This window comes from Sphaerodactylus townsendi, linkage group LG02 (genome assembly GCF_021028975.2).
Source record: "Sphaerodactylus townsendi isolate TG3544 linkage group LG02, MPM_Stown_v2.3, whole genome shotgun sequence".
Taxonomy (NCBI): Eukaryota; Metazoa; Chordata; class Lepidosauria; order Squamata; family Sphaerodactylidae; genus Sphaerodactylus; species Sphaerodactylus townsendi.
Window position 1 is genome coordinate 95,250,647 of NC_059426.1, and position 71,261 is coordinate 95,321,907.

The 71,261-nt window shown below is 46.1% G+C and overlaps 1 protein-coding gene across 14 annotated transcripts; it reads left to right on the forward strand.

Annotated features, from left to right (window-relative positions):
* Positions 1-13,899: 13,899 nt before the first annotated feature.
* Positions 13,900-55,206, forward strand: PAX6 (paired box 6). 14 transcript variants are annotated; one of them, XM_048486538.1, is made up of 15 exons: positions 13,902-14,055; positions 22,190-22,305; positions 23,348-23,493; positions 27,079-27,155; positions 27,594-27,648; positions 33,263-33,393; positions 34,221-34,262; positions 34,357-34,572; positions 35,496-35,661; positions 46,633-46,791; positions 47,595-47,677; positions 48,170-48,320; positions 48,447-48,562; positions 52,641-52,791; positions 54,127-55,206. In XM_048486538.1, exons 5-15 carry the CDS (start codon positions 27,639-27,641, stop codon positions 54,210-54,212), a joined length of 1,311 nt encoding a protein of 436 aa, XP_048342495.1. In that variant the 5' UTR covers positions 13,902-14,055; positions 22,190-22,305; positions 23,348-23,493; positions 27,079-27,155; positions 27,594-27,638; the 3' UTR covers positions 54,213-55,206. The 14 variants fall into 14 exon arrangements, with proteins under 14 accessions (XP_048342494.1, XP_048342495.1, XP_048342493.1 ...); XM_048486537.1 differs by lacking the exon at positions 22,190-22,305 and having other exon boundaries at positions 13,900-14,055; XM_048486536.1 differs by lacking the exons at positions 13,902-14,055; positions 22,190-22,305 and adding an exon at positions 23,035-23,245.
* The last annotated feature ends 16,055 nt before the right edge of the window (positions 55,207-71,261 follow it).

Here is a 71,261-nt window from a genome sequence, read left to right on the forward strand (position 1 = left end):
TGGCGACGGCCCTTCACTCCTTTTTTTTCCCGAGCTCTCCTTTTTAAAATAACAAAAATGACGCCGATTAAAAATTAATTTCTGGGTTTTGTCGGGGAGCCCCAGCCCTGGGTCACGTGCGGCGCTGTCGTGTTTTCTCTCGTTCCTCCCCGTCTTGGAGTTATGCCGTCAAGCTAATATATTGTGACTGCTCTTCTCTCTTGTGACAAAGCCTCGCAGCTGCCTCCGAATCAATAGATGTCAAAGAAATATGAAAACAGTCTTGACAGAGAACTTAAATCCTGGCGAGAGTCTGCATAATAAAAATATTTTTAATAAAATGGTGCTTCTGTTCTCAGGGCGGCGGATTAGTTGTGTTTTCCCCCCTAAAGTTTAGCCCGTTTTATATTCCCGTACCTCTTTTTCTTCTCCCAGCAGATACATCTACATCTGTTGAATTTGTAATGTAATTTGTAATTACTGCCCTTCATGTGGTCCAATGCCTTGAACCATCTTTAATTAAAAGCATAATTAAGGAAGATCTAAAGAAAGACAATTACCAGATGGTCTTTTAAAAAAAGTCTGTTGAAGGATGTATAGCGGTCCATATCTAATTTGGATTAAGAGACACGTTGCCCATCACATAGTTTGCAATTGGGGGGGGGGGTTGCATTCCATGCCAAGAAAAACACTGTGGAAGGCTAGGGAGGGGTTATTATGCAATTTTTATATTATCAGTAGTTTAATTCAGAGATCTTGATTCTATGTATACTTCTGTAGGGAACAGATTAACAGGGCAGGCCTAAACGAGTCCACTTAAACCTACTGTCAATTCCGCCTAACCTCAAAAATAGTTGGGATGGTAATAATCTTTTAGGAGGCGAAAACAGCATTTCTTCCCTTATTGGGTCGTAAGAGATGGGTTCGCAAAGTCCAGGAACTCTTGAACTTTGCGACCAAGGACACGTTTGCAGAGCCTGCCGGGAAGAATAGTGAGGAGCAGTCAAAACCAACCGTGCCTGGCTGGGGTCTCGATCCCAAGCAAACTTCCTCGACAGGAAGGTGGATCCACACGGCCGTTTCCTTCCTTTTAAAACATGTGGCACCTTTTTCATCCAGAAAGCGGGCTCTGTCCAAAAGATTCGATAGGAAATATTTAGTTTGGAGAGGTATCTGGACTGACTTGTCCCGGTCTCAAAGGTACTATGGGAGAGAGTTCGGAAAATTACTTCCAGAAATGGCATTACTATTTCCAAATCTCAAGTTTGCCTCTCAGCCCATTCCTTACCTCCCAGCCTCCCAATGAGACGGTTAAATCTGAGATACTCTTTTTTTTAACTGTGGGGGTGGTTTTGTTTTTGAGATTCCTCCCTTTAGATCAGTTGTTGAGAAAACCTTTTTTTAAAAAAGGACCCTTGTTATTAGAAATAATAAAAAGGAGAAACGAACTCATTTATGACTATTGCAACTCGTCAGAAATATGCAGTGCGGAATCCACGAATAATAAAGCTTTCAAAAATGACTTCCCTGTTTCTAATACTTCGGGGAGGCTACTATGTGGGTGGGGAGAAGAGGCAAAACCTTTTTGGAGGTACTGTTTTATTTCAATATATGTCGCCATCAGAAGCTGTTCTGGCTCCAGTTGTTCCTCATTTGTATCCATACCTTGAAGTATCAGAGGAGACCATCTACTGGGAAAGGAAGGAGGAAGGGGGGGAATCTACTCCCCCCTCCCATATGAATAATGCAACGAAGAACAGAATTATGTATCAGCACCAAATTTCTAGGGAAGATAGACATAAAACAAAAGCGGAAACGTAAATTAAATTTTGGCTGTCTGACTAAGATTTCATTATTTGACTATTCACATTCAAAGTAATGCAGCAATGAATTGTAATCATTTCAATTTTCTTCAAGATAGTTTCTTTAGGACACAACTTGTCAAAGGCAGATAGATGTATAAAAGTGCATTCTTGATGCTCCTTAGGTCCATTTTCCAGGCGGTTTGTCGTTCTTGCTGCATGATTTGGTTTGGAGCTTCTTCTCTCTCCTCCCTCCCTTTCTTTCTTTCTTTCTTTCTTTCTTTCTTTCTTTCTTTCTTTCTTTCTTTCTTTCTTTCTTTCTTTCTTTCTTTCTTTCTTTCTTTCTTCCTCCCTTCCTCTTCCTCTCTCTCCTTCCCTCCCTCCTTCCACCGGCATACTTGGATTCTCACTTTCAACCAGACGAAAGTGTTCCGTCCCACGTCTTCTTATAAAGTAGATTGACAAAATTGGTGTGGAAGCCATCCGAAGCCGTCAGGCTCCGACGCCTCGGCTAAGTCTTTGCTGAGCTGCGTTTGTTTTGTTTTGATTTGATTTGTTGTGGTCTTTCATGTCAGAGGAACTTGGAATGCGTGCATCCGCGTGCATATGCATTATTGTTATTTCTGGTTCCCTGGACGTCCCAAGCCGTTTAAAATCTCACTGATTCCAACAGGAAATATTTAACAAGTTAAATCAGTGGGACCTCTTACATTTGGCTGAAATCATGTGCTGGTTATTATTGCTGCTGCTGCGGCGGCTGCTGCTGCTTTTTTCCCAACGTCTCCAGCTCCTAGTATAATGTTCACTAAGAGGAAAACCACTAAATCCACAGTCATTAGCAGTGCAATCTCAAGCAAAGCTTCACTATTCTAAACCAACTGACTTAGGAAGGTGTAACTCTGCTTGGCACTGTTAAGAATTCCCTCTACTGACCTATATAGAAGACTACATAGATATACTGATACCTCCCAAACGTGAGCTCTTCCTAGCAACTGCTGTATGACGACACTTGCTAACCACCCCATAACGAGGGCCTTTGGCGCAAGAGCCCGTCGAAATAAATGGGAGCTGCTCCGGAGCAGCAGGCCTTGATCAGGGCCCAGCCTGCGCAGGAGAACTTCCCCGGTGGGTTGAGCCCGAATGTCTTTTGCCTCTCTTCAAGCAGGGAGCACCAAAGCAAATCATATCCCCTGCTTTATTGAAGCAGCTCTCGGAAATGTCGGTCTTCCTACTTATTAGATATTACTAGCTATAATTTATGACGAGGTTTTAAAAAGTCACTGTCTCGTGTTGCAGAGTTGATTTTCTCTTTCGATGAAAAGAGCTCGTCTCCCATCCTTAACATCTTAAAACTCGTTGTAGGCTTTCAAGTCTCTTCCACCGTTGCAAACCTCCCGAAAGGATCAAATTCACCGTCCAAAGATATTATATTTGTGAAATGTCCCCCTTTGTTGGAGCTTTTAGCACCTTCTTATAACGAATCATTTGTTCTTTTCTCTTTAATTTTGATAGACAATTAGCCATCAAATATACACCAGTTGACTGTAACCGAGCATTAAACTCGCCTTTATTTAACGCTAATTTAGCATAGCCGCTTTGTTTAACTTTGCCTTATAAGAACCAGGTTTTTTAGCGACAAAAAAGGAGGAATAATTTTATGGGGGTCTCGGTTTCTTTTGGCCCTCTCCCCAGCAAGCTCTTTCCTCTTTGTAAACCATTCTGCTGGGCAGGCGCACCATTTCCTACAGCCTGACACCTGGAGTCTGGAGGGAAAAAATTAGCATTGATATAGATTTAGTTGCAATGTAATCTCTTAAATTTGCCCAAGATTCGGGGAGATAATTACACTTTCCCTGAATTGCCAGGGGTCAGCGTCTCTGTGGACCCGAGGAGTTGATTTACTAACAATAGCGTTACATAAAAAAATGGTGTTTGAGATTATAATGCTAATAGATGCAGTCGCTGGGGAGAGCAGGCAGGCTCAAACTAATTCGATTGGAACTTCGGTTTTGTCCTTTCTCTCCCCTCCTTCCTTTACCAGAATTCAAATTACCTGAGGCCTTTAATTTATAGGAATGAATTGGCTAGCGCAGGCTGTGGGGAGGCGGACTTGGGAAGGTCGCTTAATCATATAGGTTGTTTTGGGTTAACTTGCGAATCCGGTCGTTTTTCTTCTTTCCTTGATTGCTAACGAGACGGGAATAGACACACCGGATGTGGTGGCCTTTCCCAGTATAAACGGGAGTTAAACTGATTCAGGCAAACCAGGCCCCGCTGGACTTAAAATATGAAATGGAGGACGTGGTCTTCCTGAACAGAAGCGGTCTGGCTTGCGATTAATTATAGAGACTAACTAGGCCGGCAAGAGACGGCCTGGTTTGCTGGTAGATCTCTGACCTGGATCCCTGGTTGGCAGGCTGCTCGGGGTCGTTTTTCACACGTGTTCGGTGCTTTCCCGTTGCGGATTTTCCGCGAGAGAGAGCGCCTCGCCTCCCCTGCCTCGCATAAGCTTCTTTTCCCAGCTCCCCCCTCAGCCTAACTGCTTTCTAATAGCTGAGCTGGAGGGTATCTCAGGACCTCCGAGAAGCAAGCAAGAGAAGCAGCGAATTAGGTTAAGGGAAGTGGGAAAGCTCGCTGAAAGAGCCCTAAGGCTGCCGATCTAACCCACAAGGGCTCACCACTGTTCCCGCACCCGAGTTCATCACTCACTAGGTGATGGCTACGTGTGAATGGGTCACTGCAAGGAGAAGGTTTACGTCCTGTCAGGCACCGAGCAGGCCCACTCCACCGCCACCCCCGACTAATAGCCTACCTGTGTGAAGTGGGAAATCGGAAATGCGACCTCTTCCATTGGGAAGGGAGATCAGGAGGACTCCCTTCCCAAAGGGTGGTTTCAGTCTGCTTGCTGATGGAAGGCTCTTTTTCCTTACTAGAGCTCCTACTACCCCTCGGTTGCTAGTTCGCCTTCCTCCTTGGCTGATGCCTACAGATTGTTCTCCTTGGGCATGTAGTCCCCTTGGGCATGCTGCCTGCCTGGTCTTACTTTGACCGAAAACACTTTAGGTGACATTCAGCTTCCTCCAAAGTCTGAGCGATGCTGAAGCCACGTTGGTGTTACTATTCTGTGATTTGTGGCCTTCACAGTTGTTTAATTTGAAAAGTGCGGGGAAAGCATTTTCTTCCAAAGCATGACTAGAGGCATGATAGTCCTGCTTGGTACACTCTTTAATTGGTCCTTTTGCCTGGCTTGGCTACATTTCTTTACAAACTTTCCCACCAAAGCAGTGAGGTCGAAGTGAGTGCCACGAGGCAAAAATATGAGTACATATTAATGCACTCTTTGGCGTTTCCCTTGGATGCTATCGGATCTCAGTCCTTAAACTACTATGGCAGACAGGCCATTCATACGGGAGACCGGACTTGAGAGTAGACAGGACTAGATGGTTGAGTTTGACTCTTCTCCTGTGAATGGACTTCTGGATGGAAACGAGCCTCCACCCACCAAACATTCTAGTCCTCTAACTGATTTGGGCACCAGAGAACTGTTCAGGGATACAGATAACATCAAAATAAAGCAATCACTGGTAAACTTGACCCTGTGAGGTGCACGCGCTCTTGTGCTTCCTCTAATCCAAAGAGAGGGATGTCCAATCTCACTCCCCCCTGCTTACAAGGTGAGAAGCTTTAACAGACAGTGATGCCATTGGAGACCACCGCGGAGGGTTGTACCTTACCCTAACAGGCGTTCCAAAAGCAAGTGCCAGCTTTTAGGAAATATTTGCAAATGTCTGTGCAGTTCGATGAATGACTGATGTGTGACAGGAGAGAGAAAAAAAAATCTGCTATGTGCTCTGTGCTTACTTTCCAGGCTTCCAGCGTCAGTTTTCTGAGCAAAATAAGCCCTACCAAAAAAAAAAAAAAAAACAACCACTCTCAGAGTTCCACGGCGCAATTTCGAATTGCAAACCAACATCAGGGGCCAAAGCCCAAAGTGGTCACTGGTGAGGTGTATTTCACTCTTATTTAAAACGAAGGGGTTTCTCAGGAGACCTCGGGGGAAACCTTGAAAGCAAATGCTTGGGTGTCCTCGTCTGAAGTAGTCAGCCAGAGAGAGGGAGGAGCGCGTGGCCTAATTTGAAATGGGGACCGGGAAGGCAGGTCGGGATTCTTTCCTCTTCTCCCCTTCCCCCGCACCCAGGTTTACGGTTTATGGGCAGCAGAAACGGGAGGTTTCAGTGAACAAGACTGGGAGGATTGTGAAGGGCCGTCAAAAATCATCGTAGAAGCGCCTGGTTTGAACTACCAGGCCGTTGAATGCAACCACACCAAGTCCGGAACTCAGACTGGAAACTTTGTGCATTTTATCTTAGTGGAAGAGGTTGGAGAAGGGTCTTCTTGAGAACGCCTGTCCTGAGCGTGTGCAGAGTGACGTGGAGAGAGGCGGGGGCATTTCTAGGTCGAAAGTGGCAAGGCTTTTCGCCTGGTTTGAGCCCCGGCACCTCTGAGTTTCCAACATCCGCCGGCACGACCCCCGGGACCCCACATCCCAGGGAATTTCATCGAAATTGGCGCCACTTCGCTTCCCTTGCGAAGGCAATGCCTGTCAGATGGCAGCGCCCTTTGCCCCATCAGTCTGCCTGTGAGAGGACCCTCTCTGCTCAGCCCCTTCCTTCCTGGTCTCCAGCCCCCAACGGCGTTTGCAGCACTTCCTAAGGGGCGACCCCTGGCCTCTGGAGCAGCTCGCCTGGTCTCTCCAGCCAACCTTTCGAGCCTCGCCCAGTCACCGAAACGGCCCATCCCCATCCGGCTCCGCTTGCCCCTGGTCTCTCCTACAAACGCGCGTTTGGTTGCGTGCATCAGGCCTCCAGGTCCCCTCCGAAAGAGCCATCTCGGTGTGAAGGGGGAAACTGGGAGGGGGGGTCCGGGAGATGGGGGGCACTTGCCCTGCCAGGGGCTGGCTGCGGCGTTTGCACTCTGCCTCCATCTAGGCGGGGCTGGGGCTTGTCCGCCAGCAGTTTGCCAGCCTTCGACTCTGGAGCACCACGGAAAAGACAAATGCGCTATTTTATCCATACAATTTATTTCATTATTGTTGCCAGCACGAAGCATCACAATCAATCATAAGGAAGCCCAGTTGGCAGGTGTCAATCTTGGTCTGTTTTTGTACGTCTCAGTCTATATTTAATCCAATTACAAGGGTCAGGGAGTAAGTGCAAAGCCCCCTTGTTACAACTCACATCTTATTCAAGATTTAAAGTAAAAAAGTCAACTGGATCACATGGGTGCATTGGGGAAGCTCCGATACCTTTTGGAAAAAAATCCTGACACGCTCCCCCCCTCCCCCCCTCCTTCTTCTTCTCCCTCACTGGAAATGATGCAGCTTGAGAGCTTTTTATTAGGAGACTTACGGAGGGTCGGGAGGCTTTTCTTTTTTAAAAGGCGTGTTTGTGTGCAAATGAAGTATCTTGTTATTTCGCTAAAGGAGAGAAGAAGCTTTAATGATGGGAGATCTTTCCGCTCGTTGCCCTTTCAAACACAATTGTAGATCGAACTCAGTCTTGTCACGTCGAGGAAAAGTGAATTTCTAACATCCAGGACGTGCCTGTCGACTTTCAGCGAACTGCATCCCATCACCCCCAGGGAATTCAGCTAATGTCTCAGTTGAGGGAGGAGCGGGAGGGGTGGGAGAGACGGGATGGGGGGAGGAAAACAAATCCAACAACATTGGCCAGCATCCCGCTTATTATGAAAATGTTTGAAAGAAGTAAGGGGGGGGGGGGGAGATGCAAGACAAGACCGGATCATGTCTGAGCCAAATTAATACCATGGAGAGTCCTGAAGGGGGCAGGGAAGACGGGAAGAAAGCCCAGACTAGGGAGAGAGGTTTTTCCCCAGTACCACAACTTCCCCCCTCCCCCTCCCCCAAAGTATGGCTGTAATTATAGGAACATTTCAGAGGGAATAAGACCTACTGAACTCGCAAGGGCTTGCTTCTGAGTAAACACGCGGTGGTATATTCAAGTAACAAGAACTTCCTCCCTGTTTTGTTTTGTTTGGCCGTGCTGCTACGGTTTGGAAGTCTCCCGGGGGTTAATCAGAACTTACCTCCTGTCCCGAATAGTCCAGACATTTCTGTCCATTGCAGAACGGTCCAAATCTGATAATAGGGACAGGGGATCGCATTCATGGATCCTAATATCTAATGGAGAGCTCCTGATCAACTCCTAACCCTTGACAGCCAGACCTAAAATAATATAAGTGGAAGACTCGCCATTAGTTTCTAGGAGGCTCCCTTCTAATTGAGAAGGGGTGCCCTGCGCATCTCCGACTCAGCGGGACTTACTTGCTTGCTTGTCAGGGTGCTTAGATACCGGCGCATCCTGATCCTAGAACAGCACGTCAGAGTCCCGTTGCTTTCAGCGGGACTTGACTTCATGTGTTTAGGACCGGAATGGGTGACAATGCTGTAATTTAGAAGTATTCCAAACTACCCGGTATCGTGAGGAGGGGAGCGCAGTGTCATTTGGGGAGATGGAGAGTTGATAAGGTGCCCAAGAAAACTAGAACATAATTATTGGTCAGATTGTCTAAGAAAGTTATAGGTAGGATCTTTGTTGATGTACCACAAACTTATTCTAACAATTTCAAGTCAATAAGAGTTTTGTCTGGGGTTTAAATGGGAGCAGGATTAAAAGCAATGGAGCCAAAAGACTTCCACCATGTTTTGCTAGTCACTTAGGGGGGGCGGGGGGAACCGCCACCCCCCTTGCCTTAAACACAGTCTCATCTAAATCGGTTATGAGTATCCCAACAGCTAATAATAGAAGGCAGGCAGGCAGATGGTTTTTGTCTGAAATGGAAGCTAAGGGGAGAAGACTTCGAGCCCAAGACTGCAACATGCATTTTTCTGTCCTGAAACCGAAGTCCTCTGGCCTTTAGGAAAAGCAGCGGCTAAAGTAATGCACTTAGTTGAAAAGCACATACCTTGTCCAGGCATCAGTCCCCTTGCACCGAAGCGTCCCACTGGTTCCTTTCCATCCAAGTCAGGCTTCTTCTGGCTGCTGCCCCCCCTCCCCCGGTGCTCTAGAATTGTGCCTTCTCCCTGGCCGGCTTTCATTTAACTTTTCCCCCTTTAGAAGCCCCTTTCTAGGAGCGAGTCTTTCCGGGACCTTATTTTGCCGTCTGTGCGCTGCCACAGTAAACAAATTGTTCTGATGTGCTTATTATTATTGCTCAAGTTCTGCTTGGGTAGAGAATTAAACCTCATTATTACAGCGTGTGTGTGCCGAGAATTGCTCCATCTAAGCGAACACACAGGGGTTCGGGGGAATCTTTTAGAAAGGGAGAGTGGGTGCGCGCGCGCGTGGCTTCCCATCGCGGTGGAAATCAAATATGTATACTGCTTATAAATGTGTAACACATTATTGTTGCCTCTTGCCTGCATCCCATTGAAAGCGGCTTCGCAGCTTTCAAGTCTCTTGCCCGTCAGAAATCCCGAAGAGCAAAACGCCTCCATTGAAGGCAAAGAGCCCGTTCCCCCCCCCCCAAGCTGAGCGCCCTCATTAGCGCCTGATCTATATAGACGGCCTGTTAATTTCCCCCTTTGCCTGATTGGGGGGGGGGGGAGAGGGAGAGAAGTTCGCCTGTACTCTCCTCCGAGTTTTTTTAGACACTCAAGCGCCAGAAGAGAGAGAGAGTGAGAGAGAGAGAGAGTGTAAGAGAGAGAGAGAGAGTGTAGGGCTGGGGTGTCTTGTAGTTATCCAAGGCACACAGTTGTGAACCTGAATTGAAAGGGGGGGCATACAAAGGCCAGAGCCACTCAAAGCAAACCGAAAACGGAACATTTTCAATTAAGATGCTGCAGAGGATCCCCGGAGAATGTGGGATTCTCCACACCAAACCCCATCTCTCTCTTGCTCTGAATCTGGGCAAGGAAGGTTCGGTGGTCAACCCCCACCCCCACCCCACCCCACCCCCGCGCACACACACTTGTACAAACAGAGAGACCTCTAAGCCTTGGGAACGAATTCCACCACCACCACCCCACACACACCAAAAAATTGACCTTTGTTTTAATTGAGAGACAGTTTCAGCGGTTCCCAACAGGTAATAATCTGAGCCTGGCTCCAAGTGGGGTGGGATGGGGGGAAAGAGGCGCATCCGCAGTCACTCTGCAGAATGGCTGAAATTGTGCCCGCCTGGAAACGGGTGAGAAGGAGCGAGAGCGGGAAAAGGCAGCGGGTAATTAAACTGCTATCTGATCCGATGGAGGAGGCTGCGTTGTCTGAAAGAACAGGAGGGGGCCCGGCTTTTACCTCACCCCCCAAAAAACCCTCTGGACCCAGACATTGCTGGCAGACAGATTTTTGTGTTCTTTCCTTTTCCTTTTTCAGTCCGGATCTGATCCGGATCGGCGAGCGCAACTGCGCGGTTGAGGCCCGAGCTCGCCCTCCCCGCCGCCCACCCCCGCCTCCGCCAGCTTTCTCCTTTCTTTCCTTTTTCACTCTGTACACACAGGCGCACGCCCCCGGCGGCCCCCCAGCTCCGAAGGCAACCCGGGCAACACTCCGGCGTTGGCCGGGGGACTGTTTGTCTGCTCGCTCGGCAGGCCGGGCCAAGCAGACTTGGCTTCACGCCTGATCGGTTTCTGGAGAGGCGCGCCGGGTGGAGGGGAGGGAAGGCCGCACCTGGCCCTGCTTGCCGAGCCATCTCCTTTTATTGACAGCCAGATAAGCAGGCGGGAGCCGCGGCGTTTCCAGCGCTTCGGTGGAGAACCCTGCTGGGTTGCAGGGAGCCCCGTCCCTTAATGGCAGCAGCGGCTGCAAACAAGCAGGCAAACACGCTCGCTCGCTGGCCTGACAAGCCCGGGGCACCCTCGCCCGCCCGCCTGTCCCGCGTTGCCGGGGCTGCTGCTGCTCGGCGGGCCTAACCTGCGTCGCGGCTCTGGCGGAGCACCTGCGAGGCAGGAAACGCCGCCAGGGCCAGGCAGACCGCAGGAGGCCGCAGGCGTCCCACGAAGCCTCCAGCACTCAGTCCCCTCCAGCAGCCCCAGTCCCTCTTCTCCAGAGACGGGATGAAGACAGAAGGGGGTCCCCTCGGTGGGCTCCAAAAGATACTGACCCCCGGGAAGCTTCCTCCACAGCTCTGTCCCTTCGAGCTCCTTTTCCGCCTCCCCCTCCCATCCCCAACCCAGCAGCACCCGCAGATCTTGGCTTCACCCAGCCTTAGTCCCAGTTTAGCCCCAGAATTCGGAATGGGCACCAAAGCCCCTCTGCTTACCCCCACCCAGAATGTAACCCAGTGGTGGGAATCAGTTTCACCGGCCCGGAAGAGATCGGGCCTCAGATCACCCCCTGGCGACGAGGGGCAGCCCTTCAGAAGGCGGGGAAGCGACCTTGTACCAATCCAGGCCACCCAGCCCTTAGTCCGCAGTTCGAGGCCTTTCCCAGCCCTGGCTGGAGATAGGACCTTCTCGGTGAAAGCTTTGGCTCCTCCCCTTTAGGAAGAAAGAAGTGGTATCGGGATCGTAGGATCTGAACTCCTTGTGCCAGATTACCAACAGGGCTAAACTGGAAAACGGGGCTTTTAGGATGAACCTGCGAGTCAGTCTGAAAATTTCTGCCATCCCGGTCCTATCCTTGAGCATGTCTTTCATGCGGAGTCGTTCCCGCACAATGCCTCTAAGACCCTCTTGTAAGTGGGTGGTGGATCGGTTGTCTGTCCTGTGTGGTTTGTCAGTCTATTATGGACATCTTTACAATTGCCGGCTCACCAGAAATAACTCGACTAATCCCTACAGAACCCAAAAGGCCAAGCAGAATAGTTAGAGCGCCGTGCATTATTCCACCCTCAGGAAAAATCCTGCGTCGCCTTTTAGGGGAAAAGATCTTAGCTATTCGCCCTATGATTGGCAGCCCGATCCTCGGCTCCTTAATCCGCTGGGACTTGATCCCTTGTAAGAGTGTGGGGCGTTGTAGCCCTCCTACCAGTCATGAGGGACAGTTCGCTGAAGGGGGGAGGTTATACTACCTCTCTTCTAACTGCTGAAAGCTAGATGCTCATCTTCCTTATCTTCCTTATGCATTTATACCTTGAGTAGACTGGTATTCCGAAGGCAGTTCCTTTCCCCTTCAAGGATCCACTGCTGTTTCTGCTTTTAGCAGGCAAAGGAAAGACAAAACTTTGCAAGCTCCAGAAAGTTGTAAGCAGTTCAATCAAACTATCGACTTCTAGTGCACCTCTTGGCTATCAGTTATTAACTCGGACAAATGTGTGCCTATCACGGTGTTTCTGCCTTGAAGCGGAGCCTCACCAAAGAAAGGCTTTCTATGTGGTCAAAAAGGATGTCCTTTTCCCGCAGAGTTTCACCTGGCAAGAAATAAAGAGGTCTAGTTCCTCTGAAGCCCCGTTCCTACTCGCCTCTCGCATTAACTTAAATGGGTTTAAAGAGTTTTAAGAGAAGTTCCTTTCAAAGGAGCGAAGGAGCGCTCACGAGAAAACATGCGATGGAGGGACTGCTCTTCCTCCCCCCTCCCCCTTCTCCAGAAACTTAAAGAAAGGAAACTTTCTTAGGGTAAATGACAGAAATAGGCCGTGAGGTTAGGTAGAGTAGGATGGTGTTTAATTCAACCATTCTTGTTTTATCAGTCCTGTTTGCTCAGAGTACAAAACTGACTGAGCGCCCTCTTTAAAAGTAAATAGAAAGGTGGTGGGTTCCTGTTTTACTTTTTGAAACCGGGACAGGATCCAGACTATCCAGTGCTGCTTCCGTGTTAGCGAGATGAGCAACTACTTTTAGCCTGACACAGAAACCAACCAACGTGAAAGAAAACGCTGCCTGGATCAAACCCCCTAGCTCTTAGTTGGGGGGGGGGGGGCGAAGCAAGGAGGGGTTTTCGTTTGGATCCTTGAGGGGGGGAGAAACAGCCTTTCCCCCAAAATCTCAACTGGCATCAACAGAAAACTTCCACTCCAGCATATCCTTCGTTTTACAGAGTCCGAAGTTGAAGGCCAGACACACCGTTGAGGGAGTCTTTCTTGTTCAATAACAGTAATGATAACGTTAATAACGAAGCTGGGCAATGTATTGTCGAAGGCTTTCACGGCCGGAATCACTTGGGTGCGGTGTGGTTTCCGGGCTGTATGGCCGTGTTCTAGCAGCATTCTCTCCTTTCCGGGCCGGTGGAGAGAATGCTGCTAGAACACGGCCATACAGGCCGGAAACCACATAGCACCGAAGCTGGGCAACTTTGCACGTGCTTCACAGCGCGGGGCTTGGAAGGCGCCCTGGGCTGCTCAGGCCAGAACAGAGTTTTGGCCACCGAGGTGGAAACAGTGGAAGCCTCGTCTCTGCCTCAGGTCCGGCCCAGGTAGTCCCCAAACAGGACGCCCGGCCCAGGCTGAAGCCGCTTGGCCAAGAGAAAAGCTAGGTCTGCATTGGGAAGGCTGGTTTTAGTGATCAGTGAGCCGTGGGCGGGGAGAGATCGGGGAGTCTACAGGCTCAGGTGAAAGACTCTCCACGGTTACGGCAAGAGGTGGATGTGCTGCATTTGCCCTCCGAGGGACTTCTGTGCTTTGGATGCCAAGGATGCTGCGTCCCCATTAAACCTGCGGACTTTCCTGCCCCCAGAAGTCCTGGAGAAGGAGAGAGCTTCCCCTCGGAAGACCTGGAAAGAAAGTTGGGCGCCGCTGGGAAAAAAGAAGACCACCGGAAAGGCTGCCGGAGGGGTTTGTTCAACCACCGCACCTCCCTCCCCCCCCCCCCCCCACGAACCTGACAGATGCTGTGTGAGAAATGCTTGACATATGACTGACTTTTGGAGCAATTGAGACGCTTTCATAGTGCGATTTATTGGGCCTCATGTAATAATAGATCGACAGATGTGCGGACGGACAGACAGAGGAGCGCAAATCTGGAACGTTTCCCCTGCACGTGTCTATCGCCTAAGTGCCTTTCTGCGGGCCCTGGGAAAGAGGCCCAACCCGGGCCCGACGTGCTCTCTGCTGTCGAACATTTCTTATTAGCTCAGCTCTAACTACCGTCCCCGGTGACGTCAGAGGGGCAGTCCAGCCAAGGAGGGAGGAGCCGGCGCTGATATTAAGGGAAAGTTAGTGCAAAGCCCGGCACCCTTTTTCCCCCCATTGTCATTGACATTTAAACTGTGTGGCAGATTCTCATGTAGGAATTGGCGATCAAACCTGCCAGCTACCGACTCTCAGAGGCGGAATTGGGAATCCTCGGATCATGCGCCACTGCCTGCTCTCCTCCGAACAGGTAAACATTTGATCCTCTTTATCCGGCTCTTTGGAAAGCTACCGAATTTCATCTAAAACTATTGCCTCCGCAATTGTCTTTCGAAGTTCCTGTCTCTTTTGGATTCTGATTTTCTTTCTTCTTTTTTTCGCTCGCGCGCGCTGGCTTCTTCTTCCTCCTCTTTGGTGCTCCGTTGCGACTGGTTTCCCTCAAGGCTGAGAGGGAGATATTTGGGTCGAGCAACTCTGTGAAGTTTTATTTGCTGGGGTGTAGCAGGGTCACTTTTCTGTAGCGGCGGAGTGGAAGCGTGTAGAAAACGCTGCACGACAACAGGTGGGAAGGGCAGAGGGACTCGAGCTTGGGAGACTGGAGTGGTCGACGGGGGAAGCGGTGACATTTCCAGCTTGGACAACTGAGGCGCGTTGTTTGGAAACATGAGCTGGAGTTCGTGCGCTCGCTGGCCCCGGTTTAGGAGGGTGGGGGTGGGGAGCTGGGGCGAGAAGCTGATCCTTGAACTAGCCCCGGGTCTCCACACTTGATTGGGCGCTCCGCCGTTCGGGCAGAAAGGAAAGAATGCGGCTCGCATACTTGGGTCGCATTTTCAATCCCCAGACCGTGTGATTTGAGCTTTCCTTAGGAAGACCTAATAATTAACGATTCCCACTGAGGTAGAACGAAAGGGGGCTTCGGATTACACTGGGCTCCGTCACATCCAGCACACGCTGGACTCCCCGGCGGTTTAAAGGACCCGCAGCTTCCAAGCAGGAGCCAAACAAAGCTAAACAAGCCCGCGGGAACCTTTGGGAATCTGCGCCCCATTCCCAACCGGCCCCTACCTCTTTCTTCAGACACGTGCTCGGGACAGCTTGGCAGCTTGACCTGGCCAGCCTGGCAGATCCTGTGCCAGTCCTGCCAGTGCTGCGTCTGTTGTGCTTCTGCGAGCCAAGGGCCAGTGTCTCTTTGGACGCCACCTTCGGGGCATTCCCAGGCGGCCAAGAACAGGAAAGTCTCTGGCAAGCAGAGGATGCTTCAGAGCCGCTGGCCGGTTGGTGCTGCTGCTGTGCGGGAAATTAGGAAGCCGCATTCCGAAGCGCCTCCTTTTTAAGAGCCCGATCCACAAGCCACTTGAGCTGAAGGGCCTACCACTGGCATCCTGTTGAAGTGAAACTGACACCCCCCCCCCATTCTAAACACATTGGGAAGCAAGTAAGAGCGCCCAGGAAGTAGGAAGGGTGGTTTCCGAGTAAATGAAAACTGCGGAGAAAACTGGAGCGTGCATCCTGATGCCTCTCTGGTGTAGAAAAAGATGGAGGGGAAGGTGGGCTTAGCTGGAGCGTGTTTTCTGTCGGGTAGAGTTGATACCTTTTTGCTGTGGAGAAATATGTGATGATTTAATATCCCAGTTTAACCTGCTTTTCAATCGAAATTAAATGGTTTTCTTTTCGATGGAGACCAGCTGCTAGAACGGACTCCTGGCAGCGCACAAAAGTGCAGGGGAATATCCAGGGGACAAACTTTCTTCTCTCTCCCTCGAAGCCGGAAGGAGGAGAAATATTGCCCGGTGGGAGTGCAACTGCCTCCACTTTTCACGTTTCCTTTCCGGGAAGAAAGTCCCATTTCTGTTTGACTTACTTGCAAGTAAACATAGGCTCGGGTTTGCAAAGAGGAAGCCGAAAAGCAAGGCTGAACTCTCGGCTATATTTACATGAGAGTAAATCTAACTGGGCGGAAGGGACGGGCAAGTATGTTTACAAGCGCAGCCCACAACAGGTAAAAATCGTACTTCTGAATCTAGATTAATCCTCCCCCCCCCTTTTTTTTGTTGTTTAATTGGGAAAAGAAAGGATTAGCAGGAGAATGGCGTTTCCCCCTCCTCTTTCTCTTCCATTCACTCTCCTGCAGCAAGCGGTAAGGGTGTCTTCCCCAGCCCATCAGCTCCGCTCCCCAAATCCCTTAAGGTGCTTTGGCACCCCTCCCCCCCAAAAAAGGTCCACTCTAATCTCCCCCGGTAAATGGACATTCTTGCCGAGTAATAAATCAAACACCCAGCATCCCAAGTCCTCCTCCCTAATTAGAGATGTTTATTGGAGATTGTGTTTATCCAGCTGTCACGATGAGAAAAAGCTGTGACATAATTACCTCTGACCACATCGTCTTTTCTCTGCGTATCTCGCTGACAATCCAGCGCCATCGCTTCGCATTAAAAACGACAAGATCAAAATGTTGATTTTCGCAGGCGGAATATTATTTCCCCACCTTTACCTTAATTGAAACTCGGCTCGTGGGACCGTAGCATTCCCTTAAGGAAAGAAAAACTTTTCCCAAGGCGACTTGTTTGTCTGTTTAAAAACTGGAAAGACAGCGGGGACAACAAGAGAACAAATCCCGGCCAATTATTTCTGTTTACAGTAGAAGAATTCCATTTCCGAACCGGCACAGAGAAAGAGGGGAAGAAAGGAAAGAGTCAAGACAATCTGTACGCTGCTACCGGCTGTGTCTCCAGGGGTTGCTTTGCTCACCGAAATTCGAAATGGGAAATAGAATCCGAACATAATCATGCTGTTTTGGCTTTGGGGTGAAATTCTTTTCGCCATCATTTTTTTAAAAGAAAGAAAGAAATGAAGTTCCTGCTGCCGGTGACTGCCTCAGAAGCCCCCTTTCTGTTTCTGCTGCAGCCGCTCCTGGCAGCCTTCGGGGGACCATCTGCGTGTTTCTGTTAGGCGGTGATGATAAGCTAAGAATTGCTCTGTAATTGAAAATATATTTTGGGGGGAGGCTGGTTTGACAAATATCAAGGGGTAGAGTCTTTTGATCCTTTCTGCCGCTGTGTTCTCCAGTCGCTAATAAAACTCGCATTGAGCTCCTTAGTGCCTTGATTAACAGGCAGATTAACTGTTTCTGGGGTTTTGAACAGCTTGTCCCAATCAATGGCGCTTTAAAAGCCCGTCAGGATGCGCTTTGCTGGTGATTCCCCACCCCCACCCGCACTTTTGGGAAATACTTTTCCGTAAGTGCATTTGCAGCCCTCACCTCTATAAAAATTCAAACCTGGGGGTGAGGAGATGATTGATATTTCCATTTCAGAGTCCAAAGGGCGATTCCTTCCCCCCCTCCCCCCACCCCTTCTCTTTAAATCCTTACACACAAAAGGTTGCTCCATCGTGCAAAGCGCTCCACCCGAAAGCGGCTAAACGGATTCCAAACTTTTCACAGATTGTTTCTAAACTCGCCAAAGCCTCTCTTAACTCCGTGTCCGGTGCATTAGAGGTTTCAAGCGCTCTTTCTGCATATCCAACACGGCATTCGGTGTCCGGAAGGCAAAGGCAATGTCGTCTAAAACGTCAGGGTTTGTGTGTCTCTGCAGTTGGAGACTGGACTGGACAAGAGGACTTTAAGCATTTTTCTGAGTATTAAAAAAGGTAGCTGGCAGTCCAATATTAATACAAGGAGGCGACGCGGTCCCCCTGCCTGGGATCTGAGGGACCGAGGCAGGAAGGCGGCGGGGTCCCTCTGGCAAACGGGGTTCTCTGAGACCAAAGGAATGGATCCGAACTAGAAGGGGTTACTAGTGAAATGCCCTCCTTTTGGTTTCCCAGGGGTAAAGCAGAAGGGGGAGGGGTGCTGCTTCTAAATATAATAGAGGCCAGATAACCCTCTTTCTTCACGATTAATTCTCCACCCCACCCATCCCCTAGTAATTTCTCCCTCGTGAATGGATATTCAGTGCCCCAGTGTTCCAGTTGCTGGAAATGACAGTCAAAGTTGCATTCGAAAGGCAAAACTGATCAATGCACCCGCCGGACATGAGATTTCTGTATGTACCCCAGTTCGGTCACCCAATTTGCACAGGGCAGCACTTGGGGGCGAGGCGCCGGTGCGATGGAAGCCAGGGTTGCTGAAATTCTCTTTGATTTTTGTCTTGGTTCCTGCTAAACAACCAGACATTCATTTCTGATTAACCAAACCTGAGTCCATTATTGCGATTAGAACAGTGGAGAATCTCTCGGCTGCTCCCAGACTAAGTGTACCTTTCTTGGGAGTAAGGAAGCCTCACACCAGAGTCTCCCTCTGAGTAGGCCTGCTTAGGATTGAGGCAGAAGCTTTCTTGGCCCAGAGTCCGCTTGAAGCCGGTTGATCCTCTGTTGGCGCTCAGTTTCCAAATAACACACCGTGTGCCCGTCGAAGTGGACTCTGGCCCACGGAAGCTTCGGGTCGCTCCGAGAGTCCCTTTGGTTTGGGCTCGGGTGGACTCTGTTGTTGTACGAAGAGCCGGTCCGGTCCGGTCCAGCAAGGGCTCCGGATGCCATCCCAGGCAGGCTTCTGCTGATCAAGGCCCACGGGGAAGCTTGCCAGAGAGCCGGCCAGACTCAAGCAGACGGCCTCAGGCTCTTGCCTTTCAAGGCCCAAGCGCTGTCGAAGCCCCTCCGACCCCTGAGATGCCAGCTTCGGGGACTCGCAGGCATTTGCCATCCAGACGCTTCTTCCTGGGCAGGGAGGAAAAGAGCTCTTCCCCGCACCGCTGAGCACCAGCCCCCAGGCCAAGTGGCTGCCAAGACTGGAACCTCTGCCATCCCCCGCGTCCGCGTCCACTTCTTCTTCTTCTCCAGTGCCCACCTCGGGCTCCATCGAGTTGTGCTCGTCCTTGCCAGGAGCCATGAAAGGAGAGAGCAGAGCGGAACCTGCCTCCTTTACCCCCCTTCTTGTTCAGGGTCAAAGGGAGAGGCAGGCAACTGATCAGAAAGTATAGAAAAGGGCGAGGGCCAGAGGAGTTTCACCCAACCCCCCACCTGCCACCACTTTCCGCATTGGTAACCTGAGCGCCACCGAAGTAAACTGGCGTCCTGGCAGTGGGTTCTCCATTGGGCCCGGCCAGCCTGCCTTTGAGAGCAGGTAAGGTTTCAAAGGCGCCAGGCTCGTTGCAGGCAAGGTTCCCTTGGAGGAACTTGCTCGGCCCCTGGTGGGGGAAGGGAGAAGCTCCGGCTCAAAAGGACGTGCCCCCCCCCCGTACACTCACCAACAGACACGTGAACTTTCTCTCCTTTTTACAAGTGCAAAGCTATCCTCCAGCTCCCCATCCCGCCCCAATCCCAGAAAGTCAACCGGCTTTCTTCCCTTCCAGCACATTCCCAGCCAGCCTCTGGCTCAATTGCAGGGGACTTCCTCCCCTGTCAGTGCGCCTCGGATGGCAGCCTGTCCCTCTGGCCCGCCCCTCTCCCTCCCTCCCTCCGGACACATTCCAAGCTCCTGTCTCACACCCACATTTTTACACTCTCTCGACCTGCCCCCCCCCGTCCCATCCCCCCTCTCTTTAACGCACACACTTTTGCACGGCTCGCTGTCCCACCCCCACCCGCTTCTCGCCTCCCTCCCCTCTTTTTCACACACATTCCATTTTCCTTTCTCACTCCCGCCCCACCTTATACACGCCTTTCCCAATCTTTCACACATGAACATTTTTAATATAAGGCTCCCTTCCCCCCTCGTTGCACCCCCACCGCAATGCAACTTTTGCCTTCTCTTCTGCGGCTCCTTCGCCCGTCCGTCCAGAAAGAGCCGCAGGAGACCGAGGCACCCAAATCCCTCCTTCCCAGACCTGCTTCCTCTCCCCTTCCGTCCCCATCTCTGGCATGACGTCAGATTATTCACCGTTTCCCTCCCCTTATTATTTTTCTTCCAGTTAAAAAAAAAGCCCAGCAATTTGGGGGAGGGCGCAAAGCCCAGTCTGCCCTCGGGGAAAGTAGCAACAAGATTAGGGCTTCTTTATTCTGGAGGCGAAGCATAAGAAGGTGCTAATCCAAAGAAGGGCTAATTGAATGGTTGTAAAAATGATGCTTGCCTGAAGATTTGGTCAAAAGGAACCTTCTCCCCGTCCTTTCTATCTTTCTTTTTCGCTTCTTGGGGGAAAAAAATTAAAATGCGTAGGCTGGGCAAGAAGGAAAACCCAAGATTCATTGGGTTTCCAGAGGACAAGAAGAGAGGGCCTAAAAATATTATTGGTGTTGTTAAACAAATTATACAAATCTAAAGGAACTTTTAAAAAATTCCAGCCTCCATATTGTTTTTGTTTGCGATTTTTAATGAGGTTTGGAAGATGCGTTTTTGAAGGGGGTGGGGGTGGGTGTTGCTGTCAATTTGGCAAAGCGCTTAGCAGAAGGAGCCGCGTCTTTTCAAGGCCATTCGATAAAGTTTCCCGCAGCGGCAACTCTTTGGGAAAAAGCCTGGTGATCCATGCTGTCTTTCTGTGCTGATCTCTCTACCAGGCTCTGGGATCGTGCAGGCTCCTGAATCCAGCTGCAAAATTTCCAAGAAATCCAAAGGGAGCCACGCTGCAGTCTTAGGCAGAGATTTGGGGCGGATGATGGGGTGGAGTATGGGAAGAGAGAAAGGTCGCGGGGTTTAGCCGAGTTTAAATTTATCGGTGGGGCAGGGAGGGGGGGCAAATCCAGCCACAACACCCACAGGCACCTGGAGCATCAGACCTACCTTGAGGGAAGTCCCCCCAGAAGTCTCTCCAATCCCCAACTTTTTATCCCCCGGCTCTCTATTCAGCCCCAACTAAAATGGAATCGAGATAAGATGGCCAGCTTGGAGGAGGAAGCGCTGCCTGCCGCAGGCCTGAGCCATTGTCAAAGGGAAATACTTGGGCCAGCCAAGCGGAGCTCTCCTCCCCCACCCCTCGGTCATCTGAAGTGGCCGGGGTAAGCCGTACCCCACCCCCAAAGGCGACCACGGTGGGGGGGGGGGCAAAAAAAACCAGTTCGGGATCGGGGCAAGGTGACCCAGAAGGGGACGCCACTGCACACCCCGTCATCCTAGGGGCGGCTGGCAGAAGAAAGTTCCCAGCCTTCCAGTCCTCAGAAGGCCTGCCAAGTCCCCTTCGCCCCCGCCCCCTCCCTCCGTGCCGCCGCCGCCTCCCCCCCCCCAGTCTGAAACGAAAGTAGTCGAAAAAGAAGAACCCGAGGAGGAACTCCTGGTCCCCCTCCCCTAGCCCGATTCCAGTTCTCCCGCCCCCTCCTCTTCTCAATCGTCCCCCTCCCCACCGTCCAAAACAAGCCCCAGAGAAGCCCAGTCCTAGCCTGCAGGCGAAATGGCCCCTGCGGGAGGAGGCCGGAGGCAGGAGGCAGGGAGAGGACCGGGGACCGGAGGAGAGGACCGGGGACCGGAGGAGAGGCCTGGCTCCCTCCCGAAGGCCTGGCCCGGGAGTCTCTGAAGAGCCCATTTGGTGCTCCGCGGTGGCTTCTCGGCCGGGCGGGCGGGAGATGCCAACGCCTGACGGCCCGGCCGCCCCTTCTCCCGCTCCCATGGAGGCGTCCTTTCACTCCCAGGCAAACGCCTTGGCAGAGTCGTTTGTCTCCTCATTGTACTTTGGGGAAGAATGCAAATGGTTGTCAGGGCCCGCATTCAGGCGCCAGCGACTTTATTGATGAGCTCTGACTTTTAGCACTTTTCACATGTCAAGAGAAGTCAAGTGTATGCGGGGCGACGACTTCATTTTATGCTGGGCGCGTTCGGGCCCCACCCCCGTCGGCCTGCCCCTCGCTGCCCCCCCCCCGCATTTCTACGCTCTCGGGTGGGGGGGGGGTGAGTGTGTAAGTGGAAGTTCATCTTCTCCCCTCTCCCCCTCCTCTCAGACCCCCTCGCCACAAACCCACGGGACACCCTGAGCTCCAACTGGTGCTGCCAGCGTCGCCTTAAATGCAGGCACGGAGGGGTTGCTTTGGAGTGTACTGAGGTGTGCCTTAATACTCCGCCATTCAACAAATGAACTGGTGGTGGTGGTGGTGGTGTGTGGTCAGAGCGGCCCAGTCATTGACTTGCCTTCGGCCCTTGATTTCTCTGGCAGCGGAAGGGCGGGGAGGGGAAGGGGAGAAATGCGCCCAGGGGCCTCAATGGGCTGACGAGGGGCGAGCAACACGCAGCCACCCCCCACCCCAGCCGGCTCTTGGAGTTTGGAGATATTTGGAGCCCTCCCACCATTCCCCTTTCCACCCCTCCTGGTCGCGCCTGCAAGAGCCAGCGAGAAACTACAACAGCTCTCAGTCAACAAACGGCACGTGGGAGAAGTTGGGAAGTGTTTGGGCAAGGACTCTCCAGGGCCTTTCACGAGAGCCCTCAAGACACAAAGTAAATGGTGTGTTTGCTCGGCACTTTCCAGGCTCTGGAGAGAGAGAGAGAGAGAGAGAGAGAGAGAGAGAGAGGGACAGCCCGGCTTCTCTTTTTCCATCCCCATTTGGAGAGCAGAAGTGGAAGAAATTAAAAGGAGCGGGAGGGGTAAGCATCCCCATACACCCAACTGTGGACTTCACTACCTCCGGGCGCTTCCCACTTGACAAAGCGCCTGTCTCCCAAATATTTATGTCGTTACCATTTGAATGTTATTTTTTTCCCCTTATTTCCATTGTCTGGAGGGAGCGGACTGTTTAAATGCAAATGGTGCGCTATTCTCTCCTCTCCCCCCTCCCCCCCATCCGCCTCCAGAAACCTCGAGCGCCTTGGAAAGAAAAGGGCACTCGTTTTCCAAGCCACGTTATTTATTTACTCCAGGCCCTAACTTGGGGAAGGGGAGGGGGGAGAGAGAGAGAGCAGAGCGGAGCCGGCCTTCGGGCTGGAGGTTCTTCGGCCATTCCATTTGCCCAAAAGTTCCAGCCGGTCCCGATCCTTGCCTTTCGGGAGCCCCAGCCGCTCAGCAGCGCATTGTGCCCGCCGCGAAGGGGACGGCCCGGCTGCTCTCGTGTCCCGAAGCCTCCGATTTGAGAAGCGGGATGAGCGGAGACGAACCCGGGGCAAGGCGGGGGAGGGGGGAGAATCTAAGCGAGGAGGAGTGGGGGGGCGGGCGAGCGGGGGGGAGAGGGAGCCCAGCCAGCGCATTCATATTCAAACGACTGGGCCAATTGAGCCCGGCAGTGCGCGCGAGCATCCAATCGGCAGCCGGGAGGCCCCGCCGTCGCTTTGCATAAAGCAATATTTTGTGTGGGAGCGAGCGGCGCATTTGCATGCGTGGAGTGATTAGTGGGTTTGAAAAGCCAGCCCCGGCTCAGCCTCAGTTCCCGCTCTGGTCCAGGCTCAGGAGGGAGGAGGAAGTGCGGGGCTGCGCCAGGATGGCAGAGGTCAGCCTGGCCTAATGGGCCAGTGGACAGCAGGGCAGGCCCGGCAGAGCCCCGCCGCCGCCGCCGCCGCCGCCGCACCCTTGAACCAGCCCTGCGCTGCCGAGGTGCGCGCTGCCTCCGCTCCCGCGCCCGCTCCCCGGCTCCGGCGTCCTCCCTCGCCAGGCAGTGACAGCCCATTTTATTGTCAATCTCTGTCTCCTTCCCAGGAACTCAAGATCACCCAACCGGCAGCTTCAGTGGAGGGAAACTCTTTTCCTGGCAACCCTTTTTAAGGCACCATCATTTCCCATCAGGGCCGCTTTGGCCAACTATTGACAGCAGCTTTGACAAGAAGACAGGATGCCTCCGAAAGGTGAGTCTCCGGCCTGCTTCTCCTCCCTCCCTCCCCCCCCCTTCCCTCCCTTTCATTTTCATATTGAGGCCGGTCTCTGGCTCTCCCGCCCCCTTCCCTCTCGCCCACATTTAGCGACTCCTGACAGTCCGGCTTGGCTTCCCAAGGGAAAAGGCCGGCCCCAAAGGTCTCAAACTTGGTCTCTTTCCCCTCCGGCCCCCTTTCACGCTTCCCTCCCCCACTTTCGTCTTGGAAGCCAATGGCAGCAACAGCAGAGCTGCAGCCTGCCCTCTGGGCTGGCTAGGCCAAGCGGAAAGGCTGGCAAAGGGCGAGGTGTAAGGCACCTGCACGCCCACACGCACCGAGCACAAAACTCCCTCTTGGGTCCCGCGGAGAGATTTGGGTGGCGGGGAGGGGGGTTCCGAGCGGTTGTGTAGCTCCTGGTGCTTCTGGGCCAGTTGCTTTCTTAACGCCTTGTTGAGTCCCCCCACCCCACCCCCACCCCCACCCCTTGACTTCTTTCTGCTTGTCTTTTGGCTTTGAGCTGCTGTGAAGTTTGGTGTGGGGGTGTGTGTGTCGCATTTTAGGCCAAGTCGGGTCTCCCTAGTTGTATGCACGAAGGTCTGAGCCGAACTGAAAGACTGTCACTCCCAATCAAATGGCAAAGGGAGCTCCCCAAAGTTGTTCACCGCCAGACTGTGAATGAGCGCAATTTCCCCACTCCAGCACCACCCTGAGAAAAGTGCAAACCGGCCTTCTTGAAAAGGAAAAAGAAAAACCTTCTCTCTCCCACTTCCCCGTGACTCGCAAAACTTTTCACTGCTCTGGAGTTTCGGTTTTGCGCGCCCAAGGGCTGGAGTTGTGGGCTACCTGAGACTAAGACTCTTTGCCAACAAGCTCTTGAAGAGCTATTTCGGCCCTTTGTTTTGTTTTTCAAGGTAGAAACAGAGGCCTGCATTTTCAAAATGTTTGCGAGGGTTTTTTTTAAATCTGTTTCTCAAGACTGCCTAAAGAAATCAGTGCAAAGTTGAGACCCCGGTAAAGTCTCCCCCTGAACACCGCTCTCTCACATACACCGCTTTCCGGACTTTCTCCACCGTAGACTGAGATCCCATGCACGCTTATTTCCATTGAGACATACTCCTGAGTAATCTTACTTAGGCTTGGGCCACGCATCCCATCGCTTAAGCAGCAATAAACTTCTGCTTGTTCTGCCGGATTCCCAGAAAGCAGAGCGAGCGAAAAACCCAGCCGGTAGTTGCTGAGGTTTCCAGCGTGGTGTCCCCTTCAGCCAGGCGTCTTCCGAAAGTTTCCAGAGCGGTTCCAGTTGGCGGGGCAGCGACTTCAGTAGACTTGAGCCACTGGAGACGGCTGGAGGCCGGCGACTTTATAGGCCTGAAATAATAATCGTGGTCTTCGGCAATAATTTTTTTTAATAGCTGCTGACCTTTGAAAATGTCTCCACGCCAGTGGATTAGCCTTTATCTTTTCCGTATTTGGTCCAGGATTGTAAACGTTTGTCATCTTAATGGCTCATTATGTTTGCAAGGGAGGGGGAAGCCGAAATCCAAATCCAAACACGAGATCAGATTAGATCCAGATTTTGAGATTTCAAAAGCGATTTGCAGATTAGGCCGGGGCGGGCCGTGGGGAGACCTTCTGCGTTTCCCTTTCCTTGTTTGTGAGAGTATTAATACAGTGAGAAACGAGGGGAAACGGCGGCGTCCTAATGCTCCCAGGTGGGCTGTGGGGAGAAGGGCCGTTTTTGTTGGTGATTTTGGAAGTCAGCGTTGCTCCCTTTTCCAATTCAAACTCCTTTCTCCTCATAAACTCCCCTCCCCCACGCAATTCATTCCCACAAACACTCAGGACGGAATTGGAGGGGACCCAAGAAAGGAGAGAGATGGGGGAAAGGGGCCACTTGCGTTCATTTGCTTTTCTCGTATCCGCTCTTTGAATCTGAAGTGGGATTTCTCGGGTAAGAACCCGAGGCTGGCAGGGAGGACAAGGGCCGGGGCCCTGCCTCTTGGCGGACGGGTTTCTCGCGTAAGCGGGCAGATGTGGCGCCGATTCCAGGGAACCTTAGGCTCCTGCTTGGTCCGTACTTACCACGGGAAGTCCTTGTTCGGTTTCGGGTTTTTTTTTTTTAAGCAACGAAGATGGCTTTCAAATGTCCTTAAAAATCAGGCCACATTCGCTCTGGAACCGGGGAAGGTGCCTCTGCTGCCCCTTTTATGTGAACAGAGTAAAATTATTATTCATTATAGTCCGAGAAGGGAAAAGAAAGAAAAGGAGTTTTTAGCTTTTAGAAAGAAAAGAAAGAGAATGGGGGAGAAGAAAATGAAGGCTGCCACTATTTCATTATTTTTCCTCTTCTATCTCTCGCGCTCTCCTCCCCCCACCTTCTTTTTTTTAAAAAAAAGCAAAACCTCTTGAATAGGTTCTTTATTGTAATTGTCTCACCCCAATTGAGCACCCCACTGTGCTGTTGTATCTTTTTACAACCCCTAACAACTCACACCAGTAACATAATTACCTCCTGATATTTATAACGAGAAATTACTTTTCTATTTCCCCCCTGCTAAACTGAGAAACTTTTTTTTAAAAAAGCTGGGATTAAATAAATAAAAACACCTCTGCGCCAAGAACAGCAGAACCTTTTTTTGTTTTTCTCTGTTAAAGAGTGCTTGAAATGAACCCCCACCCCCACCCCAGGGCTGAATTTGGGGCTGCCCAGGCGTTCGTCCAGGCTGGGCCTACTGAAGGGGGCTTGTTTTCCTGATCTTTGTAAATTGGAGGGTTGTTGGTAGGTTGTGTTGGAAGCCGCGCCGCCAGTTCAGGAGGAGGCTGGCCGGGGTCTTGCGCTCCGGGTTTGGGTAGGGGAGTAAAATGGAAGGCATTGTTCGCCTTCTGTAGGCTTTGTTGAACGGTTCTCACCCCCTCCTGGTCTTACTTTTTAAAGCACTGAGGCGAGGTAGACAGCGTGTGTCACAGTACAGTGAAAAAGGGGAAGATCTAAAGACCAAAAAAGAAGTTAATCACAATAAGTGGATTTCTCTTCTCCACCTCCCCCCCTTCGAAAGAAGTGCTGGGGTTGGTAGGACCGCTGAAGGAATCATCAGCCCTCAGAATCAAAAGAGTGAAGTAACTGCAAACATTTTTTTTATAAAAGTGCAACAGATTTTGATTTGCTCATAAGCGATCTTGAAAGATGTCCCACCGCTGCCCCCACTCCAAAAGCGTCAACACCCTCTGTTCTCTGTCCGTTTTCAAAGAAAAGATTCATGAGCCCCCAAAGTGCAGCCCTAGACAAGGGGATGGATGCACTGACGCTCACTTCGGCAAATTAAAATGAAATCATAATTTAAAAAGTCGACCTTCTGTTGGTAAATACAGACACAAAAAAGTGTCACAGATCAGAACTCTTAAGATTTGCAGTAGGCACACTTCGAAGCCGGACACTTCTGACTCCTTTTTTTTTTTTTAGAGATGTAAAGAATCTTTTGAATTGCAAATCTCCCACTCTGGCAAGCTGTAAGTCGGACCTATGACGTGGGCATGATTTTTTAAAATCCCATATTTTATTATTTTTATTTTTAATCCTAGAGGGAAGACTTTAACTACTGCTACGCAGATGTGCCAGTCGTTACACTGTAGGAGAGGAGAAGCCACTCATAAATCAGGCAAGTTTAAAGTTTCTTTTTCCTCTGGCTAATCAGGAGAATCCTGACACAGCTGTCTTGAAGCACATTTCACTTGGAAGTTGAGAAGCCCCGATCTCACTTGCAAGCCCATGTGCTGCCTTAACAGGAAAAACAAACTGTACTATTGCACTTCACCTTTTGAGTTTGCTCATATGATCTATATATATAATCTATATTATATATAATATATATCATATGAGCAAACTCAAAAGGGGTGTGTGTGTGTGTGTGTGTGTGTGTGTGTGTGTGTGTGTGTGTGTGTGTGTGTGTGTGTGTGTGTGTGTAAAACTGTGTATGAAATGTTAGAATCAATCGGGAAGCCACAGTGTCAGTAGAAGGGTTGCTGCCTTGGAAAGATGAACGTCCCCACCAGTAGGTTTTCCACCCGCTGATTAATGCCTGTTTTGTCACTCACAGACTACTGTAAGGCAGCCACGTGGGATCTTGCTCCATCAGTCCACCATGCAGAACAGTAAGTGACTCTTCTTCTATTTCACGGTGGTGCCGTCTTGAGTGTGTAAAGGCGAGAGGATGTATTGGGGTGAGTCTGGGGAGGAGGAGGAGGCAAGGAAGGTGTAGGATTTCACATTTACAGAGCACGGGTTGCTCTGGAACTGGTTTCTGCTGGAAAGCGAAGCATTGAGGGGCGATGCCGAATGCCTTCTGAGTTATCTCCCTAAGCCACGCAGTTGGTAGGAGTAAGAGGTGATGTAGCTACCCCTTCTTTTGTCCGAGAGAGGAGCTTTGTTAGGCCGCAATCCGGTGTCATAGTAGTCAGTGGCGCTTGTTTACTTCCAAGTAGCTGAGAGAGGAGCTTTGTCAGGCCGCAATCCGGTGTCATAGTAGTCAGTGGCGCTTGCTTACTTCCAAGTAGCTGTGCTAAGGAGGTCGGGGGCGTCAGTGTGCCTGGCGTCTGCCTTCTTGGGCCAGCCGTTGAGTGTGGATGTGGCCAGTATTGAATTGCACCTAACCCACCGTGTTTGCTGCTTCTGAAATGAAAGCTGTTCTCTGCGAGTGTTTGGGGATTTGATGTGCGAAAAGTTATCTGAATGACAAGGGAAGAGAAGGGACCCCTTTGTGGTGCGGGATTTCTAGGAGTGACGGCCTGATCCCTTGCTTGGGCTTCCTTTGGTACCGACTTTTCCTTAAAGATCTGCGCTCCGAATGGAATCTGGATGGCTCAAAGTATCCGAGTAGGGAGGCTTGGAGTCATGGTTGTAGAAAGGATTTCGACCGGTGTCTGAACTGTGCTGGGGACAGAAACTGGGGGGATTTATGGTGGTGCGTTTCGAGTAAACCCGAATGACAGTGGGAAAACCGAGCGAAAGTGTTAGCAGCCTATTTCGAAAACCAGCAGCGTCCCCTTCCCAGGAGATCGCTTTGCTTTCTGTTCAGAGGTTACATTTGCGGCTGTGGGACGCTGCTTAGGTTCAGCCTGATCGAGCTGTGCTGCTTGACCAGGCGGAGGCCCATAGTGTCACAGGTTGGGGTGCGCGGCCACTCTAAATCCCAGCCCTCTCCAGAAGCCTAGGCAAGCCAGGGCCGCTTAGCCTGGATTCCTGAGCCTCTGTCTTTTTTCGCTGTGGTTCCTTCTAACAGTCTGATTTTTTTCCAAGCCAGGAGGTCTTTAACTGGAATCCCCTATGCCTGAATCGGACATTTTAAAAGAAAGTAGCTCTCCGCTTTAGCAAGCATCCAAGCAGCAAATGAGTAAGGAAAAGTCCCCACGTTATCTGTCTCGGTTCTATATTCCGCTGACTTAAAAGAATTTGGGGAGAGTGTGCGTGGGATTTATGGACAGTCAATCAAGACTGGAGGCAGTGGCTGGAAAAGAAGTATTGGGCACCTGGGTGGCTTTCTGCTTGCATTTGTCTGCAATGGGTATGTGCGGAGATGGACCAGCCAGGGCTGCCTGGTGGTTACCCAGGAAGCCTGAAAGGGAAGGGACAAGAGATGTTGTCAGTTTCAACCGCTTTTTTCCAGCAAACCAGATCGGCAGGGACTGGTCAGTGGCTTCCTTGTAGCCTCGCGCTCGGATCCTAATATGTTTACTTCGGGTTCAGTTCCATTGATTTCCGTGGCATATGCTTCCAACTCGTTGTTTAATCTATCTCCCATGTTTCGTTGACTTTACACAATCTTGTGATGGATGGTCTCATTCTGCTGAGAGGAATTATCGGGCCTGGTGTGTATCTGCGTTGCGTGTGAAAAGTATGCTCTCAGAATCTCTCCCCACCCCAACTCGGAGTGACGCGAAGCAGCAACCCAAAGCATGCTTGTTTTGAAGCGGATTCCCCCGGACTTATTTCCACCAAATGGGCTCACCACCGCCATCCCAGTGGCCGGCACAATTCCTCATTTTAGAGGCGCCAATGACACCCATTAAGAACTGAAGGAGGGGCAGTGTCCACAGCTCACCGCTAAAATAGAAACAAGCCTCCCCCCCCCCCCAAAAAAAAAAACTTTGTTGGGATGTCCACATGCCATTCCAGAAGACAGCTTTGCACTGTGGAAGCTCCACTAACTGGGGAGGGGGGAGGGGGGAGGGAGTGAGCGCTGGGAACCTGGGAAGGCCCGAAATATGCCTGATCACTTGCAAGTAAGTACCCCAATAACCCAGGGCGTCTCCTTCCTGGTGTATTTGGAAAAAAATGAGGGACTCCTAGATGTAATTACTGGGAAATAAATCTCTCTTTCCCACTTTATGGAATTGGAGGGAAACCGGAAGGATCGAGTTACTAATCTGCACCTTTAGGGCACAATCCTGCCACACGGATGACCTTTTTAGTTTCAGTGATTTGAGGTGGACGGTTAAGCACATGCTTAAATGTCCTCTATGGAAATCCAAGAAGCTTACTAGGCTGGGCTGCGTCCTTATTTTTCTAGCAAATTCCCCTTCGATAAAACAACCTTCAGTTCACGGGAAAATTGCTTTTGTTTAAAACTTCTAAAAAGTCTCCTTTGAACAGGAGTTTCCAGTGAAAGACTGTGGAGCCTCAGAACCAGGGCTTCCTTTGCCTTCACTCCCCGCCCGCCCCCGCCCGCCCCCCAGCATTTCTTGACTCTGATTCGAGGCTGTAATCATCCTTGGAAGAGTCTGTGGCTTCCGGCTAGGTACATTTATTTGAGAATAAAGCTCACTGGAACTAGTGGGACTTTCCTCCAGTAAAAACATATCGACTCGGCTCTATCCTGGCTCACTGGAGTGCCAGTTCTGTTGGAATCCAGGGCGCCGCCTCCCCAGCCACACGTCTGGTTCCCGTGGCATTTGCTTCCAAGGAAGCACCTGCAGATAAGAGCAGACCTATATTCCTATGAACATTCAAACGAATGGAGGCTTGTTTTCCTTCTGGGGAAGGAGTCCAGGCGCGCCGGCGTTGCGGGTTGCTGTGAGGTCATTTGGCGGGATCCTTGGCGGGGATCCTCTCTAGCTCCAGTGGGACCTTTTCCGGCCAGGGAGCCTCCTGCATGGGATCTTGCGGGACGCGGAGAGGAGAGCAACACATGGGGCGGTACCCTTGGCCTTCTTGCGGGCCCAGCGCGGCGGCATCCGGCGGAGGTTGGAATGCCTTCACTTACGCCTCTGGGCTGGCTCGCCTCCCCCCTCCCTCCTCCCAGATCCGGAGCTCGGAGAAGCCCGGAGTTTGTCGAGAGGTCGCGCGGCCGGCTTTCCCGGCTTTATGCGCCGAACTCGTGCGTGTCTCTGGTGCCGAGCGTCCAAATTGCCACCATATGTTTCCCGATGAGATGCCTCACCCGAGAGGCCGAGGCGCATAATCACGGCCCCGGGGCTCGATCTGCCTGCGCTCTCCAGGGAAATTAAGGCATTGATTAAGGCTTAACCTTTCCGCGCGGGCCTGGCGGGCCTGGCTCTGCTCGCGAGCAAGAACCCTTCTCCAGCAGCTCTCCAAAGCGGGCCGAGGCCCTGCTGGAATGCCAGGTTTCCTGGGCCAGGCAGGCGGAGAGCCAAAGGAGCAAGGAAGACCCATGCTCCGTGGAAGCCTTCTCTCCCGCGCTCCCTTCAAGGCTAGTGGCTTAAGCTGGTTCTGCATCTCGAAAAGTGCTTCGCGTTGGCTGGATCAGGTCCCTCTATTCCGTAGTGAAGGTAGCACAGATTCCACTGGCATCAGGGACGGGTATGTGTAGAGAGGTGTGTGTAGAGAGAGGCGGGGGGGGGGAGGCGAATGCAGTTTGCGCCCAGGGGAAGTAAATGGCAATGGGGGTGGGGGTGGGAGGATGGGAAAGAGCGCTGATGCCCCTCCCCCTCTCTAAATCTAAAGGGAGGTGTAAGGTGGGCCTCTCAGATGGCGCGCGGCCTGGACAGTGGCGTGAACAGGGACTGTGGGACGGCTGGGCCAGAAAAGCTGCATCTGACCAGGCTCGTTCTTGGGGGCTCCAGCCGCTTCCAGTGAAATCCCTCCGCCCTTCCCCAGCTTCCCAAACCGCATGTCACTTCGCATTTATGGCAGAGGCAGCGTGCCCCCTCGGTAGTGTCCGCACTGGCCCCGTGGCTACCTTAAAAAGTCGCCTCCCCTCCGAGCGGAAACGAGTAGCGTTCAATCTCGTCGGAGTGATACCCAGATCCGGGCAGAAAGGGTCGTTTTTATCATGCTCCTGTTTGTCGTGACGATGCAATTTTCAAAAGCGGAGCACTGTCATAAAGTGACATGTCTGCCACAAGTGCTCCAACTGATCTTTTCAATTAGCCTTCCATGCATGATCTGGGGCGACTTCCGCCTATTTTCAGAAATTAAGCTCAAACTTGACGTGCAGCTAGTTTTATTTTAAAGACAAATGTCAGAGAGACTCATCATATTTTCCCCCTCTTCTATATTTGGAGCTTATTTATTGCTAAGAAGCTGAGGCTCGGGGAGTCAATTTAGCAGGAGGCTCCACAGAGAGGAGGCGAGCAGAACAGAGACAGACACAGAGAGTCCAGACCTTCTCCAGGGACAGCCTTTGCCTCCAAAGCCCAGAGCTGCAGGTTGGCGATGCTTTTCCAGCTATTTTTTTATTTAAAAAACTCCAACAACATTCCAGTTGCGTTGCTTTTGGCCAAGCCAGCCGTAGCTGGGAGGACGCAGGAGGACCATGGCTAAATTCAGACTAGACCACTTCGATTTATTTTCCTTTTTTAAAAAAGCCAATAATAACGGATCTCCTTCCCCCACTCTTTTTCCAGAGAAGAAATGGGGCCGGGAGGGTGTGGGGTGGGGGGTGGGGGTGGGGGGGTGATGCTCAGTGGCGGCACTGGAAGGACAGAGACTTGGAAAAGAGGAGGTGCTGTTGGCTTAGTTTCAGCTCCGAGGAGCTCCAGAAAGGGCGGCAGGTGGACAGGACGGACCTTCTCGGGGGCGGAGGTGGCAGGCGATCTCCAAGTCCAGCTGCTGCGATCCAAACTTGGGGCTGGATAAGCATCCGTCCCACCCCCCACGCCCAATGCAGGAGAGAAGGCTTTCCCCTCTCCCCCCGCCCCACCTCCCCAAGCCTGCTCTGCCTGCCTGGTGGCTCTCTCGCTCGCTGCCTGCCAAGGATGCTGAAAGGATGGCTCTGAGTGAAAGTGTGTAACCAAATGTTGCTCTTCTGGGCTGAGAGGCAGAGCAGAGACTGTGAATGGATCTTTAGAGAGGACTCAGCGCTTGGGATACAATTACCGGGGTGTCAGCGGGGCGGTGTGTGTGCGTTGTGGGGGGGTGGGGGCAGTAATTCATAGAAGAGAAAATCTTTCTGGTTGCTTTGAGGATTGCTCCGGAATCTTGCACTACGTGTGTGTGTGTGTGTATGTGTGCGTGCTATTGCTTTTCAGCTAACGCAGGGATTGGTGTGGAAGTTGCTATTGCTGCCGCTATGCCTTGGCTTGCTTGGGTGGGAGCTCATATGCCGATAGAGAGATAAAGTGTGCGTGACAAAGACCCGCCAGGGCTGTTACCCCCGTGGCTCTCCCATCCTCAAGCTGGCCCGTCTGGGCTCCTCCCCGCGTCCCCAGCCCTGGCCCCAGCGCCTGCCTGCCTCGCGCTCCTGACCTGCGCCCGATCCTGAGCTCGCAGAGGCTCCCATTGTCCTTCTTTTCCTCCCCGGTCTCACAGGTCACAGCGGAGTGAATCAGCTCGGCGGTGTGTTTGTCAACGGCCGGCCGCTGCCCGATTCCACCAGGCAGAAAATCGTAGAACTCGCGCACAGCGGGGCTCGGCCGTGCGACATCTCACGAATCCTGCAGGTGAAAATGCGGGTCGCCTCCCCAGTCGGAGCCGGTCCTTCGCCTACCTTGCTCGAAAAACCAGCCTGTACTGGGAAAGGCTTGTAACGACTTTTACCTGCCTCTGTCTACCCTACGGGAGGGGGGGAGGGGAGAGGGGAATGGTGGTTCAAGCTTCTTCTCTAAATCTTTGGGAGTTTTCTTTCCATGAATAAATGGATGCTTGACAACCTTATGCCTTATTGCTGTTTGATAATGCAGTAATTTAGTTTCTAATTAATTGGCTGGACTGAGCAGATGATGCAATCCGTTTATATTCCAACCCTAAATACACTTACTTGGAAGTCAGCCCCATTGACTGTCCACACCCCTGAGTTCCAAGCAAGTGTCAGGGGTAATAATTTCCTCTCCCCTTTCTGTATAGCTTTCCTGCATGCATGTATGTATATATAATGTAAAGCAAAGATCTTGCAACAACGTTGGTTTCCTTTGAAATATTTTCCTTGTTTAGCATGTCAGAGGTGTAAGCAAACAATTTGGCAAAGGGATTTGGCTTAGGGATCCCAGGTGGCAGGTCCCCCTTTTGGACCACCCCTGCCCTCCCCCACCTACATCTGCACCCTGAAATCTGATTATTTTGAAAACTGGTCTATAGAAACAACCCTAGTCCCTGAATCTGACATTTTTCGCCAGTTTTTCTCCTTCCCTCCTTTCAAGTGGGCTTAAACATTTTCACCTTTGTAGCTTGTAGGGCCACAAATGTAATATTTTTTAAGAAAGAAAAAAGAAAGAAAAAACCTTCTCTAAGTAAGTTCTCATACCATTTAAGGTATATTTTTGTGTTATAGACCCATGCAGATGCAAAAGTCCAAGTGCTGGACAATCAAAACGTAAGCTTGTCATTGTTTAATGCATACTTAAACAATTTTATTTTTGTCTTGAAATTATTAATAATGTGATTTTCTGTCCGCTTCCCTGATGCAGGTATCGAATGGCTGTGTGAGTAAAATTCTGGGCAGGTATTACGAAACTGGCTCCATCCGACCGCGGGCTATCGGAGGTAGCAAACCGAGAGTAGCGACTCCAGAAGTTGTAAGCAAAATAGCACAGTATAAACGGGAGTGCCCCTCCATCTTTGCTTGGGAGATCCGAGACAGATTACTATCGGAGGGGGTCTGTACCAACGATAATATACCCAGTGTAAGTTCATCATGAAACCCCTTTTCTATCTGACCTAGAAAATACCCGGAGAGCTGCAGCTAACCTCTAATCTCTTTGTTCTTCCAGCTCAGGGAAAGGCTAGGAAGCTCCCCGGGTTTTGTTTTTGTTTTTTTGCTAGGGTTAAATTTTGGCATGAAGAATTTGGGCGGTGTGAGTAGGGGGGGGGGGTACTTTGAAAAACATTCCTCACTTCTCATCCTTGGCTTTTGGGCTACGAGGGATCCTATAGATCCACCTTTGGCAGGATTCAAGCAAAACAAATAAGAAGACCAATGGCAAAATGTTTCTGGGTGAATCGCCAGTGTCACCCGACATCTTTTAATGTATTTCGTTCAGATTTTAGATTGCACCCCCTGGCATTTGTTTCTAAGGTTGAACAATACATTTCTGACCCGGTGTACATCTTCCATAGCTGCAATTCTCCCGAAGAAGGAATCCTGATGAACACAAACCACTTGGGCTTTTGCATTGTAAATGGGTTTTTTTTTTTAGGGGTGGGGATGGGGTGGGAATAACACCCTGAGTCAAAACAGATGGGTCACGAAGCAGGGTTTCAATGGAACTTGCTTGCTTCCAGCAACAGCCTCCCCTCTCAATACCAGTATAACATGCCCTGGTCTCATGTAAGCAGGGCTGCAATGCACCACCCGATTACTCCCTTGTAGTCACATTGTGGTTAGTAAGGCTGTATTGGAGCACAAAGCTAGTTTTGATTTGTAACATTCGATTGCTTGGCAGTGCTAAGTTGGGTTGTGGGGGACACTCACTTCCTTGTAAGTGTAATTTGGGACTGAGTTTTACAATCGAGGCATTACTGGCTGGGGGGCGGGGGAGGATCTTGCATAGTCACAGCTGTAATCCAGAGGGTTCTCGCATGTTATTGAACGTGCCTTCCTTTGCAGGTATCGTCGATCAACAGAGTCCTCCGCAACCTGGCTAGCGAAAAGCAACAGATGGGTGCAGATGGAATGTATGACAAGCTAAGAATGCTGAACGGTCAGACCGGGACTTGGGGCACGAGACCGGGGTGGTACCCGGGGACATCCGTTCCAGGACAGCCGACCCAAGGTAAGGAAGGCAAGGCTCCTGTTTCCGCCTCCCCCCACACACCGATTCGATTTCTTCCATGACCCTTCCAAGGCAGAAGTGGCAGAACCGGACAGCGCTGTCTGCATCCTGACCCCACCCCGCCTCCCTCTGTCCCCCACAGCATATGTCATATTGCAATCTATAAGGCACGGAGAAGGGTCGGAAGGACGGGAACAGGACGGGCCTGAAAGGCTTTGCCAAGGAAGGTTTTTCGACTCCCCCTGATTCGCATCTCTCTTTCTGCAGGCCTCTTCCAGCGCCCTCCCCCTCCGCGCTTCCGATAGGGCCTTCTCTCGAATATCCCCCCCCCCCATTAAAAAATTAAAATACTTTTTAATAAATCAGTCTTTGCAAAGAGTCTGAGACGCTGAATAGCTGGCAGGTTGCGAGATAAACATCATTGCCTCCGATTGCGCTTTAAGTGTAATTGACAAATTAGGTAGCGACGGGCAGGAAGCGCCAAGGGTGTGGGCGGGCAGGAGAGCTTCCTGGCCTCTGAGGGACCCAGGTTTCCGTTTTGGTTTTCCTTGGGATGTCTCCTCCGCCCATTTTTGCTGAAAAGCAGGGTAAGGGGAGGATTATCTTGATGTGGAAGGTAGAGAAGCGGAGGGATTCGTTTCTACCCAGTGCTGTCGTTATTCTAGTTCCACCATCCAGTTTCGAGTTGGTTTGAGTTTGCGCCTCAATGATGTACCCCTAAAATCCTGTGATTAATCCGCCCCTCAGACCGACCTGCTCCAACTTTGCCAAGAGGGGCCACTGTTTACCCTGAATAGGAATAGGTCATTCCTATAGAGCCTGACATGGGGTTATTATGAAGGATCAAGGGATGCTGCCTTCCTTCTCCTTGAGATGCTGAGTAGCTTTTGGATTGTTTGGGGCTTCTTCGCCCCCCCTCTTTCCGAACAGCCCCTCCTTCAGTTGTGGTCAGTCTGTTAGAAGAGAGGTGTCTACCCAAAACAACCTGCTTTTTATTTTCATCCCGAAAAGGATGTTAAAGCGCAGAGCAAGAGAGAGAAAGAAATCAGTAACAATATACGGAATATCTGGTACAAAGGATGTTTCTGTCACACGCAAGAATTTGTTATGGGAACAATTCTGTCGCTATGTAATTGCTCATTAGAGATCGTTTTGTTTCTCATTAAGGCGACATGAATAAACGCCTAGTTGAAGGAGACAGCTGTAGAAATGTTCCACAGGAGACCTCTGGACACGATATGGCACCGCTTGCCAATTAGACATGTCAATTTTAAGAGAAGGGAGCAATCTAGGAGGGACTCTGGGAAGACAGAGATTTGGGGCATCTTATTAAGCTCCCAACTCTCCGATCTCCCTCTAGGCAATGAGAAACACTTGAGGAAAGAGCAGGGGCGGGGCTGGCCTCTCAGTAAATCCTCCGTGCCGGTATTAACCAAGCTGTCCCCACATTGGCCTGCAAGGGGGTCCCATCCATTGGCGTGAGATGGGAACATGCGCTCTGAATGCTGTGGGTATGTAGATCGATCGCCTAGGTGGAGGGCCACTCGAAGCAGATCTCCGCCCTTTGAAGCCCTCGTACTTCGCTGGGGTCAGAGTTTTGTTCAGATGGCAAGTTCAGATCATCCGAAGGAAGCGTTGCACCATCACTCCGGTCAATCTGTCCCAATCCGCCCATGGGCCTGGTGGCCTTGGGCATCTGCCAGGTCCCTTAGCTGGCATCCACTTCTGCAGGTGCCTCGCCCAGGGTGGACTCTGTCCCCCGCCCCGAAGCCGAAGCCGAGGCCCCACTCAATCCGATAGTTCTAAAGGATCATAAGGCCTGTCATGTTATGCCTTAGTATAAGCAATCAGATGTATGGGTCCAAACGAAAGAAGAACCTATATTTCAGATAAGCAGCCCCACTGAAGCTGAGCAGCCTTGTCCTTCACTTAAGGATCCTGGTGGGCGGAAGGGGTGGGGACAAAGTTGGTCTGGTCCAGTTAAGCACTGGAAAGTGGCACTAGTTGCAGGACCAGCTACTGAAAAATTGTCTGAACCCAGTGAGTGTGTTCCCCCAGCTTCAGTCTGTGTAAGAGCGGCTTTCAATCAGGACTTAAAATGTTGACCTCTATGAGCAGTTAATGAATAATTTGTGCTTATACAGTATTTTATCTATCTATAATGTTTGGATATTCCCTCCACTCTTCTGCACACATAAAAATTCCACCCAAGGATAGAATTGCTCTGTCTGGCCTTTTCTGGGACCTTTTTTTTTAAAAATACAGCACCCTCTGTTCTCCTCTCTCTCTCTCTCTCTCTCTCTCTCTCTCTCTCTCCCACCCTCCCGCCCTCCCCCGCATCCCTTTCCAAAGGCGTAAAATCAGGATGTTTGGGGAAATTCAAGAATATCAGATAATGATGATGTTGAGGTCTACTCAAGAAAGAAGGGTGCATCAGGAATTCTAAACTGTTAATGACCCCAACATCAGACCCCAACATTCTTCTTCCCCATAAGTGTTTAGAGCACATCCTAAGCCCTGTCTCTTGTGCCCAAAGCCTACCATGGCCACTGTCTATGTATGTCCCTGAAAGGGTGGGGGTGGGGGATTGGAAAGACAAGAAATTGGAAGGTCCAGCAGGTGGAAAAACAGGGGCTACCTCAGCCAGGGAAGGAGATTAGCAAGGCCAAGGAAGGTTACCTAGGAGTTTTTGTCTCCCACTGCATAGAACTTGACATCTTTGAATATCTCCACAGGAACCTTTCTCTTCCTCTCCAGGGATCTAGAGGGGAGAGCAAGGGGACAGGTGCCCTGGGTAGTGGCTAGAGAGAGGAGGCTCAGTTGCTCAGCAGAGATGTCTTGTTTTGCAGTGTGCACTCCCTGTCCCCCTGATTAGGCTGCTGCTGGGAGGTGGGGGAGAAAGAAGAGAGAGCTGGGGCTCAGGGGGGAGTCACAGTCCTTGACAAGGAGGAAGCTGTGGCTATTAGTCAAGTGAAGAGGGGTGGGAGCTAAAGCTTTCTGAGGAGATATTAAAATGTGTCAAGTTATGTGCAGTGGAAGACCTCCCCCCCCCTAACTTTCATTGGCCCTTCATGCCTTGGATGAGGCACCCTACCCTCCTCCACCTGTAAGATCTTCCAGTTCCTTATCTTTTTGCCCCTTTTCAAGGACTGCACCTTGGCAGTGGCTGTGGGAGGCTTTGGGTATGCAGGGCTTTGGGTGGGGCTTAGAGTGCTTTCTAAGTGGGAGGAGTTTTAGGGGCTGGTGACTATTAACAATTTAGAATGCCTGATGCACCCCTCTCCCCCCACCCCCTGCCTTGTGCTGTGTTAAGGTGCTGCAAGCCCTGAAGCAGGCAAGAAGCTGAGCAGGATAGAGGGAAAGAGGACAGACTCTTCTCCAACACCCCAAGTCACTTTAATACTGGGAGCTGTGTATTGCTTGGCTTTGCAAAAGCCTTTGAGTAAACCTGTACCCTCCCCCATAGACCTGACCTTTTCCAAAAAAAAAAAACAGATTTGGGAAGGGGGAGGGGGAGAAGAACAGTGGGGCTGTTCATGAGCCTTATGAGCCAACAGGTCACTTCTGACTTGTGAATCAATGACCTCCAAAATGTCCTCTCATTAACAGTCTTGCTCAGGTAATGAAAACTGAGGACCATTACTTCCTTTATTGAGGCAGTCCATCAATGGTGGCTCTTCCGCTTTTCCTACTTTCTTCAGCAACATTTCCTAGCATTATTGTCTTTTCCTATGACTAAAGTACATTAGCTTCAGCTCAGCCATTTAGCTTCTAGCATCTTGATTACCAGATAAAGTTTCTATTGAACTGTACTTTATCAGGGTGCTGAAGAAGAGTGAGGGGTGTTTGGTGTCAACACTATGTGTGCTGTATTTTAAAAATAATGTTTGGGAACAGGCTACGTTGAAAAACTCTGTCCCTGGTTTGGGTTTTTATGTGTGCAGTGGGGTGGAGGGAATATATGGTAAAATAATGTAAACATTTAATTATTAATTAACAGTTTATGGAGGTTAACATATTTTTCTACCATTTAAAAGGGTCGTTAATTACATTGGTATATTATATATGTATAGATAAGGAAAATTATGTATATTGTATAATATGTATGTTATGAGGGGCGTCCTTTTGTACTTTTGCCCCTCTTTTTAAAATGTAGAGCCGTCCCTGCTATTTGCTCGGAGAAGATGTCATTGATTTAAGTACAAATTGTTCTAAAGTAAGGGAGAGGTGGGAAGTGAAGTACCTGTAAAAAAAAAACTGTGGGCAACGTTTCCCTGTACTAAAGAGGACTACTACATAGCCTGGAGACGTTAGGATCCCCATCTAGCCTTGGACAATCGCCCACTTCGGGCGGATCCTGCACGTGTTCATTCTGAATTTAACGTGCTTGACAATCTAACGCCGGTTAAATTCTATTGAGTTCAGCGGGTCTTGACTCAGTACACGGGACTGAAGTCTTACTTCGAAGTGGGACCTAGTGGAATTTATTGGACGCTCTTTCCAGTCAACCAGGGGTAAGTGTGGGTGGGGGGGGGGGCGAGGATCCGTGTAAACACGTCACTCTCTAGGTATCTACTTTAGATATCTGGAATGGACTGGCAGGCTGCAACCCGCAGATCACAACCGCCGGCAACCTGGGTTCCTTAGCTGTGCCAGTCTGTGGCAGCAAAGCTCAAAGGGACTATTGGGGCTTTTTCTAGAACCATGGGTGGATCTGGGGGAGTGGTCTGTGGTCCCCGCTGAGGACACACTGTATCTGCCGGCCTTTAAGGAGCCACGCTGCCCCCGTTTGTTGTTCTCAATCGGCTTTGTACAGCTCTAGCAGTATAGATCGGATGTGTGAGTAGGCACCCACCTACCAGAAGGAGAGGTTTTGAGGAGGGTTTGCTTCCTATTATGGTTGAGGGTATGAAAAGCGAGAGTGTGGAAAGATCTTTCGGGTTGGCACAGCAAGGGACGCGGCTCTCTTTGGTGCATGGACAAGTTCTGGGAATACACCCCCTCAAGGGTTTGTGTTTCCCCTCCTCGTTTGGACTGTTGGGTCGATTTTTTTTCGGAGACTACCGAAGCCCCTATATCGTAGGAACAAAATGGAATCGAGATACTTTCTAAAAGAAACGATTCCAACTAAAAATAGATTTCATCTAGTTTTTGCGTACACAGCGGTGGGTGCTGTAGTGCAAATATTATGGAGGTGACCCCCCTCCTACAAAGACTCCAGTGGGAGGTGCTATGCCTCCATGCGCTGTTTACTCCCGGCAGCACCTGAAACTGAAGCCTTCACCCCGCAGCGCCTGTCACACGAAGGTGTTTTTCGCGAGGAAATCCTCCCGCCGATCTCCCTTCCCAAAGGGCAAAGGGCTGGGTTCCGGAGTGGGGGTGGCACCGTCAAGAACTGAAGGGTGTCGGCGCTGCTGCCCAGAAATGTTCGGATTTTCCGTTTAATTTCACTGATTTCCTTTGCTGGATCTCTTGAAGTCTTTGGATTGGTATTTGGGGGAGGGCTTCACAAATCAACTCAGGTTAAGCACTGTAAGCCCCACTGGCTTTAAAGAGGGACTTAAGCACACGATTTCAACCAACTCTGTAGATATATAGGAGACGACTTGCCCAGCTTTAAGCATGGTTCCTCGGAAGTAAGCCCCGTTTGGCACAATGACTTCCAAGTAAGTGCCCATGGGATCCCTGGATCATGACCCCACAGTTTTAAGCTGCTCTCCTTTGGTAGAGAAAAATGCCAAGGAAGCCTTCTGGAGCAAAGGTGTTCAGGACAGGAACGCCAGAGCCTCAAGCACTCTGTTAATCATCGGCTGCCATATAGTTAAAGCAAATGAATGGGAAATAAAAGAGATTCAGCCGTTTTATTGGCCCCGAGTGGGGAGGGGGGAGATGGAAGAAGAAAGGGAGGGAGAAGAGAGGAAGAGACGTGAGGGCCAGTGCGGGCGGGCGGGGAGAGAAAATCTCAGAGCCTCTGCATCACCAGATTAACATTAATAAAACGGCTTCGCCCTGGAATATTCATGCCCATCTCTAATGTTTTTTTTCCTTGCAGGCCTGTCTCTGTGCTCCTGGATTTTAAGAGTCCATTACTCCAGAAGCATAAGGCAAGGTTAGGTCTCAGAGGGGGACAAATATGGTCTCCATCTGATAAACGCCATGCAGCAGTGAATAAAATAATGGATACACGAGAGCTGACAGAACAAAAAGAGACATCTCTATCCGGGAGAAATTCTCCAGTGATTTAGTGGTTTTAGGGATCACTGAGACACTGTTTCTTATTCTCTCCCCCCCCCCTTTCCCTCCCTCCTTATAAGACTAAAGCCTTCTATAGGATTTAGACACTTTCTCTTTCAACAGATGCTACAATGTTTTGATCCTAGCTCTGCAGCTGAAAGGTGCCGCAATCGGTTTGCTATCTTTCTTTCTTTTTCTTTTCTTTTCTTTTTTTTCTGTGCTAGTTTTCCGCCTCACTGATTAAGACACTAAGAAACCAAGGAATGATTTTATTTCCCAGCGTCTTTTATTCCCCCCACCCTCTTTTTTCTTTCCTGGAAACAAATCCTATACCCAGCGTCAGATGGTCTAGCTATAGGATAATAGGGACAGCATATTCAGTCGCTTTCTTGCGGATTAGGTCTAGAAGGTGGAACGGACTATTGAGTTCATTCCTTTACAGGGCTTCTTTTTAAAGAGAGGGAGAGAAAGTCCCCATTAAAAGAAAGAAAGATATCTTAATTGTCTGACATTATAAAAAGAAACATATCTGCCTTTCCAGATCAAACCTTTAAATAGCTTTAACAGACACCAGGGGTTGTTGGGGTGTGTGTTTTGGGGGGAGGGATGTGGTATGGGAATGAAAACAAGCGAAAAGCCTGCAATAAATATTAAATTAAGGGCCTTTGATTTAAGGAGCAAACTTCATCCTATTAATGCGAGATTTTTCGTGGATCTTAATGGAGCCAACTCGCAACCTTGCTGGCCTGGGAAGTAACCGGGGATGGGAAGGGCTCCAGTTGCCCCCAGATCCCGGGGGTGGACATTTCGGCTGCCATTTTCACCTTGTGTCAGACGAGGGATTTCCCCTGCCTCGCTTGAAAGCGGGTTCATTTGGTTGTCGGTGCTGAATGGCGCACGCAGGCAAGTGAAAGCGGCCTTGGCCACGCATGAATAAGTGCTGACATGTCCACGGGTGGGATCACGAGCCCTGGGGGGGGAGGAATGTTCCCGGGGCCAGCCCCCCTCCCCCCGCCGACACACACGGGCAATGGACTGTGCCGCCGCTTGCAGCAAAGCCCGGCTTGCGTCTAGGGGGATCTGCTACCGGGGGGCGGGGGACAACACAGCAGCCCGAACGGTTGAAACGCTACATCAGACTATCTGAAGTACGGCGGATGTATTGTACACACGCGTATCACCCTCGCAGGCTGGCAGGCAGGCAGGCAGACACGAGGTCGCTTCCTTGGCTTCCGCACTCCTTGGCTTTCTTGGCTTCCACCCCGGCCGATCCGCAGCTGGACGAACCACGATCTGGGCGTGTTCGGTTAAGCTCAGCGGCCCTTGTTGTAGAGCCATCAGTGGGGCGAAATCTTTTAAAGCCAACCGCTGTTTTAGCTGATATACAAGAGATCTGATTTAGAGCACGTTGGCTCGGGAAAGACTCGGTTTCGGGCCATCCTAAACACCGCTGATTCAGAAGGAGCGCTTGAGGAGCCCCATCTGAAGGCTCCTCAAAAGGACCGACCTTTCCAATATTTACATCCCCGTTCCCCATCCCATGACCTCTCCAGACGATTCTCCTTCTTTTTTGAGGGCAATTGCACATACCCTGTCAGCACATGCCCGTGTAAATAGTGGATAGTGTTAGCCTCATAAGTGAAAGGGGAATGAGATCTGTGCAGAAATCCATAATGTGTGGAGACTCTGGCTAAATCTACAATCCTAGGTGTAGTGAGTAAATGCTATCCAAAACCATTGGTCTTACTGCCCAGTAAAGATGCTGGAAAGCATTAATCGAAACATCCCATCTTAGCTTGTTTATATGAGTGCCATACAGGTACAAAACACATGGCTATCACCTCAGTTGTGAAGGGTGCTTGCACCCCCTGCTTCTTTCCCCTCTCAAAGTTATGGCTGGGGAACCCAGGAAGGTGTTGCATCTCTGGGCAAAGGTGTGAGCCTAAGTGCGATTCTTTTATGAATCTTTTATGGATTCTCTGATGGAGCTCCTCGCTAAGGCCTGTTGCCTTACAGGTATGTTATCCGCTGAAAACAAAGGCAACATGGGTGATGTTCTCTGCTCCATTCCCTAAGCTGGAATGCCAGAGGGATCCAGAAGCTGTCACCAAAATCCCAGCAGCATTGCTTAGGAAAAACAGAAACCAGTAGGAGGAGGGCTCTTGGGCTGGTCAGCTATAATTCTTAAAAGCAAAGTGGAAACCCACAAATGCCCTTCTTCTGAAAACACTGGAAAAGTCAGCAGCTGACCTGGACTAGCAAACAAAAACAGGGCCCTTGTCTTGGGGCTCTTCTCTGCTAGGTGAAGCTTCTCTAATCTAAGTTAAGGAGTTTCCCCCTCTCCTTTGCCCCCCTCCCTTTTCCTGGTGTTGAGTAAACAGGCTCAGTGTATGGAGCTGGCCTATTCACCAGTTTAGGGGTGTTCTTTCTTTCTTCCTTGGTTCCTATAGAAAGTTTTTAAAAAATCCTAAATAGCATTGAGTAGCCCAGCCCAGGGGACAGTGATTAATGATAGTCGTGCCTAAAGGTTAACATACTTCACTGAAAAGTCTGTTGACTGGGATCCTTGTGATACAATGTGGGCCACTGCAAGCCTCAAGAGAATCCTTTTGTTGGGGCTGCCTGATTGTGTCCTTCAAATTCTGCCCACGAAAGTTTGCCAACCCTCCTCCTTGCCCCAAGAGTTTAATAGTTTCCCTTACTCCACGGGCATTGTGTCCTGGTGAAAAGCAGCCCCTGCTCTATTCAAGTGTTGGTGGTCATCTCAATAGATCTCCAAACGCCCATATGGTGACCACTGGAGATGAATCCAACTGTTTAAATGGAAGAGAAAGTTGGGGTTTTAAAACATTTCAAAGTGTTTGAAAAGATCCCGACCAGATCCTGTCACAATTCTCTTCAGCCTTTGAAGGCTGGGCCTATTGTGAGCTGATTATAAATGATATTACTTTAAAGTTGATTTCCCACAAATATATTTCCAAGCTAAGAGAGAGAAAGCTGGCCATTTATTTTTAGCAACTCCCCTCTCCAGCAACTTTGTGCTAAAAAGAATCCCTTACTCTTTTTTTTAACTTAGCAACATCAAAAACCACTCTGAATTATGCTCTGAAAGGAAAGGGAGAGTTAATTCACTGACAACTTCTCCTCTGCCTCTACAGAAATGTCCGTTCCTTTTGTAAGCTCCCCTTCCCCCCCTTTCCCTCAGTGTGTGCAGACACTTTGAAAGACAGCTAGACCATGAGCATATCTTTACCTCCAGCAGCAATGTGAAAACAATAAAACTTTCTCTTGTTTAATGATAGAAATTACATTAAAAGTAGTGGAAATGCCCTAATTAAAAATGTACCACTTAAATGATATGCTAGGCGCTCAGCTGCAGAATAGCATATTTAGCTACTTAGTGAACTCGCTACTATTTCTTTTTAAAATTACATGTTAAATTTTTTAAAGAAATCTTACTTTTCTCGGGTGCAACACATTACAAAGAATGGACAGTCCTTTTATCTAAATATAAAATTCCATTTTCAGCAATTATAGCCTGTTCTTGGTGATGATATAATTACAGCTGTGCTCTGTAATAGGTGTCAAGGCAATGCACACTCATACAATAGTTGAATAAAACTGCAGAACAATGCAGGCAGTTCTAAATTCACAACCTTTAAAATGAAATTGACTGTGCAGAATTCAAATCAAAACTAGATAAATATTTTTTAAAAAAGATTACAAGCTTGGTTTGGTTTCTTAATAGCATTTTCTGCAAACCTATCAACATCTAATTGATTAGATAGGAATTACTGATTATAGATAATCTGAAATACTGAACATCACTATTTTAAATGTAGCAATAAGTAAATAAATTCCTCCAACAAAGGATTTTTCAGGGCATTCTGCAAAAGATGCAACAACATTCCCTTGCAGCTCTATTTAATCTTGTTATATTGAGGATGGGGGTCAATAAGAGCTATCTGGTATAAATAAAACATAAAAAGATATATATCCATTCTTCAATCATATAGTAAAATGTTATCATTTTGATATTTCTTAAATCCAACCTGCTTTAGCTATGCCCCCATCATTATATTCCATGTTGTGTCTGGTCTCCCTCCATTTTTAACTCAACTGCATTAAAGAAAGACTTAATTTCTCTCTCTTCAGCTGCGTAAATGTTTTAAACAAGATCATCCTTGCCATTCATCCATTTCCAAAACCAGAGCTGTCCCATGTGTATCATTTGATCCTCATACATCACAAACTAGTTAAACCAATGTGCCTTAAGCTTATTGCCTTTGAAATGTGCAGCTCAGCCTTAAGCATATTTATTCTCAGGCTAGAGGTCTGGCTGTGCTCTCGTGTATGCGTGCACATTTTACGCCTATAGATTTCTGAAGATATTTTAGTTTAGAGGATAACCTTCTCTTGTACACCTACTGCAGTGGGAAAGATATATGCTAAAAGGATCAGAGTGATTGTGCAAGTAAGTCACACCTAATTTAAGTGAGATGTGCATATTTATTGAGAAATAAGTTCAGTTGAATTTGCAGTCATGTCAGGTATGCGTGCCTGGAACTGAAGCCTATGGTTTGTTGCACTATCCTGAAACATGTTTGGGGGCAGAACATGTTTCAGGATAGTGCAAATCAAAATATGGATTGAGCTGTAATGATGCTACCTACACAGATTGTAAGGACCAACTTTCTTCATTATTGTACAGCCTGGTCTATTCTCTTTGTGTTGTAGATGGCTGCCCACAGCAAGAAGGAGGGGGTGAGAATACCAACTCCATCAGTTCAAATGGGGAAGATTCAGATGAAGCCCAGATGAGGCTCCAGCTGAAAAGAAAGCTGCAGCGAAATCGGACATCCTTCACCCAAGAACAAATAGAAGCGCTTGAGAAAGGTGGGTGGCATTTTCTATGTGCTGACCAAAAGGAATGTGTCGCATTGTCTGTCCTAATCCCAGTTTGCCAGATTTTGGGGGTGGGTGGGGAGTAAACATTGATATTAACTGATGCAAATCTCAGAAGTTTCCGGAGCATTTCTTAAATGTTTACGTGATAACCAAATTTGCACTGACCCTCAAATGCTCCAAGGGTTGCCGTGTAGGCTGCTGGTGTGAAATAAGGCTGCAGTCTTCATCTTCCTTTTCTCAGATGACATTACATGCTTGAGGGGGTGCTTGGGGCACTGAGATTACAAAACTTATTTTGACCTGGTCCAGCTTAACCAGAACCAATCTATAGCAGAATTTCTGCTTCTTGGTGCAAGTCAGATTATGGGTTGAGATGTCAATATATATTTTTAAAAAATATTAGCAGGGAAAATGTATTAACATGCTAATGGACCAAAATTATCACCCAAGCACAGAGCAACTTGCCAGTTCCTCCTTAATCATCTACCATTGGACACAGGCAAAATGTTTCAGTTTTTAAACACATAACTCCAGGATGGGAATATATGTAAGTTTGTGTGGGGGGTGAGATGGTGAGAGAGAGTGAATTTTAAACCAAGGCATCTCTCACTTTTGAAATAAACTTGCATATTATCTTGTTCAAAAGCACTTTTGTGGGAATATGCCTCATGAATGATTTAAAGTAGACAGAGTACTAAAAAAGAATCATACAGTAGGCTGAAAGCAAAATGCGGTTGTTCTTTTTCAAAACTATTTTTAGCGCTAATTCTATACTGTTTCCTTTATGCCAGAATTTGAGAGAACTCATTATCCTGATGTATTTGCTAGAGAGAGACTAGCTGCCAAAATAGACTTACCTGAAGCAAGAATACAGGTATCCAAGTAGCTACATCATTCCATGTTTGTCTATGTTCCCTCTCTTTTTCTCTTTCCCTCTCCTTTCCTCATTCTTGAAAGAAGAAACATTCATATTTTTTTCAGGGAAAAAGACACAGGCTCCAAATCAGCAATATATTATTGTTGTGCCAAAAGGAAGAAACGTGGGGGGGGGGGCTCCATGAAGTATAGACAGTAATGTCACTTCACTTCCAGATCGCATCTAGATCCAGATGTATACTGTAATACGGATGCATAGTGAATGTGCATCTTTATTACATCTAATGTGCCCTGCCAATGGAAAGGTGCATCATATCTCTCTGTATGCTGAGTGCTAAACATCTAGCTCCATCCCTTTGGCAACAAATGGAAAAGTGGGTGTGGGTTATTTACACGATCCTCTCTTCTTTTCTATAGAAACAGATCTGAGATGTCTGTAGGGAACATTACTGCTTTCATTGTACTGAGGGAACGTATTTTGTATTTGCAGGTGTGGTTTTCCAATAGGAGGGCAAAGTGGAGACGGGAGGAAAAACTAAGGAATCAGAGAAGACAAGCCAGCAACACCCCCAGTCACATTCCCATCAGTAGCAGTTTCAGCACAAGTGTTTACCAACCAATCCCCCAGCCCACAACACCGGGTAAATATGCTCAAAGGACTATATTGACTAGACACCCACCCATTCTGGGTAATACAGTAATACAGTCATCTGATTGAAGGGTAAACTAATACACCCATCCTTGTCTATCTATCTATTCTATTATAGTTTCCTCTTTCACATCAGGTTCAATGTTGGGCAGGACAGACACCGCGCTAACAAACACATACAGTGCTTTGCCACCCATGCCTAGCTTCACAATGGCTAACAACCTGCCTATGCAAGTAAGTATAATCCACTAATATGCTTTCTGCAAGTTGAGTGATTACTGGGTAATGTTTAACCTTTGAAGTAGGACAAGAAGATGTCAAGCCCTGCTAAAAAGGAGAATTTTTCAGTGGTAAAAGGGATTTCTATATCAAACCATTGCCAAACTTTCTTATCTATAAATCCATATGGAAACTCATTGAGTATTATTAGTTTCCCTTTACAAATGGAGAGCCCTGTGTCGGGTATCAGTTAATGCATACTCTAACTACTCTGGAATAACTACCACCACACACTTGATTCTAGGCTTAGAATCAAAGTAGAACCACTATCCATTCTTTGAAATGTGAAAAGTCCATGTGAGAGGTGACTAAAGGATCTTGCTGCCTTTAAGGGACCTACTGCAAACATCTCCCTTTATTTAAACAGGATCATGCTAAAAAAATTAAGTAGATCTTAGCATCATAATTCTGTTATTCTGAACTTTCTTAAGGATCCCAGAGTATATAGTGTTGATCTGAGATCTGGTTCACACCCTTGTTTGGTCATACTTTAGATTTGAATAAGTCTCAGGAGGGTTTTGTGCAGTGGTGGGATTCAAATAATTTAACAACTGGTTGTTTAAAAGCACCATTTTAACAATCGATTCTGCTGAAGTGGTGCGAACCTGCTGAATCTCATCACTGGTTGTGTGAATAAACATGATAGTAAGCTTTTATAGTATGAAATGTAGAAATTATAGTTGATAATAACCTTCCAGAATTTTTTGTGACTTAAAATATTTCTATGTATTACAAAAATAGACTTATATTAGTTCTTAATGGGAATATGTTAGTTAAATAATGTGTGCATGGGGCAAAATTGCAGCCAGAGGCTTGGTAAGTAGCATAGTTCTTGATTTCTCTCGAGTGATCTCACCACTGCTGATCAGTTTTGCCTCATGTTTCGCTCTGAGAGTCACAGTGTTGGTCCTATCTAGGGCTCCCTTTTTGATGTGTCAAAGCAGGTTTGGACCTTTCTAACACATAGCAGTAAGAATCTTTGCTCAAGACCTGTTTGTTACTCTCTGATACACTTGATTTTATGTTTTAACCCTCATTTAGTATGTTCTCATTCTTCTAATGGTTTCTTACAGGTACATATTAAATAGTGTCAGTGATAGTATGAAAAAGGAGGCAATAGTTAATTCATAGACTCTGGAATACATTGATTTTAAAATTATATCACAAGACCATGTTCTCTAAGACCCTAATTTCAAAAGCTATGAGGCATCTAAAAGACAAATTCTTGGTTTTCCAACTGTTGCTTGGCAGGGATATTGTGTGATACCCTGGTCGTAAAGAAGCAAATGGGATTGGATTTATGACAACATGGACCTCTGACAATTGGATGCAAAGAGTACATTCTTTATTCCCAAAGAATCCACTTTGCACAGACATCTACATGTTACTTCCACATGATGACATCATTCCAGTGCAGAATGAAATGTGATTTCAACCTGTTTTAACCTGTGTAGCTTAAATCTACACAACTGCTGGCTCCAGTCCAGAGAATGTTCTTAAATTTAATCTGAATTTACAGGGATTAGAAATTATTGTTGTCTCATTAGATTTACTAGGACATAGATGGAACTAAGTTCTTTTGAATCAAGGTCACTGTGCTTAGACTCTGAGTACAAGACTAACTTTTGTGTGGTTTTGTCAGTATTGTCCATATGGAAAACAGAATTCAGGCTTCAAAGGTGCCAGACTACTGCCCTATGTATTTGTCTATGCTGTGTTATAGGCTTCATTGCTAGTGATTCTGACATTGCAGAAGGCACCAAAATGAAAGGGCTACCAAAACGCTGGATCATTATAATAAATGGTGGGCTCTAATTTGGGAGAGTTTTTCAAATCTTGAACTGCATAATCCAGACATGACAAGAGAAAGACCAGAATTGATAACTTCATGAAAAATAACAAATAAATTGTGTAGTTAATTGGGACTCATTCAGAAGTCAAAAGTTTTGATCAGGTAGAAGAGAAATATCTGTAAGAAAAATGCACCTAGCCAAAGAAACTCACCAGTATAGCGCTGCTAATGGGAATAAGCATATTACAATGCTAGCAGGATTACACCTTGGCTTATGGGACACTGACTATTGGCACCTGAGAAATGCCCAAGAGAGAGAGAAGGAACAGCACCTGCAGTTATAAATAGCTGTGTTGAATGCATAGAGCTGCCAACCTTTGTTCTTGTGTGTAGATAAATAGCTGGCTTTTCCTAAGAATGCAACTTGGGAGTGTATGTCACTTTTATTCATGCAACTGTGTTCATGGGGAGACAGTGAAGTTATGGGCATTATGTAGCTTTGCTTGTTGTCAATTTACAACTACTTCAGTTGATTCAGGTGAAGCTGGTGCTTATATTCCTCTTTATCCTAACTTTGCAGTGTAAATGCTGAATGGAAATTTAAAATTCAGCATTATTTGTGGACCAACAGAGGATAAAACATGTATAATGACTATGATCTTAGAGGCAGGCCCTAGAGTATAGACCTAAAGCTTGTAACATTGTTGAGATAAATGTCAGAATAGGTGATGGTGATGGATCAGTTCACTTTACTTCAGTGAGAGTTTGGACTGGATGTGCATTTTGGACTAAATAACAAAGTTTGGGCTAAATATAGCATTGTTCTTTTAAAAATGGTGAATTTGCCCATCTGAATATGCTTGCAAGAGATCTACAACAGTAAGTCCAGGGTGCATCAAGGACGAATATTGAGAAAAACTGAGTCTCTAAAGTATAATCTGTTAAAATTAATTTTGGTAGCAAAATAGCATTCCTAACACCATACAGCAAACTGTTATTTTCAGTCCAATAGAGAGGGAATTATGTTATTTCCCTTAACTGGTATGCAACTGAAATCTGGCACAGAAATCTAAAACCTAGTATTACAAAGGAACTCCAGAAAATTAAAAGAACTTGCAAAGTAAGAGGCACAAAATGTGGTGAATATGAAAGGGATTTAAGAATAAAACTCTCTTGACCTGAACCCCCACATTTTTTGCATATCTGCACAATTGGGAGACTAATGGGATGATTTGAATGGACGATGTACGTTTACATTTAACTAATAGGAGCACTGAATCATATTTTGCTAATGTAATTATACCATGTGTACAGAATAAGACAGAGAATTGGATAGAAACTGCTATTGTTTCATAGATACTGATGTCACTACAATTGTGGGTTTAGTAGGACTTGACTAAAAGGACTATAAGGTTATATTGTCACAGTCTAACAATGTCTTAATGTCTGACAATACCACTTTTCAATACTATGACTTCCACTTCCACTCAGAACTGCCTAAAATGCTAAATTCTTGATTCCCAGTTAACAGACTGAGTTGTAAAAGACTTGAAGATACATTTGTGACTATGGTCCCTTCTGCACATATAGAATAATAATGCACTTTTAATCCACTTTCACAATTGTTTGAAAGTGGATTTTGCTGCAAATCCAGCTGCAAAGTGCATTGAAAGTGGATTGAAAGTGCATTATTCTGCATGTGCGGAAGGGGTCCAAGATTCATATAACACATTCTCTGTGTGTTCACTGTGAGGCTTGCATATGTATACCTGAGAATCTGGATCAAAGCCATATTTACAGTATACAGAGAGTGGTTGAATGGTTTCTACTGGCTGTGAAAAGCTGTGAGTCTGGCACCACTAAGAGATCTTAGAATTGAAATGTAGATACATTCAATTACTGGTTTTGAGTATGAACATGCACCATGCTACTGAATTTACCTGCACAGTGAATGCTGTAGAAGACTCAATTGTGTGGCATTGTTGAAGCTAAATGGATCATTCAGAGTTTTGAAAGGAAATCAGGATATAAGTGCAATAAATAATACATTCAGTGAAGAGCACCAATCTGTGGCTATTGAAGGGTATCAGTCTCCTTCACTGAAACAAACAGAAGCTTGGGATCCATGAAACAGAATGCTAAATATATTTGAGTTAGTGGAGAAGACATTTGCACTGCCAACAAGACAGAATATGTTACTGCTGCAATTTACACACATTTTTTTCTTCTTTCTTCTCACAGCCCCCAGTACCCAGCCAGACTTCCTCTTACTCTTGCATGTTACCCACAAGTCCATCAGTGAATGGGAGGAGCTATGATACGTACACTCCTCCTCACATGCAGACACATATGAACAGCCAGCCAATGGGCACCTCTGGCACCACCTCAACAGGTAAGCTTCCATTGTTTTTTTTTTCAAAAAGAACTTTGTTTCCCTAAATGGTTTGATTAATTCAGAGAGTTTTCTGCCAAGACTAGATTTCCATGGAAAGTTTAATCCTTTCATCGTTGGCTTAAACATAGTGGTAAGGGCTTAAAAATAAAATTTAAAAAACCTTTCATTTCTTGGGTTTCTGTGGGGCTGTAATTTTTTAAATGTTTAATTTTCATTAATTCACTCAGTCATTCACACACTCATTCATTCCTGTTTATGTCTGGCTATAACTTAGAATAGTTTAAAAAAACAGTTGATAAGTATCCCACTAGCATTTGAAAAAAACAGAATCAGTTTAATAGAAGTAAATATTTAATTATGGAACACACAAGTAACTTTCAACCTATTTGTTGGGGGCTGAGTAGGATCATTTCCTAACAGTCAGACATTATCGTTTAAGCAAGTTATTATTCTTAAGCAATTATCTCTTGACTATGAATCTCAGTTGATATAAATAACATGTAGGTTTTACGTCTTCATCATTATATCATAAGTGCCCTGATGCAACAATTCCTGGGGATTATAGAAGCCCCAAGGGGTACATATAAGTGTACCCCCCAGATTTGTGTTTCTGCATTTATTTCAGCAGAGGTGGGTAGCTCCACACAAAAAGACAAGAAGGTTCCCAAGAAGTTTTGGATTTAAGAGGCATGATAAGCAATGTAGAACCTGTATTACACTTTTCTAGGGTTATGCCCCACTGAGTAGGCTGAGCAGAATTCCAAGTAAACCAGGTTGGGACCGCATTGTTAATCTCTCTCTCTCAAACCCCTTTTATTCTGGTTCTCATGTGATAGCACTTAGTCTTCATAGTAGGGCAATATAGGATTCCAAGGGCACAATCCAGCAAAATTAAGCTGGATTTCTTTGACTTCGATGGGAAAATTATGTTCTTATGTTCTTAATGCTATGCACTGTGGGACTTCAAAGTCTTTAACTTTGATTGGATCACATCCAAAAATAAACAAATCCTGTGAAACTCCTGTGATTAAAAACATCATTTAGTTCATTATCTGATGTCATTTTCTGTGGTCTTTATAGTCATGTTGGTGCCATTTATATATCCAGATCTTCAGTTAGTTGCACATTTCCAGGAATAAATTAATCTGTCTGCAGCTATTACTGGATTGCCAATTTTCAGAAGTTTTCAAAAACCTAATTATAGAACATACAAGTTGTTCAGTAGATTTAAAGACATTCAGAATACAACCAGAGTCCCCAAACTTCTCTTTCATAGAACATGGAGAAAAGTTGAATAAATCTGTATATATTATTTTCCTTCTTTGAAAAAAGGTCTTATTTCCCCTGGAGTCTCAGTTCCTGTTCAAGTACCCGGCAGTGAACCCGATATGTCTCAATATTGGCCACGATTACAGTAAACCATGTGTTGATTTTGTAAATGGCTCTATGGACAACAGTTGGATGTTCAGCTGTATTTTCTAAAAGAAGAAAGGCTTTCAAAGTACTTCTGTACTGCAACTGTGCCCTACGATGCAACACATGGAGAAAGACTTTAACATGGACCTTTGTATACTGAAGGCATTATATCACTTGGAACAAATCTTCATTTTGGTATCCAAACTTTTATCCATTTTGGTGTATTATTTGTAAATGGGCATTTGTATGTTATATCGAAAAAAGAACAATGTAGACTGAATGGATGTTTGCTTTTGTGTTGGTCATGAAGTTGTTTTTTTTAAAAAAGGAAGCCATGATCAACGAATTTTGCCACGAATTCAGAGTTTTATCAAGCTATATCGAATACTTCTACCAATCTGTTCATAGATTTCACACTGCTACTCCAAATTTGTATCATCCCGTTGCATATAGTTGAACCTGGAACAATACACAGTAGATTTCTGTAAAAAAAAAATCTGTTGGGATTTCCAAAGGTTATTAACAGATGAATGCTTATGTGCAAACAAGAGTTAAGCAAGAACTTCAAAGAAAAGTGTTTCATAGGAAATGGATAGATTGTGTCTTCGATATAATCCAATTTGTTTTATGTCAAAATGTAAGTATTTGTCTTCCCTAGAAATCTCCCAGAATGATTTCTATAATAAAGTTAATTTCATTTATATTTGACAAGAATATTCTATAGATGTTTTATACACATTTTCATGCATCAAACGTTTCTTTTTTGGTCAGCAGAAGTTAATTGTTCTTAGCTATAGTTGTATTACTGTTCACAGTCCAATCATTTTTGTGCATCTAGAATTCATTCCTAATCAATTAAAAGTGCTTGCAAGAGTTTTAAACTTAAGTGTTTTGAAGTTGTTCACAACGACATATCAAAATTAACCATTGTTGATTGTAAAAACCATGCCAAAGCCTTTGTATTTCCTTTATTATACTATTTTCTTTTTGACCTTATAGTGTGGTGTGGCAAATTTTATTCCCTTGTTAGGTTTAACATCTTTATATAGACAAACTTTTATTTTGAAATTATTTTCCATTTTTAAATATTGAAAGGCCTCACAATGTTAATTTTATAGATTTTATATCTTAATCTGTAATTCTAGCTGAAAAGATAATGGCTTGATGGAAATTCAGAGCTATGTATGAAAGTTTCGGTATGTAATAGCAGTATGAGCTATAAAAACAAAATTTTTCCCTTGTATGCAAAAAATATATGGCAAGAAAGAGATGTTTAACAGAAAAAAAATTAATATTTAAGGAAGGTCTGCATTTTGCTGGATATATGTATAGATGCATGGAGTCAATTAGCAAGTGCTACATATGGTAGTGAGACTGCAATTCTTCACATTAATTAGATTGATGTTGAATATTTGGGTTCAAGATTGCATCTTAAATCTGCTTCTTATAAAATTGTTAGGCTATGGTGCTCATAGCAAAAATGCCTAACAAAATAAGTCCTACTTGTACATCCACAAAGGCATTCTTGGTGCAATGTTCTAAGGAATTTATAATCTGGCTAATATTTCAATGCACTTTACAAGAGTGTGAGTAAAGGTGAAGAGGTGTATGTCAAGAAATAATGAGAGAAGCCAAATGAACAGGCAACAACAATGCAAACTGTGACTGGCTACAAAGAGCTAAAGGTCTTTAGTCATTGGCAACTAAATATAAACATTCCCACTTCTAGAAGGGAGGTTCATTGTGGTCTAAGTGTAATTTGCAGTGTTGCAAGGAAAAATAGATCTGATGATGTGTAAAAGGAAATGCACAGGGAGTTTGAAAACAAAGGGAAGGATCTACAAGCTGCCTTTGTAAAAGTCATACAGGAATATTTTCTTTCCTGCTCAGAATTGCTATTCAAGCAAAGATTTCTTCTTTATAACTGGGACAAATGGTGGATACGCTGTGGTAGATAATATTTTGCTGATTCTATGGACACATCCAGGTACATAAACTGATACCATTTACAAATGTAGCTATTATACAAAAAGCACAACATGGTTTTAATTAACACACATACGAACAGAAATAGGGAAAGTGGATTTTATTAAATATTGATATTTTAATGAGGTGGAAAACATTACTTAGAGATCACAACAAAAAGGGATGTTTTAAATAAAGATTCCAAGTTGCTTTGTCAGTTACCAATTTCTGCCACTCAATTATACATATTATTTCATGGAGAGAGAACATGTTTTATATACTGAACAAAATTCCATGCCTGCAATTGATAGCAAATGTCACAAAAATCAGAAGATACACAAATGACATTCTTACAAAATCCAGATCACTTGGAAAACTTAACTACTTGCAAGTAGTTAGAATTCTGGGGTAATTTCATTTCTTTTGAAGGCTCACCACCATTCAGGGAATTTCCCCACTTGTACTTTACTGGAATGTGCGAAGCCCAATTTCATCATTCAAAAGCTATGTGCAAATTTGCCTCTTGCACACACATTCTAATCTCCACTATAGCAATTTCAATATATATGATATTTAGATTTGTATGGATTTTGCTCCTTCAAGAATGGATCGATGTGAAAGCCTAACCATGTCCTTGGGCACATCACAAGATCACACCCTTTTATTCCAGGTTAATTAATCTGACTACCATCCCCTGGTTCTGGACTCAGCACCACTAATTCAGATTGCAAGCACTGTACTAGATCTGAATAGGCAGTGCGTGAAAAGGAGCCCATCTTGCATACAGACTATTACAATGTGTTAAGAGGTAAGATGTGTTAAGTGATCTAAAGAAAATCACCATCTGACAAGTCTGTAGATATTACACTTCAGGTTGTAGAGAGCTTGGGTAAAACCCTTCCCTACAGCTGAAAAGCCTCTCTATCCAAAGGGGCTTGTTTTAAAAAAGCCAAAGAAAATACTTTTTTCCCGCTGCCTTGCTTCCACCAGCAAGTCAGCTTCTTTACTTCTCTGCAGACACTTTTTTCCATAGAGTGTATTTCTGGGGTAACAAGGTCTCTTTGTATTGCCAAATTTGTATTTTACTGAGACTTTGGTTCCTTATTTTGACTCCAAATTCAAAGAATGATGTCACTTCTTCATGCATGGGGAGTGGCACTACATTCTTGGAGCTTATTAACAACAAAGGCATTTCTGGCTCACTGGCTGGTGATCATTTTTCTTGTCTAGGGGGGTGCCTGGAAAGAGCCCCTGGTTTACTGCAAATTAGGCTGACACCAGACTGCCTGGGCCTCTGGGCACTGCCCATATCGAATAACTGGTCCTCTGGGCCAGCAATCTTTTTGGGTTAGAATAGTAACTATGCACTGCATCGCGCTGGAGGACACCAACTGGAATCCTGACAAGGGCCAATTGGCCAGAATGGGTGGGCCAGGGAAGAGAATGCAGCCTCTCAACATCCATGAGCTCCCAGGGCATGCTAGATCTCAAAGCAGTCCAAGCACTTAACTGGGCAAGGAACAAAAGCAATTTTTTTTTTAAAAAAGTAAAAGTATGCATGTGATCATTATTTTGTCTAGAACTTCTTACAAGTCATAGATTTTGGTAAAATGGCTTGTCAAATGAAAGCCAAATGACACTTTCTGATCGTGGGCATTCAGCTGAATTTTATACACAGAAGTTTGAAGATTGATTCTACAAAGCATCTGTGTTTCTTGTATATAGTTGTGACCTTGAACCCATTTCCATTAAATTTAGGGGGATTTTTTTCTTTGATTTTTCTTGGAACTGGTCATTTAATAATGTTGTATTCTGTGCTGTGCATCTCCTGTTGATATGTAAAGTTATTCTTAAAAATCTTAAGGCACTGACAGGAATCAGTTGTAAGCCTTTCTGATTTTTATTTCTATGTTCAGTTGTAGGAAATGTTCAGCATGGGATAATAAAATAATTATTGATTTTTTAAAAAAGGATTTAATGCTTTAGCTTCCATGACAATGACATTCACAGGGTTGGCAGCTAATTCCTGATTGTCTAACCAGCCACCCATAATATTAATACAACCCCATACAAATACAAGTAATTGGAGTAAGGATTGATTAATTGATGGAACCTATCAGGTTATAATTTTTAAGAAATATATATGGATTTTAAACTGGATTATAACTGGACTGTCTCCTGCAAAATAATTTTCAACCCTTATAACATTCTAAAACATTTATGCACATTCTTGATCCAGTCAACACACTTTAAATATTTCATATAAAATTTTCTTGCCTAAGTTAAGGCCCAGGTAACCTCATGGTACAAATGTCATTTAAATGATTATGAGCACATCTTCCAAGAATGCATTAGCCAGAGAAAAGCATCTCTATGGGAAGCATATGGGCAGGAAAAGATTCTTGTCTATTATGCTTTTAATTCAGAAAATGGTATCTTGTTTACATAGCCTTAACATGGAGATATTTTATTGCTATAATGACATTTAATTTGTGACCCCCTCAAAACAACACACAGTGGCAAGCCTCACAATAAAGAAAAAAAGAACACTTTTAAAGTTCAACCTTTCAGTTATCCTGATATTCTGAATTTTGTTCAGATCATTTGCATAAATTTTTATGGGAGTTCTTGCCCCCACTTACTAGGTAACATTGGGGTAGATCCTACCACTATCCTCCCATTCCAGTGAGCAAAGTTTAAGCCTTCCCCTAGCCAAAGGAGACATAACATAAGTGGCTGATGTGATGGAGAAAGAGCCAATTAAGTAAGAGAAAGACTCATTAGTGTGAATTTTGGCTTTCATTGATTCTTTACTCAGCACATTATCTAAATGTATCTCTAGTTAGCTAATATAATGATTACCATGTGTTTCCTCTGCTTTTCTTGTAAGGAAGGTGTTGTTCCACTTGGCACTAGAAAAAACATTTATCAACTACTGATTCTTTTATTTTCAAATGGAAGCTGCCATTGCTTCCTTCTTCCAAACAGAAGGCTGAGGGCCTAATTACTTGACATGCTTTTCCAAGGTATGTTCAGTTGACAGATGTGGTTTGGGAGTTTCATATTCGGAGCTTTTCCAAATTGTACAAGAGCCCCAGTTGAAACTGGAACCATTATGCGTGGAAGAGGGAGCTTCAATCTTCCTGTCACATCATTTTTCCAATCTGAAATGGACCCAAGTTGTCACTAGTTTGTCCACTGGGGAAACTGAACATGTTCAAGCATATCCTGCAGAAGATAAGATACCTCATTTTAGCAACCTGAACCATTTTTCCTTTCACCCTTATTTCTCTTTCTCTCTGGTGAACAGATCAACATTTTGCACACAATTTTGGAATTTGCTTTATGCTAATAAAATGTATTGCATGACTTCTGGTTTTGGATTTGTCTTTGCCAGCAGCAATCACTATCTATAAATGCATGTGTATGATATAAGCGGAATGGGCTCCCATTATACCCAGTAAAAAAAAACCAAACCACTGATCCTTTCAAAGCTGAACATAAATATCAGGTAGCATTATAGACTTATTTGGAAAAGTTGGGAAATGACAAATTATAACCTACTAATTTGTAAGTGCAAAGTGAATGACAAATATGGATTTATGTGGATTTATATGCCAATGTACTTGAGTTTTTAAAAAATGTTTTATGATATTTTCATAGTTGACTGGAAATCTTATACATTTGGTTAGAGACAGGCGGTTTGTTGAAGGGACTCCTGATGGGAAACTCCAGTGCATGTTTACAAACAACCAATCCGTCTGTGACAAAGAAGTGAGTGCTCTTGTATGCAGTGAGGTGATCCATTTTCAGACTCTACCACAACTATTGTCTTTTCAGACCTTCATGAAATATAATTGCCCAGTAATAACACAGTGTGATTGAAAAAGGACAGATCAATCAAAACAGATCTTGGTGATGGGCATACATGTATATGGCCAGTGATTGTTCCATTTTGATTGATCTGCCTTTTTTCCAATCACATTCTGCAATTTAATTTTCTCCAAGCAACACTAGCAGGCTTAGTGTTAGTCGGTGGAAAAGCTCTTTTTACAGTTTGCTGTTAATGACAAATAAATAGCATGGCTTTTTTCTTTCTTAACTTTTGCTTTTGTGAGGAACACTGATTAGACTCACAGCATCATAATGATCAGCTGACTGTTCAATGCCACTCTTTTTGTCTGGTTGGGGTCCAATTTTTCCTTATCTTCTTGTTATTTTCTTACCTTTGATCTGCCTTTACCTACCAGTTGGAAACTCCAAGCGGGAAAGAACTTGCCATTAAAAAAATCTACTGAAGGATATTTTTAAATGAGGACACATTTGTGACTTCTCAGGGTGGTAGTTATGATTTTTAAAAGGGATATCATGGTAAGGAATACTTCTGATTGCATTATATATTAATTGACCTGGCTTACACACACACACACACACACACACACACACACACACACACACACACACACACACACACACACACACACACACAGAGCATGCTCGCCTCTACACTTATTTGCACTGTACTAATTATTGCTACAGGCTTTTCTGTATTCTTGCATCCTCTGCATCCTCATTATATATATATAATGAACGAGAATGCGGAGGATGCGAGAATACAGAAAAACCTGTAGCAATAATATAATTCACTATATATATATATATATATATATATAAAATATTCACAAAATGATGAAATCAAAAGGGGGGAAAGAGTGAGGCAAGGGACATGAAAAATGGTGAGCCAAGTTCTGAGGGGAAAGTTGAGCTAGGGCACAGGGACTTGAGAAAATTTGAAATGAAGAATAGCACACTGTAAGGGAAACTGGCTTGGAAATGTTTCAGGCAAAAGAATTGTTGTAAAAGGGGTTTCAGAAAAATGTTTCCAGGCTGGAAATAAAATATTTTAAAAACCAAAAGGGGAAAAACGGTGTGGAACTTCATAGAGGAAATGATTAATTTCCTACGTGGAAATGTTTTAAAAGGTCTGTGGAAATGCATATGGCTCAAATATGTTGTGATACTGTTTCATTTAGTTTTTATATATTTTAATAATAGTTTTTCTGTATTGTTGCTCCAGAGAAATGACACAGATAGGCTGCTAAATTTGGATATTGATCCACTCAGCAACTGTCCCTTTATTCTCTTATGTACTCTAAAATCCACTTAGGCTGTGATACTGCAAAGTGCCCCTTTGTGAGCTCTGCTAACAGCAACATCTCATACATACTTGCAATCCTGCAAAAGCTAATTCCTGTCAGAGAGACAGAGGTCCATGCATAGATTTCCTTCTCTATGCAAGGTGCACTGTGGTGGTATAAAATCTCCAGGATACTGCAGTTAGTTTGTACAAGTGGTTCTGACCCTGGTCCAGCAAACTTCCTACATGAGAAAAGGGAATCATGCAGATTTTTCCCATAGCTCAGCAGTAAAGGTAAAACTCGTTATAAATTTGAGCATCCTCAGAACCCCCCATGTTCCTGAGACCCATTAAGTCCAAGGTGCAAGCAGATTCCATTTGGGATTAATCAGAGAATCATGATAGGAATTAAGTGCAATAAAATACATTTCATTATGAGACAGCAAGATCTTGTCGAGAAACTGTCACATCTCTCCAACAAGGACTTGAATTGTGACTCCATAGATCTCTTCACACCAAATGAACAAGTGCTTGTGGGACAGTAACCCAAGATTCCTCTCTAGTGATGGAATATCCAATATAATGTATATTGTGACAGATAAAGCAATCCATTTATCAATTCAAGCAGATAAACCCATGACCTGCCCAATTACCATTTTCCCCAGAGTAATTCAAGTGTTACACAAATTAACCCCCCTAACAGGCCTGTCATGTGAAGAGTGTCCTTTACACATGCAGAACTAGAACATGAATCCTGGGGTGAAAGGGATAATTTGAGTCTGTTATGCTCACAGTTCCTAATCTAGTGCAATAAATCTCCCAGGAAAAGAAAGATGAAAGAAAGACAGATATTTAGTAGGCCAATGATGCCATTATCTTATCCAAGATATAGAATAGAAAGAGGGGAACCAAGCCAGGAGAACAGGACAGTGAGACCAAACTGTTCAACTGCAATAGTACCACAACAATTCACATGAGACGATCCAATAAAATCCATTCATGTTTGCACAATCCTAGTGTGCAATTGTGCTACTTTAAAGTCAAACAATCTTAGTGTGCAATTGTGCTACTTTAAAGTCAAACACCCAATTTAAGTTATGTGTAGTCCAAAATCTATTTTCCCCATATCAAAGTACAAAGTACCGGTAAATCAACTCTTAGAAAGGAAATAGATGTGGGGTTGCCAAGAAAGGACTGAAAAATGTGAGATAAATGAGAGAAGTGTTTTTGGAACTGAAGTTCCTAGCAAGGTGGGGATATTATAGAAAGGACAGACTGACTTGGAATAGAGGATGCAATAGCTAAGAGATGGAGTGTGTGATGCCAGTAAAGGCTATGACATGGAATGGAGATGGAGTGCACAGAAGCAAATGGAAGTAAAACAAGAGAAAGAAAAACGTATGCTGCCTGTCTTGACAAAGAGGGCCCAATGATTTTTGTACTTGTGCTCAAAGAACATTTTGGAGGGGAGCCAACTATGAAAAAAGAGGGCTTGATACACCCTTCTTAGATTTACTTGGTACAAATGGGGAAACACTGCTATTGGTTAAATTGGATGCAGAATTGGAATCTATGATGGCACTGGGGCATAGATGCAGGATCTGCCTGTCCATTGACAATCAGCAAAAATAATTTTTTTGGAAAACATTTTCAAAATGCTTTCAAAATGTTTTATTACTGCTATGAAAACATTTTATGGCATTGTATCCAGTCCCCCCAATTGGGAAAACAGCATCACTTTCAATATTATTTAAACTGGGAACCCCAGATTCTCCCTTTAAGGTGGATTTAAAAGTAGAATCTGGGCTCCCTAGCTTAAACAAGTGATTCTGGAATCCACCCCCAAACAGCATAATTTTCAATGGTGTTTAAACTAGGGAGCCCAGATTCTCCTTTTAAATCCACCTTAAAGGAAAAATCTGGGGTTCCCAGTTTAAACAACATTGAAAGTGATGCTATTTTGGGGTTGATTCTCCCCCACCCTGAAATAGCATCACTTTCAGTGTTTAAACTGGGGACCTCAGATTCTCCCTTTAAATCCATGCCAAAAGGAGGGGGGATTTAAAAAGAGAATCTGGGGAAATTTGGGGGGTGCCTGCTGTCAGGGGTGCAATTCTTAAGCTAGCAGCACCAAACTTTCAGGGCATCTTTAGGAGACTCTCCTAATGATACCTCCCAAGTTTTGTGATGTTTGGTTCAGGGGGTCCAAAGTTATGGACCCTCAAAGGTGTAGCCCCCATCTCCTATTAGCTCCCATTGGAAGCAATGGGGGATGGGGCACTCCTTTTGGGAGTCCGTAACTTTGGACTCCCTGAACCACAAATCTACCCACAATACATTAGACTGAAGTGGAGTGCAAGGATGGAGCGGGTGTGCCTAGATATACTTGGCTCTCAAGAAGCTTTGACTTTGAAAGATAAGATAATTGAGAACTCAGTCCTGGAGGAGGCGATCACTGGGTTTGAATCTCTTGTACAATCTATTTTCTCAATACTGCATGATTGGCAAAGAACAACGAGAAAATCCAGTGCCAGGCCCAAAAGCTGGTTCGATAAAGAGTGCATAATAATAAACAAGCAGATCCGCTCTCTCTACAAGGACTATCGCTACACACATAACGACCTCCTCCTCATAAAAATTGGAGAATCCAAACAACAACTCCAATTACTTATGGGCCAAAAACATAAATCCCGCATCATAGCCTACTGGGAACTGCTGCCAGAGGTATCCCAAACAAATGATGCAAGGAAATTCTGGTCAATAGTAAACAGGACAAACTACCCCCAGGGACCATCCAGGGTAGATATCACCCTAGAGAGATGGAGCGAGTACTTTTCGAAAGTGTTTGCTGAAACAAATCCCACCCAAGCAAATGGTGATAGTGAAAGCCCAGTGGGACCAAGCTGGGATCCGGTGACTTACCAAGAGATCATCCCCCTGATACAAAACCTGAAGTCAAATAAGGCCCCAGGCAGCGATGCCATCATCCCCGAAATTCTGAAAGCAAACTCTCTATGGTGGGCAAATTTACTAGCCAATCTTTTTACAAGGATCAATGAAAAGGGGATAATGCCGAAGGCATGGACTTCCTCCGTGCTGGTCCCAATATTCAAAAAAGGAGACCAAAGTGAACCAGCAAATTATCGACCCATTAGCCTGCTTTCTATCATTGGGAAGATTTATGCCAAACTTCTCCAAATCAGACTAGAGACATGGGTAAAGCAAAACAATATTATTGGTCCCGAACAAGTGGGTTTCTCCAAGGGGAAATCAACACTAGACCAAGTTCATGTCCTGGCCCACTTAGCCAACAAATACTCCAAAAACAGCTCTACTAAATTAAGTGTGGCCTTTTTGGATCTTAAGGGGGCATTTGACTCTGTGAACAGAGAAAAGCTCTGGGGAAAACTTGCTGCCCTCAATATCGATTCAAGACTTCTTTTTCTGATAAAACAACTGCACACCCAAAACTCATGCCAGGTAAAAGACCACAGGGGATTTTTGTGAACCAGTCCAGGTAAAGGGAGTCAAACAAGGCTGTGTACTAGCCCCCTTATTATTTAACATCTTCTTACACGACCTCCCCATAGCCCTGGCCCGAGTGGATGGGCATAGCCCTAAGATCGGCCCAAAGCATGTCCCTTTCCTGTTATTTGCGGACGATGCAGCCCTATTATCCCTTTCTCGTGTGGGTCTAACAAGACTCCTGCATGGATTCATTGACTTTTGTGAGACAAATGATCTGCAGGTGAACTATGACAAAACTAAGATCCTGGTTTTTGGAAAAAGCAGTAAAAAACAAGTCTGGAAGATAAAGGGCCACTACATTGAGCAAGTGAAAAATTTCAAATATCTAGGACTCTGGTTTAGCAATAACTTGTCGTGGTCCACTCATCAAAAATATATATTGGCTCGGGCCCAATCAAATGCCAATGCCACTAGGAGGTTCTATCATTCCAGAGGCAACCAATATATTCCCCCAGCCCTGCAAGTTTTCAAAGCAAGGGTGAGAGCACAACTGCTTTACGGAGCTCCCATTTGGCTAACACCCAGCAACAGTGCCATTAGATCATTCCATTCTAAATTTCTGCATAAATTATTTGGCGTGCCAAACTGCGTCCCATATGCAGTCCTATGTCTAGAATCTGGCCAATACTCTATAGAGGCCACTATCTGGTTAAACATCATAAAATTTTGGCTGCATATTCACTATCAAAGCTCCGACAACTCACTGACCCAACTCACCTTGAGAGAACTCCATCACTCTAAATGGTGCACAACAGTTATAACAAAGATTGCGGAATTGGGCTATGATAGTGACTCTCTGAACATGCTAACCAGTACTGAGACATTTGCCCTCATCAAAGAGCGGCTACTAGCAATGGATTATCAACAACTGCAGAGCTTGGCCAACAAATCCTGCTCGCCAATGAACGTGGCAATTCCATTTGTGCAGGGAAACCCAGCCTACTATATCGCAGCGCTTACCAACCCTATATATAGGAGAGCCTATATGCTGGCTAGGTTTAATATTATGCCATCCCCGCTCCATAGAGGAAGACTCAAGGGCCTACCAAACGATAAGAGGCTTTGCCCCTGCAGCCCAGGGCAGTTGGATTCCATTGTGCACATTCTCCTCCACTGCCCACTTTACCAGAAACCAAGATCCAGCTTATTAGTACAAATCACTGACTCTATGAAAACCCTGACAGAGCTTGATAAAGTAAATATGCTCTTAAACTGCAATGACCTTGACTGTTGTCTCGCAGTGGCAAAGTTTCTGGCTGAGGTTTGCAAGCTGAACTTATGATCCAGTGTGAAGTTTTATCTAGTAATTTTTAACTGTATTTATATTGTATGTTCTATATGCCAATAAAGGCTTATTGAAATTGACTCCCTGAACCAAACCTCACCAAACCTGGGTGATAGCATCAGGAGAGTCTCCTGAAACATCCCTGAAATTTTGGTGCTGCTAGCCTAAAAACTGCACCCTCTGCAGGCCAAAAACGGAGAAACACTGAAAATACAAAAAATCCCACAAACGAACCTGCAGTTTTTGCGCCCCCGCCCTAGGCAACTGCCCACTTTGCCCAATGGGAGGAATGCCTTTGATCCCTGGTCCATCCAATAATCAGACTCAGCTGATAATTAAATATTTTAATTGAAAGACAGGTTCCAGATATGATGCATGGTAAAGATTTTTTGACAAGACTATTTTTGGTGCTCAAATCCCCATGTTATACTGTTCTTCTCCTCCTGCCAATTGCTAAGCAATCCAGCCCCCTTATCTGCAACACTCAAGCAACCCAGCCCCCTGTAGCCATTGCTCAAGCTTTGCAAGGTTCCCAGACACAGCACCTGTCTTATTTATCTGCTTGAGAATCTTTGTTTTTCAAAGCACACTTGCAAGCAAAGTAGCATTTCAGCAGAAAGCGAAAACAACCAAGAGAGCTATTGACAGATAACATAACAATCCAGAGATACAGATCCTATCTTGGAGACATGACAAAACATGGCAAGAACTAACCAGGGCTTGACTCCAAAGATTACTGCAGTGGTTGTGTGGCTTTATAATGGAGTAGATGGTCCTTCAGATATGTTAGTCCCGAACACCAGCACCCTGAATTGTCCATAAAAGAAAACTGGGAGCCAGTGTAGATGAGCTCACATAACCCACTCCAGTCATCATTCTGGCTCCAGTATTCTATACCAATTGAAGTTTTCAAACACTTTTCAAGGGCAGCCCCATACCAGGCCATGTATCAAAATGGCCAGATCTTTCCTGTTCAGGAAAGGCCACAGCTGATGATTTTAGTCACAGCTGCTGCAGGCTTTTCCAGCAGTAGGCCTCAGTCCAAGAGTACTCCCAGACTACCTGTTCCTTCAAGGGGAGTGCAAGCCCACTCACACTGGGTGACATCTTAAATCCCTAAGACATTCAGTCCACCAGTAGCACTTCTGCCTTGTTGGGATTAAGCTTCTGTTTATTAGCCAACATTCATTCCAAAAGTGCACTCAGGCACCAGTTCAGGGTTTCTACAGCCTCCCTGAGATCATCTGGAAGAATGAGATAGAGCTAAGTGTCATCTGCACATTGGTGACAACCAAGCCCAAATCTCCTGATGACCTCACCTAGTAGTTTCATATAGACGTTGAAGAGCATACTGGACAAGATGGGGCCTTGGGGTTCCAAGAAGTCAATGACAAAAGGGCTGTGCAGCAGTACCCCAGTACCACCTTTGGAAATTCTCCAGGTAGGACTAGAATCACTTCAGAATGGTGCAGTTCAGAATGGTGCTGCGATCAATGGTATAAAAACCCAAAGAGGTCCAGGAGAATCAACAGAATCCCGCTCCCTGTGTCCATCTCCTGGTCCAGGTCATCCAACAGGACAACCAAGGCTGCTTCAGTCCGATGACACTAACAGTTTAATTACCTTGCTCAAGAATGGAATATTTGAGACTGTTTTGATAACTTGGACTCAAATAGTTAAATTGAAAAGTTGTGGAGCTCGTATATTCTTAGCTTAAAAAGATTATTTACTCGGCCATCCTGACATGCTTAAAGGAAGGAATATTATTTTATCTATCTATCTATCTATCTATCTATCTATCTATCTATCTATCTATCTATCTATCTATCTATCTATCTATCTATCTATCTATCTATCTATCCATCCATCCATCCATCCATCCATCCATCCATCCATCCATCCATCCATCCATCCATCCATCCATCCATCCATCCATCCATCCATCCATCCATCCATCCATCCATCCATCCATCCATCCATCCATCCATCCATCCATCCATCCATCCATCCATCCATCCATCCATCCATTGAGAGAGAGAGAGAGCACCTACTGTATAATCAGTAGAAAATTGTCACAATTAATTTGCTTGATAAAGGCTAATTTTTGTCATTAATAAACTTCCTGAAAGCAATAAACACCACACCAGAATTTAATGTCAAAACTACTATTAAAACTAGGATTTTCAAATATATTTATTTTACACTATGTAGTTATAAAAGGCTTAGCAATGATTTTAAAATACAGAAAAGACATAATAATATATGTTACATGGGATAATAAAGGTAGAACAAGATCTTCCCCCTTTCCTGTCTTCGCTCTCTCCTTCCTTCTCCTTTGCCATCTTCTCTGCCTCCCCCCTTTCAGCCGCTTTCTCAGCCTCCTTCTCTGCTTTGCTCTCCTCCGCCTTCTCCTCTGTCTTCCCCCTTTCAGCCACTTTCTCTACCTCTGCTTTCTTCTAGGCGGCGGCTAGCTCCCTGGCTCTCGGTGGGTGACAGCCAGTCAACCTGGGTGAGCTGGACAAGCTGTGGGATGGAGAGGTCAGTGGAAGACCTTGGGATTGGTGAGATGGGGGGTCACTGGCAGAGACCCCCAAATAGCGCCCAACCGTATCTATTTTTATTTTTGAAATTTACTAGTAGAGGCTGCATTCCCCACCCTAAACTTATACTCGAGTCAATAAGTTTTCCCAGATTTTTGTGGTAAAATTAGGTGGGTCGACTTATACACGAGTATATACGGCACTTTAGCACCTACAATAAGCACCTACATAACAGTTTGCAATAGCCTAACAATGTAATACATAACATACAGAATAACAAAGCACCAATCTCTACATGACTTATTAACTATCCCTATACATAACTGATAGACTATTACAGCTAACAACCTCATAAACTAATTAATCTGATAACAAGCAGAAAATGAGAAGTTAGAGAAATTTGATGGCGACTTCCCACAGCTCTGTAAACCAAAACAACCTGACTACAACTATCTATGCTGTCAGAGCCAGTTTAGTGTATACATTTCAACCCCATTTATAGCAGCCCAATGTCCATTACATCCAGAAGGTCAACTACTACACTAACTACACTAAACTGAAATGCTTTAATATCCTGCCAAAGCCCAATGAAAACCCCAAAAATATTAACAATGCCAACCGCCAAACATCTAATCCACTTAACTTCTTGGGGCAATGTCCCACAACCTGTTGCAGTTTGTGAGGCCAATTTCCTTCCCGAGGCCACCACCGCCGTGTTCTCAGTTTTGCAGGGAGCCACCACCGCTGCCATGTTTGTATTGGAAACGCTCTACTCCCCAACGGGAGGTCCTCATGTATGTTTTGAGTGGAAAACACCTGGACGTTTCTTCTGGCAGGTGAACTTTCTAACCGTCTTTGAATAGGGGGTTCTTGGATGTTCACCAATGTTCTCTGGGTTTTCCTCTCACCAGCCTTCGTCCTCGCCCCGGGCTCCCAGCCATGGCCGCAGTCAAATGCCATCAAACGCTGTTGGGGGAGGGTCTCTGCCACCGACCCCCATCTGTCTGCAAGTCCAGGAGCTGCTGCCACCAGCCCCCTGCAGGTCCAGGGGTTTCTGCCACCAACCCCCTCTCCATCTGCAAGTCCAGGGGCTGCTGCCACCAGCCCCCTCTCCAAACCACTCAGGTTGCTCAGTTCGCCATTTGGAGCTGACTGCTCCAACACATTATGTAATGTAAACATAATGACATCACATTATGTAATGTAAACATCTGAGGTGTCTGACTGAGTTGTATTGATGTGGATATATACAAGTGCTTGTATCAGAACTGATTTTATTAAGTGCATAAAGGCCTATTGTGTGTTCCATCTCTATCTCAATGAGATCTGTCATGCTTCTGTTTTCTACATTTTTTATATACATTTTCTGTTCAGTGACCCTGCACTTATTTAGCTGTTCTTCTTGGTTATCATCTTTTCCACATTGTTTTGAATTTTTTAAAATAATCCTTCCTCTATTCTCTTAAATCTGTTAATTAATGTACACTCATACATGCCTTAGACTAAACCTTAATTCCCACTGTTATCAGTCCACGGTACAAACTTTAATATGGTTGACTATCCTGTTGCTGGAATGGCAATTTTTTTTTAACATTCCTCTTCCCACCCTTGTCCCACTGTTAACATGGAATTACATGTTATATGTTGCACACAGTTCTGTGGTTCATGTTCAAGGTATTTTTCTTCCTTTTTTAAATAACCAAATACATCGATTGAGGCTGCAATCTGATGTAAAAAATGGGTATAAGAAGACAGGCTTCTTAACTTTTCCCTTGTGTTGTTTTTTTTTTCACTGAAAGTCTACTCCTGAGCAATTCTCTCTTACCAAGAAAAAAAAAGATTCAGGCACCTGTATTGATCCATCCAGTTGGTGAAGTGTTTTTTCAAAAGAGAAAAAGGTTAAGAAATCCCTAATCTGTGCCAGTTTTCCAATCTAAATTGCATCCTCAGCAACTGAATTTTGTGGGGGGAAATTAGCCTTAAAAAGAATCACATAACTTCATACAATGTATAATACTGCCCTTAGTTTTATTTCCTCCATACACCACCATACCATTCTGTTTTGGACTATTATTAATGCTCTGTATGCTAATTTTCCTTTTTTTGCTGTCTCCCTCCAGATTTCCTCACCCATTTTTGGAAAGAAGAGAAACATTGCTTATACTTTACTGGGCTGAATAGAGTTGTCTCACCTCTTTATTAATGCATATTTATACAGTGCTTCCTTCTGGTTTCCTTCACAATTCTGTATGAAACTTCTACATCATTTACTGGTAATTTCTCCATGGTTGACAATGTGGGTTGGATTCAGACATCATGATAAACTGTGGTCGGTTGAAACCACAGTGTGCAACATAACTTATTTGTCTACCAATTATACATAACAGATGGCAGTTTGCTTGTAAACCTCAATTATTTTGCTTCTCAATTACTTCTCACTCTTCCTGCCTTCAGTCAAAATTCCTGGATACTATCCTGAGCTTCCTTGTATTGCCAGTTGCTGGCAAAATCTAATTATGAATGCAGGCTGTTTGTTGGCAGAAATAAGTAGGTGGAAAAGTTCTTGTTCTGTCCAGTGCTAGACAAACAACTTCTA

Excerpts from the sequence above, each read along its gene's own strand:
- PAX6 (XM_048486533.1), top strand. Across the intron at positions 34,263-34,356 it reads AAGTGCTGGACAATCAAAAC|GTATCGAATGGCTGTGTGAG; the intron begins GTAAGCTTGTCA and ends TCCCTGATGCAG. Across the intron at positions 48,321-48,446 it reads CCCCCAGCCCACAACACCGG|TTTCCTCTTTCACATCAGGT; the intron begins GTAAATATGCTC and ends ATTCTATTATAG.